The 72089-nt window shown below is 36.0% G+C and overlaps 5 protein-coding genes and 3 pseudogenes across 5 annotated transcripts; 2 read left to right on the plus strand and 6 right to left on the minus strand.

Moving 5' to 3' along the window:
* Positions 1-12029: 12029 nt before the first annotated feature.
* LOC130732166 (alkane hydroxylase MAH1-like) lies at positions 12030-13923 on the plus strand. Its single transcript, XM_057584271.1, has one exon. The coding sequence runs from the start codon at positions 12183-12185 to the stop codon at positions 13689-13691; it is 1509 nt and encodes a 502-aa protein (XP_057440254.1). The 5' UTR covers positions 12030-12182; the 3' UTR covers positions 13692-13923.
* A 1679-nt stretch (positions 13924-15602) lies between these two features.
* On the minus strand, positions 15603-17135 carry LOC130727338 (uncharacterized; annotated as a pseudogene).
* Positions 17136-17374: 239 nt separating this feature from the next.
* Positions 17375-20721, minus strand: LOC130709936 (glutathione S-transferase T3-like). The gene is made up of 3 exons (XM_057559069.1): positions 20606-20721; positions 19900-20034; positions 17375-19267 (listed from the first exon to the last, which is right to left on the minus strand). Exons 1-3 carry the CDS (start codon positions 20719-20721, stop codon positions 18196-18198), a joined length of 1323 nt encoding a protein of 440 aa, XP_057415052.1. The 3' UTR covers positions 17375-18195.
* Positions 20722-24569: 3848 nt separating this feature from the next.
* LOC130732167 (alkane hydroxylase MAH1-like) lies at positions 24570-26323 on the minus strand. Its single transcript, XM_057584272.1, has one exon. It carries the CDS (start codon positions 26298-26300, stop codon positions 24801-24803), a length of 1500 nt encoding a protein of 499 aa, XP_057440255.1. The 5' UTR covers positions 26301-26323; the 3' UTR covers positions 24570-24800.
* Positions 26324-28784: 2461 nt separating this feature from the next.
* Positions 28785-41435, minus strand: LOC130709946 (flotillin-like protein 1; annotated as a pseudogene).
* A 1134-nt stretch (positions 41436-42569) lies between these two features.
* Positions 42570-46690, minus strand: LOC130709954 (alkane hydroxylase MAH1-like). Its single transcript, XM_057559093.1, has 2 exons — positions 46623-46690; positions 42570-44059 (listed from the first exon to the last, which is right to left on the minus strand). Exons 1-2 carry the CDS (start codon positions 46688-46690, stop codon positions 42628-42630), a joined length of 1500 nt encoding a protein of 499 aa, XP_057415076.1. The 3' UTR covers positions 42570-42627.
* On the plus strand, positions 46689-47627 carry LOC130709960 (uncharacterized). The gene has a single exon (XM_057559103.1). It carries the CDS (start codon positions 46689-46691, stop codon positions 47625-47627), a length of 939 nt encoding a protein of 312 aa, XP_057415086.1.
* Positions 47628-68133: 20506 nt separating this feature from the next.
* LOC130727340 (flotillin-like protein 4) lies at positions 68134-70783 on the minus strand (annotated as a pseudogene).
* Positions 70784-72089: the final 1306 nt, after the last annotated feature.

Consider the following 72089-nt stretch of genomic DNA (forward strand, 5'->3'; position numbering starts at 1 on the left):
CATGTCGACGACCTGAGGACAACCACATTGGGGAACCATCGCGGCCAGCATTACGTGACCATCGCCACTCAACCTTCCAATTGGATAAAGCCATCATCACAACAACCCCAGCCGATCGTGGCCCCTATTTGTGGTCGCACCAAAACCTTCAGCAAGCAGCGAACTAGGGAAAGATAGTGAGTAAGGTAGAGATAACGAGCAACGAGATGTGCTTGACTACGACCAAATAAATGACCACAACAACCAACTTGGGAGTGAGGTAGAGACGTGACCAACTGGTGAACAACGACAACGAGATGTGATTGGAGCTTGGGAAGAGTTGCGGGGGGAACAACTCGAAGAGAAAGGATTTGAATCTAAGTGAGTTGGGGTTCGTGTTTGTTTAGAATTTTTTCTAGGCTAGCTTTCCAGACTCGAATCTAAGTGAATTGGGTTTTTTGCAAGATTTTTTTTTCTGGCCAGCTTATGTACGTGCATCTTTTTTTTAGTATAAAATGGATCTCTTTGAAATAATAGAAATTAGAATATCCTAGAACCAATTTTGTATTATCTGAAATATTGTTTGGAGTCATAATACTACAATTTAGAGTAAATATGGGTCAATAGTGTGGAGAGATAAATGGGATGGGAACCTATGATACCACATTAATGGGGATGGTGCAAACTTACACAAAGATAATTTGTGTGTATATATTTGGTCGACCTCAAAGTTCTATCACATCATTTTACACTTCAAGTGCCGAAGCATAGCCATTCAAGTTCACCACTATTCTTCTTGACTTTTTTTTTTAATTTAACCTCACTTGGATAGCGAACCCAAGGCAAACCGCACTAACACTTTGTTTGGAAGGACCGAAAATACGTGGGCACAAATGTGCAATCAACCATGACACACTTCCAAGTGGACACCATGTTAGTCCAAATACAAAGATATTGTACATCTTGTATTCAATGGGAAGGATGAAACAAATATATATGGGGAGATGACTACTTGGAATTTAAGCCTGAGAGATGGATATCAGAGAGAGGACGCATTATACACATGCCATCTTACAAGTTCATACCTTTCAATGCAGGGCCTAGAAGTTGTTTGGGTAAAGGCACCACTTTCATTATGTTAAAGATGGCTGCAGCTGCTATACTACCCAAATTTCGCATACAAGTTATGGAAGGTCATCTTGTAACCCCGAGGCTTTCTGTAGTTATGGGTATGAGATATGGCTTGAAGGTCCATGTTACTAAAAGATGCACTTGATTGAGGCATTAATCCTTGTGATTTTCTAATTGATTTGTGATGTATGTTGTATGATCTTTCTTAAAAGTGTGTGCCTTTGGATGCTTTCAAGTTTTTTTTTTGAATTGAAATAAGTTACAATTTAATTCGTAAGAAGATGAGATATTTTCTGTTTCTTTTGATTAGGTGTGACCGTGTGAGCCAATTTTTAAAATCATGGAGGTTTATCTTTTATTTTGTTATTTTCAAGCGTATTTAAATTTAAGCACCATAATTAAAAAAATTATCATTTACAGGAATTATTTTTATTTTCTCTCTTTTTTTTCCTCCTGCTATCTTCTTCATGTACAACAAAAAACCAACAATAGGTATTTGGGACTGGACCTCTCTTCTTTGTGAAAATGAATTTTATAACAAATTTCTCACAAATTGCACTTTCAATCTTTGATGGAGAAAACTACGATCTATGGGCTGTCAAAATGCAGGCTTATCTGGAGGCTTAAGATATTTTGGAAGCTATAGATTATGATTTCCTTCCACTGCTGGTCAATCCCACATGGCCCATATCAAGAATCGTATGGAAAAAAAATATTATACCTGGAAAACAAAGGTTAAATATGGGTGAGTATGTTAACCACGCAAAATCATTTGTTGCTTAAAGCTTAGCAACATTGCTTATACAAACACCTACACTGCACTCAAAGTGACGTGGTTAACATACCCACTCACACATTTAATTTCTACTAACACCTACAAAGCATCTACCCCCATACTAAAGTTGAATTCATCTAAATGCTCAGCCAAAACTCTCAATCACACATTTATACAAACATCTTCAATGCATTCTCAAACAACCTTTCTAAAGCAGGTAATAAGCACCATATCAGTAAAGCTCTGACAACAAATATGGCAGAGATGAAGACAACAGCATATTAGCAATTAACAAAATTTCGTAACTAACTTTTGAGACAGGCCAACCAGGTAATCGGTCGTTACTCTTGAATGTTGATTAAAAAAATACTATATCCAATTAAGTATCCAACAGCTGGGAAGGGGTCCTACACCGTGCAGGCGTGCATGGATGCATCTGCACCATAGTCCGAGCCTTGTAAACTGTACTTGAAATAAATAATATAAAATTATATTTAAAAAAATTTCCTGGCACGAACTAAAATAAAAGTTAGTACATGAGGAATTTGTATTTTTAAAATTATTTTTCTCATTTATGTTTATTTTGGCGTTAGAGCAAAATGAAAGCAAAAAACTATTATCGGATAAGTTAGAATTTGTCATGTTTAGTTTAAGGGGTTGTTTAAATGACTGATGTGAGTTACTAACTCACAACCCAATGAACCAATTAGATTTTTTATAAATAAATATGATACAAAAATTTCAACTCACTTATCTTTAATGTGATTGGACGATGAGTTATTTAACTCAAATCTTATCATGGGTCATTTAGACAACCCCTTAATTTAATGTGAATCAGAGAAGAAAGATGGTAACATGTTGAGGCAAGCAAGCCACACAAAGACGACAAACTGGGCCAATAGGAATATGACGAGCGACCAAGACACCTGCAACAGGAAGAGCATTGAGGCAAGCAAGGCACACAAAGAACTTGACATTCTCTAATATTGCCAGACTCCAAAGCCAAGCCCACGACATCGATGCTACCAAAGAATGTGACAAAATCCAAGTGTAAGTCGATTTGACGGTGTAAACACCCTTCAGACTCGCCGTCCAAATACAACGATCACGCATAGCCAGATCACGACGCGCGACTTGCGAATCACCTCCTGGATGTCATTAGACAACATCGTATAAAGCCTCATCAGATGACAGTTCAATTCCCATCAGCATCAGAAACATCCCTCACTCGCAACTCAGAGTCATGAATATCCACGAACGAAACAACATCACATAAAGACCCTGCACTAGTCCAATCATCATACCCAAAAAAGAGCTCCCCTGGCCAACCCTCCAAAAGAACCCTTCTCGGGTATGCTCCAACACCTTACAAACTGAACGCCGAAATCCCATAAGACCCCCCTTAAAATAAAGATCCATAACATCCACATTACCCACATACTTCGCCAGGAAAATGCAAACCCAAATTATTAAATAGTATATAATTAATAGTATGATAAATTCGTAAATGTAACATTGATAGTCAAAACGGTATGATTTCATCTTGAGAGTTTGACATGATGTAGGAAGATGTTCCCCGTTGTTTACTTGTTAAAAGTTGTGCTCATAAGTTGTTTGTGAAAATGCCTCAAAGAGGTGAGTTTCTAGAAGTTTCTTGTTGAATTTAACAGGGTTGTTAAAGAGCGGTGAATAATGGAGTAGCGGTGAACCTTAAGAGCGCTACGTTATAGTGCTATTGCGCCGTTATGACGCGCTATTAACAAGCGTGAAATTTACCCTCTTTAACTAAAATTGTAATGTACCCACTTTGTTTGTTAGAATTACAGAACTTTTGTTGAGGAGCTATTTGATAGAGATAGAAGAGGCTTAGGGTGGGTCATGATTTGCATAGATGGAGTACTGGAGTAGGCATAACTCCAACTATATATTTGGACTTCGCTATGCTGCTTTAATATCCTTTCGATGATTGAATCCCGAAGATATATTAGTTAGTTTCTTTAAGTCCTTAATCCATGTTATACCTGAGCAATGGGCTTTATCATGTGCACTTTTGATTTAGTTTCATGCTTTGTGATAAATGAAAAAGATCCAAATTTATAATTAATTTTTGTTATTTTTGCTTTGTTATGTAGAATCTTGTCTGACACTGATTGGACTAGATTTTAAATTGCTTAAAGTTTGGCATCCAGTTTGCAATAGTTAACATGGGTTTTCTAAACTATTTAATTAACATCCTCCTTCTATTGGGGCCATGGCTGTCCGCTGTTGTGCTTAATAAATGAACTAGAAGAATCCGTTATTCCGGCTCCTAACAGCATCTCCAGCTGGTTTCTGGTTCCTAACAGCATCTCCAGCAAGGGTCATTCCTTATTTTGTGGCAGCGTTGGAGTATGTCTACTTGACAGTTTTGGGTCTTTAGCAACAGTGTATAGTGCAACTCTGCTTTTTGGTTCTTATATTAAAAAATGATATTTTCTTTCACATGCTTTAACGGATTTTAGAGGGAAGCTTAACCGAATGAAAGAAAATGGAAGATAACAACAAAACAACATGAACATAACACTAAAATAGCAATTTTATTAGAATAAATTTCAAACTTTACACTAAAAATTCAAACTTTACACTCTGCATACTGATATTTACATAAAAAAAATTCCATCTTCAGCATGCTGTCCGATCCGGTTGAAAGGGAGAAGATCTGGAAGGTAGAGGAGAGGGATTCAGTGAGGTGCAAAAACTAAACGAAGATCCAGGTGCTGGTTCACTCCAATTTGCTGAAAAATTATGTGCTTCCATACCTCAGAGCCTTGCATGTATCAAATATCTCTGATCCATGTGCTTGTTCATCCGGTCATCCACCCGTTGGGACCCGGTTCCAGATCGGTTTTGACCGGCCCTCTAGCCGGTTTTCAGAGGGTTTTGGGGTAAAAGTGACTTGTTTGACCGGTTTTTAATATTAAAATTGAATTATTGATTTAGTATTTTAATTTTAATTTAAAATAGGTGAAAATTAAATTAATTCACCAAAAAATTATTGTTATGAATATTATTTTAATTGATTTAATATTAAAATATAAATGTATTTTCCTATGTACCAAAAACATATTAAAATATAAATGTAAATTGGATGAAAATAAATATTATAAATTAATGAGATATGGTGGGACACGTGTGGGACCCTTATAATAGTAAAATAAAGAACCATGTGTTGGGGTAAAATCTGCTTCGGTTCCTTAAGTCTGATGTGACAGTATGATCCCATAAGAATAGTGTCGAATAGTGTTTAAGGAACCAAATAAGAAACCGTTGCACTGGAGTTGCTCTAACAAGCCAACCTATTTAAGTAAATAAAAAATTATTTTATTATTTTTGCATTGAATTTCTATTATAATATCTAAAAATTATATGGGAGAAACATAGATCAAGTTCCTTAAATTCATTTCATCAAGTTTACTAATCATGTGATGACACATGTGCAACTATTTCTAAAAATAAATGTCATTTGCTAAGAATTTATTGTCAAAATTTGAAAAATTACATATAAAATTAATGAAGTGGAGGTAAGGAACTTGATCTAAGTTTTACCCAAATTATATACTTATTGACTTATTTACTATATGTTTAATCATGTTAGATTATATTATTATTTAACCATATAAACATCTAATATATAGACATTGTTGACCTATTTACTTTGACTTAGACGATATAATGATATTATTATATTTTTTTCTCGTTGTTATAAGTTTGTTGACATGTTTACAAATAAATTTGTTGGTATACTTGAATGTTTTATCGATAAAACATGTCATTAAATAGGTAACCAAGACATGCCATACTTTCTACCTATGACAGATAACAAGTCAATCAACCTTGATTTTTTTTTAAATAAATCAGATCTATTTAAGTAAAACTTAACTTAACCTAGGCTATTTCCACCCTAGTGATGTTACCAATTTAATTGTCAATGAGGACACTTTTTAAATTGAATCTTGGGCCTAAGCTATAACTGATCTCCTTCCAAGAACACTTCCCAATGCAGTAACAATTTATTTTATTCCATTGAAAGTGCATTCATATTAACATTTTTTAAAAGGGCATTCATATTAACTTACTGATGGACAATTTTATGGTTATGTTTTTACCAATCATAATAGGTAGGGTGTTTTTTCAAGTTATAGAATTACATTACATTTTCAGGAATATCATTCCCGAGTAAAAGAAAATTAACTATTTAATTTGTGTTTATTATTTATAGGAATATTTTCAAAAAATTAAAATAAAAAATGTGTTGAAAATTATGTGTTAGTGAAAAATAATTTTCATTTCCATGGGAATATAAAATTCTATATTTTGAATGAATATGAAAATACATTTTTTTAAATCTATACTAAATCTAAGACTATGTTTGGCATGTCATTTCAGCTAGCTTATAGCTTATTTGACTAGCTTAAAGCTTATTTGACTAACTTAAAAGCTCTTCAAAAATGTTTGGTGAAGGAGCTTATTTTAGTAGCTTAAAGCTTTAAGCTATAAGCTATCTCAGGTAGCTTATAGCTTATTAAATTTATTCTCATTTTTATCCTTATTATTTTATTAAAATTCTACCCTTGCCCTTATATATTTATAAAAACACTAAACTTATTTTCCCCTCACACTTACGTATGCAGTTTCCGCCACCATTCCCGCCACACCGTTGCGCACCACAAGTATTATAATAAATATTATATTAATAAAAATAAATAAAAATAAATATTATATTTTTAAGATGATATATAACTGTAGCTAATAAAAATATTTAAAGTGATAATAATTTTAATATTAATATCATATTGATATTAATGTGAAAATAAAGTAATGTAATATAAAAATAATTATACAAGTATGTCCTTTTATGTCATTTTACAATTTCAGCTTGTTTAACAGCTAGTTCTACCAAACACTTTTGTTTCAATCACGTAGCTTTTCAGCTTTCAGCTATCAGCTTTCAGCTAGCTTATCAACTTTCAGCTATCAGCTAGCTTATAAGCTTTCAGCTAGCTTTTCAGCTTTCAGCTATCTTATCAGCTAATCATGCCAAACATAGCCTAAGAATATAACATTTCCAACCGCACTTTCACGAAAATCTTTTAAATCCCATCAAAGAAACGCGTGCATGTCATTTAAAACCTTGTGATCACGTGTTAAAAATCAATTTGCTAGGAAATTTTTTTTAAATTTTAACGGGTTAAATATTTTTTTAGTCCCTATAAAATATGGACATTGTTTTTTCCTCAAAACCAGTTGCTTATTATCTTGCTAAAAAATGGATGAATTGAATTTGATCCCTCCAAAACGTTTTCATAGCTTTTAGTCCTCAAATAAAAATGGTGAAATTAATTAGTCTCTCAATTCCTTTTGTGGTTATTTTCCGATGTAACAAAAAAATTCATTTTATAGTAGTTTAAACTATCATTAAACAAACGGTAAATAACTTGTGACAAATAAAAATCGTCGGTAATACACAAAGACTATCACAAAAAGTACGATAAAGGCTAATTTCACCTATTTAATAAAGTGAGAATTAAAAATTATAATTTTTTTGTGGAGATCATATCCAATTTACCCATTTTCACATTAACAAAGAAATTTAACCCGTTTTTAATTTAATTTTTTTTATGAATAATTATATGTACACACCTAAAAATGAGGTGTGGTGAGGTGGAGAAAGAGAGAAATAGGAAGAAACGAGAGAGAAAGTAAAGATTCGATAGATGATTTGATAGATAGAGAAAAGAGAAATATATAGAAATGAAAGTGAAAAAAAAGTCGAGATGTGTATATATATCATAACTCATTTTTTATACATCGTGGACGTTTTTGATTTAGATTAAACCTTGCCACCTCACCGAAATCAGACTTTATAGTTTATATATAATCTGTATTGACCTCCTTTGGGGTCCCTCTAATATGCACAAGTATTTTTCTTGTGTAACCTTACACAACCCGGTTTAACCCATTTTGGTGGGTGGGCCGGGTTTTTTATGTATTATTTTAATGAAAAATATAATTTATGATTTTGACCACCCCAAATGATCATAATATAGGTTAGATGACCCATTATCTTTCTCAATATTCACCTAGGACCCTTAATTTTTGAAAATTACATATAATTAGCCCATCAGCTTCTTCATCTTCATTCTTCATCTCCTTCATCTTTATTCTTCAGCCGCCGTCCCACGCCGTCCCGCCGCCGTCTTCATTTCGATTGAGAAGGGAGATAGCGATCTTGAAGAGATTGAACCAGATCTGAGGAGAGTGAACAAGATCGTGACACTTCAACGTTTTTATGCCCAGATGAAGAAAGCTTCGATGCCAACCCCCATTGCGGTTCCGTCTCGTCACTCCGCATCTCGCCGCGCGCAGCACCTTCCTGTCGAGGAGCAAGTCGCGGTCGTGACTTCCGAGAGCCACCGTTCGAGCCGCCATCGTCTCTTTCTCATCCTCTTAGAACTCACACCCTCTAAGTCACCAGTCACACAGAGCTCATGAGGGTTAACAAGACAGGTTTCAGATCTGGAGGTGGTGGTGAACGATTTGGTGATGGAGGCCATGTTTACCCGGATTTATTCCTCAACCGCTGAGGCAAGTCTTGGGTTCCCCTTTTTGAATCTGGTTTGTTCAATTCTTCATCCACTCAACAAACAATTTCTCGATTTGATGGAGGTCATATTTACCCAGATCTATTCTGCTGGTGGTGGTGACTGATTTGGCGATTCAAATTTTCAACAATTTTGCACGTTGGTGATTTGATTAGAATGGGATTTAATTGGGTCTTTTTTTGAAACAATTTAATTGGGTCTGAACATGATTATAATTTGAATAAATGTTGTATATCTGATATTCTGCTCTACGTTGGGATGAGTATTGCGGCAGTAACATCTATGTATTTTTGCTGTCAAAGATGAAAGGATCGACTTGGGGCGAGGATGCTTTCTTTTCCTGTTGTTGTATCTGTTATCTGTTCTCTACTTTCAATTCTTTGATTATCTTTCTAAGCTTTTATAAGCCTTTGTTTAAGCAATTGATAATCTGAGGATAATGGGTCATCTAACCTATATTTGATAATTTGGGGGCAAAATAATAAATTGCATTTTTCAATTAAATTATAATAAAGAAAAACCGGTTCACCCACCACAATTGGTTAAACCGGCTTGTGTAAAGATGCACAACGGAAAAAACTTATGCTCTAATATCAGGGGATCCCCTCCTTTGTCTCTTACTTTTTATTATTGTTGTTCTCTCTCTTAATAAAATAAAATATATGTGTCAGAACATTATTATAATGATATCACCAAAATGACTGTCAGCTTTTGATTGTTTCTCTATCGTGCAAAGGACAAGACTATATTGTTCAAAAGAAATTATGATTCTTGTTCTTTCTTAATAAAATAAAATATGTGTGTAAGAAGATAATGATATCACCAAAATGACTGACAGTTTTTTATTGTTTCTCTATCGGGCAAATGACAGGCCTATACAGGCTATACTGTTAAAAAAAGGACAGCCTATAAAAGTAATTATTTTACCTTTCCTAATACCATAAACAAAAACAAATTGTTACATGAAAGGGTGGTCAGCAATAAGAGTTGTCAATACATGTCACCCCAACTCATTTGGGTCAGCTCGTACCAATTGGGTTGAAAACAGGTTGAGTAAGGTCAATATGAGATCTTGACGACTCAAGAAAATATGAATTCAATCCGGCTCCTACGAGCTTGTGGGTTGGCAGACTAGCTTGCAGGTTGAGTGGAATAAATATAAAAAATTTAGAAAATGGAGATATTGGATTAGAAAATGTTTAAAATGTTATAAAAAAATAATTTCAAAAATACTTACGGAAATTGGTATCAACTTAATTATAAGCAAAATGTTTATCAACGCAATTATTTTTTTGTCACATTTTTTATAAGCTTGTCACATTTGAAACATAGTAAAAAAATTTAATTTACATGATTTATTAACATAATTATATTACTGTCACATTTGAAATGAGATAAATAATATTTTAACAATAAATAAAACACAAAATTACATATCAAATTAAAGAAATGAGAATTTCCATATTTTTCTATCTAAAAATAATCCATAAAATTAACCTTGAATTAAGACAAAATAATATTTTTTTAGTGAAAAACAACTCTAACATGCGGGTTGATGCTTCCAACCTGCGGGTTAAACGAGTCAGTTGCACTAACTCATGTTCTTTTTGAGCTGAAATTTTACCACCTCAATCCGGCTCATTTAGCCAACCCGTCAAGCTGCCCCATGGATTATAATCCATATTGACAGCTTTATCGGCAATGGAGGATAAACGAGTATTTTAGCAGTATCTTATACTCTCTCCGTTCTTATACAACTGACACTTTAAGATTGTTGTGCAATTATTAAGAAATAACAATTAATGTTCTTATTTTATTAAAATTATTATCTAACTTCGTATTATACCCTTTATCTCTCTTATTAATTCTCGCTTTTCAATTTTTCTACCACTAATAATTGAAGGGTACAATTTGTAAAGTATGCCTTCTTGAAATTGTAACTATGACAAATAAACACGAACAAAATAAAGCTCAAAATAGTGGCAATTATATCGGAATAGAGGGAGTATATTTTACTCATTCATCCTTTATTATAAGATCTTGTTCAAAATATTACGCTTATGAATAAAATATGTAATAAAACTATTTAATGTTTTAATTTAAAAAAATACGAAGCAATCTTCTATATTTACCTTTATTAAAATTATTTATTTAAAGTTTATCTTTTAAAAGTTTCTCTCTAAAATTAACAAACTTTTAAAGGAGTTGTTTAAATAACTCATGATAAATTTTTGGTTAAATAACTCATCGTTCAATGACATTGAAGATAAGTGAGTTAGACTTTCTATATGTTATTTATTAAGAATCATATTGATCCATTGGGTTGTGAGTTAATAACCCACACATGTCATTTAGACAACCTCACTTTTAAATTATAACCTTAAAAAACAATTAAGCATGAATAGTGGCTGGTAGATGAGTTTTTGAAATTAAAAAATTAATAATACAAGGGTAAATATGGAACATTATAATGTTATGTTTTGAAATTTAACAAAAAGGTCTTATATTAAGGGATGTAGAGTATCTCACTAAAGGGTCTTATAATAGGGGATAAATGGTGTAGTTTTTTGACTATTGAAGTAAGTTTAGATGTCACTACAGAAAACTTAAGAATAAGGTTTGATGTTTTTTTAAGCAATCATATCTTATGATTAAAATAAATATTAATTTTTCTCTTGGATTAACTATTCATTGACTCTAGGGATCAGTGACTTCGCATGGGTTTGAAAGTTGTGAGTTCCAAAAAGGCTACGGGTTTTCCTTTGGTTGGCCCTTTATAATGCTCTTTCGGTTAATGCAAACCGGTTCCGTTGTCACCTTGCAACTTCAGTGTCTTGTGGGTTGTGCTCCCATGATATGGAGGACGAGCTTTACATGTTGAGGGACTGCCCCCATTCGAGTGCGGTGTGGGACTGTCTGAGTGCTCAGAGCTGGGTGAATTTCAGAAATAAAGGGTGTGGATTGGATTGTGCGGCAAGTATTTGGTTAGCATGACTTCCAATTTATTGTCGGCTTGTAGGGTGTGTGGTGGTTGAGGGGCAATATGGTCTTGGATGAGCAGGCATGGATGCCCAAGATGACAGTATATAGGTTTGGGCATGACCACGATGAGTTTTTGCGGTATCTGCAGGGCCAATCAGATTACAATAGTGTTGTGCTTCTTGGGGGGTCCGTGGAGGCCTCCGCGAGTGAACTTCATTATGGTGAGCGTTGATGACAATTTTAGGAGGAATGCGAGTTATATAGGGGGTGAACTTCAGTTGTAGGTTCATGTACAAATTAAAACTCTTTAGCTCATATGAATTAAATTTATTAATTTTTTAATAAAGATTGTCAACACTTATTGGGCGTAGGCATACATCCAATAAAAAGAGAAAAAAAAAAGTGAGACATGATATGATTGGAAAAGAAATATAGAGAATAATAATATGTCTATAAAATGTACTGTCATTACTGTAAAACTCTCCATTGAAGTGATGAAAAGCTAGTCTTCAACCACTTTCAATATCGCATTTATATACCTTTCAACCACTAAAACCATGCATGCATCTAAAACTTCGTGGGTCTTGGCTAAGAGTGTGATGCATATACATATTATGTAAGAAAATCATCTACTTTCAGCATAGAGAGCCACACTAAATATCTTGAGTCGACATATGATGGCCATGATCGAATGCATTGCTGCATTTGCAGTCCTTCTCTTCTTCATTTTCATCCACATTTGGAGACGCAATCGAGGTGTTCTACTTCCAAATTGGCCAATACTTGGTATGCTACCAGCAATATGGCGTAATATGTCAGATTTCAATAATTTTGCAACTCTGATCTTGAAAGATAATGGAGGCACTGCAAGGTTTCAAGGACCATGGCTCACAGACACAAACTTTATCTTCACCAGCGATCCCATGAATGTCAACCACATCACAAGCAAGAATTTTGGCAACTACGGGAAAGGACCCAATTTCCATGACATCTTTGAAATTCTTGGAATTGGTATTGTTAATTCAGATTCTCATGATTGGAAACAGCAGAGGGCAATGCTTCACTCAATGTTCCAAAAGAAAAGCTTTGAGATCTTGCTTCAACAAACCATTGAGAAGAAGGTGCAGAATTGCTTACTACCAATTCTAACTCAAATATCCAAAGTAGGAGCCACTGTAGACTTGCAAGATATCTTTGAGAGGTTCACCTTTGACACCACCAGCACCACTCTATTTGGATTTGATCCTCATTGCCTCCCTAGCAGGTTCGATGAGCTCTCAGAGATTGCTTGTGAAAAATCTTTGCCTATTCTGGAAGATGCAATATTCTTCAGGCACCTCACTCCAACATTTATATGGAAGCTGCAAAAATGGCTACAAATTGGTGTAGAGAGAAATTTCAATGTAGCTCAAAAAAAATTTGACCAATTCTTGCATCAATGTGTAGCGTATTCCAAACGTGAAGATCAGCAGAGTGAAGGAGTAGTGGAGGAATCAAACTTTCACTTGCTAAAATCTCTAATGAAGGAAGGAAGTGGAAATGGGAAAGTGATGAGTGACAAGTTTCTTAAAGACACTGCTTTCAACCTCTTGGCTGCAGGAAATGGCACAATCGCTGCAGGTCTCAGTTGGCTATTCTGGCTTGTCTCAACTCATCCAATTGTGGAAGGTAAAATTATTCAAGAGATCAAAGATAATTGTCTAATCCAAGAAGGTAATTTTCTCGATCTTGATAAGCTAGTTTACCTCCATGGAGCTGTATGTGAAGCCTTGAGGCTTTTTCCTCCTATACCTTTTGAGCACAAGTGTGCCGTCAATCATGACACGCTCCCAAGTGGACACCAAGTTAGTGCAAATATGAAGATATTGTACTTGTTGTATCCAATGGCAAGGATGGAACATATATGGGGAGATGACTGCTTGGAATTTAAGCCTGAGAGATGGATATCTGATAATGGTCGCAATATACACATGCCATCTTACAAGTTCATAACTTTCAATGGAGGACCTAGAAGTTGTTTGGGAAAGGGCTTTAGTTTCATTATGTTGAAGATGGTTGCAGCTGCTATAATACCCAAATTTCACATACAAGTCATTGAAGGTCATCCTATAACCCCGAGGCTTTCTGTAGTTATGGGCATGAAATATGGATTGAAGGTCCAACTTACTAAAAGATGCATTTGATTGAAGCTTCAAGCTTTGTGATTTTCCAAAAGATTTGTGTTGTATGTTGTGATCTCTCTTGAAGTGTACCTTTGAAATTCCAAGTTAATTACTTGAATATGTCTTTTGAAGTGTGTTCTGTTGTATGTCTTTTGATTAGGTGTGTGTCTGCAGTTTCTAAATTATGGAGCTTTGTTTTTTATTTTCAAGCGTATTTAAATTCAAGTAACATCAATAAAAGATTTACTCTTTTTGGCAATTATTTTTTATTTTCTCTCATCTTCATTTCTTATGCTATCTTTCTACTTCACCTACAACCAAAACTATCAGTTGGTATCCAGAGCCCCTCTTCTCACAAAACTGTGAAAATGGATGTTGAATCAACTTTTCTTAGAGCATCTCCAATAGTGAGATCTTATTATGGGACTTAACTCATTTTTTGTGGGCTCAGACTGCCACATAAGATTTAAGACACTCATAAGATTCCAATGCACATTTCACTCTAGTGGTTGAGATCTTATTTTATTTTTGACCGGATCCACGATACCCAATATATTTATATTATTTATTTCTCTTACTATTTTTAACTTTGGTTCTGGTATTGAAAGGAGAGAAAAAAATATTATTTTATTTAAGATCCCGGATTTGAGAGTACTGAGCTAAGGCACGGATCTTAGCTTTTGTTAAGATTTTATATCATGTAGGATAGCTCCAATGGTGGGATCTAATAAAATCCGGATCTTATTTTAAGACCCCAAATTAAGGACTCCGTTATAAGTTGCACCTCAGTTTGACAAAAAAAAACTACTGTTTGGCAAAATAGAGATTTTGAATCTTAAAAAACTACAGATTTTGAATCTTTGGGAAGCTGTAGACTGAAATCACCATGACTCTGATCAAGATACATAGGAGAAAAAACCCAGAAAACAAAAGCAAAATCATGCATTTTTAGTAGTGTATGGCTTCACCAGAACAGAACAGGTGAATGGTGAATTCTTTTTCATTAATATTGCTGGTAGAATAAAATTGGTCAAAGTTGTGCTATGTTGAGAATTGAAACTTTCCCGCCTTCACGTTATTTTTGGCACTATTAATTTTCTTCTGCTCTGTACTTCGTTGTACAGCCCCAAGAGAGAGAGATCTTATAATTTATTAATGGCGGTAGGAGGTGAAGACTGGCGAAAAAGGAAACAGAGCTATCATGAGGTTGACGTTGCATGAAAAAAGTGGAGAATCAGGACAAGGGACCAAGGGAAATTGGAATGCTTAAAGGGTAGAGAGAGTGTAAGGACATTTACACAAATGATGCATTTTCAAAAGATATTTTACCAAGCAACACAAAGAAGGACTAGAGCATACACAACAGCATCTTGGGGGAGATATGGGGATGAGACCGGGAGTAAGATATAAGAAATATCAACGCCCCATCTTAGGTAATAGATTTATGATTATATTTCTTATAAAATCATTTTCTCACCCATATTTAACTATCGTGAGACTTTAACTCACATTTGAACTCTCAACACATTTGTCCCCAATTAATTCCCACCGGCCCCTATTAGACCATCCATAATGGTTAAATAAAAAATGTTTTGTTTAACCTTTTTCTACTCCACTTTTTCTCTTCTCAACACTCCACATCATCTTCTCTCTCCAATTCAACAAACTTTCAACAATTACCCACTCCAATGGTTTTGTTTAACTCTCAACACCCTACCCCACCACTCACCACTCACCCTACCCCACCACTTTTTTATTTCACATTTTTATTTAATTTTATATTTTTGTTTTTATAATTACATAAAATTACAATTATCGATTTAAATTAAATTAAAACAATAAACACTTAACGATTTTATTTTTTTTAAATATAGACTTTTTTTAAAAAAAAATATAGACTATAATTTTTTTTTTCTTAACTTAAAACGCAAGACAACAAACTAAGCATACAAGAATTTATTTTATTTTCTTAAAATAAAATGCAAGACAACAAACTAAGCACACAATATCTTAAAATGCAAGACAAGGAAAAACTAAGCACACAACACACAAATAACGTAAATAGTACGATACAAATCATCTTCAATCCTGAGACATTCCAAACTTTGCCCAGATGTGCTTCACTAGATCTGCTTGCAGTTCATGATGAACATTTGAATCACGCAACTCGGATCTAGCACGCACATGATTTGCAAAAGCGGGTAAAACCTCGGTCGAGTATGGTTGCTGTGTACTAGATCCACCTTCCCCAGATTGCTCAAAATCGGTCCAACGTTGAGCATATGTATCTCGTTCATCCTCGACAATCATATTATGTAATATGATGCATGACCTCATAATGATACTCAAGTCATCTATGTCCCACAAGCGAGCTGGTTCACGGATGATTTTAAAACGAGCTTGAAGAACTCCAAATGCACGTTCGATGTCCTTCCGACATCCCTCCTGTACTTTTGCAAATAACTTATCGGGTTCACTTTGAGGAAGTCTAATCGTTTTGACGAAAGTTGGATAAGAAGGATAGATACCATCGGCTAGATAGTATGCCATATTATAGGGACGTTGATTCACAACGAAATTCACAGCTGGAGTCTTTCCCTGTTCCACGTCTTCAAACACTGGTGACCGATCTAGAACGTTTATGTCGTTCAACGTTCCAGGACATCCAAAAAAGGCATGCCAGATCCATAGGTCATAAGTTGCAACTGCTTCAAGAATAACTGTTGTGGTTCCCTTATCCCCTCTAGTAAATTGACCTTCCCATGCTTTAGGACAATTTTTCCACTCCCAGTGCATGCAGTCAATACTCCCGATCATGCCTGGGAACCCCCGCATGTCATTAGCATGTAATATCCTTTGCAGGTCTTCTTGGGTTGGTGCTCTCAGGTACTGTTGCTCATACAATCGTATGATTCCTTTACAGAATCTACGTAAACACTCCAATGTTGTAGTACCTCCAATTTTGATGTACTCATCGACCGCATCTGCTGCCACACCATATGCTAACATTCGCATTGCTGTGGTACATTTTGCTAAGGGTGATATACCTTGTTTATTGGCTGCATCAACGTGTTGGGTGAAGTAGTTATCACTACTTGAAAGGTCATCAACGATTCGAAGGAAAAGATGCTTTTGCATCCGGTACCGACGACGAAACATTGCATCGTCATATGTAGGCTCATTGGCAAAGTAGTCGCCAATTAGCATCTGGTTTGCCGCTGTATGATCTCTACCGAGATATTTTCTACTACGAGGTGCAGCATCTTCTCGAATTTTTCTTCGACGCTCTCTAAATCGGTTGAGTACATAAGCTTCTTCAATTTGACTATTTTGAATGTATGCTGCAAGATCAAAAGGACACTCAGATGGATCCATTTTTTGTGAAATTTGAAGTAGATTGGAAGAGATTTGGGATATTGGTACATCAATGGAGCTATGAGTCCATATAAGTAGGTACATTGAATGGTGGTTGAGTGCCGGATTTGAAATAAGTTATCAACTAGAGTTAATTATCGGAAAAGGACAAGATTCGAATTGAGTGGTACATATTCAAACACAGTTACCCGAGAATCATAAAAGCCAAACACTACTGACCTAACACCACGGACAAATTATTAAAGCAAACACTACAGACTTGACACCACTGGTGGATTTGAAATAAGTTATCAACCAGAGTTAATTATCGGAAAAAGACAAGATTCGAATTGAGTGGCACATATTCAAACACAGTTACCCGAGAATCATAAAAGCCAAACACTACTGACCTAACACCACGGGCAAATTATTAAAGCAAACACTACAGACTTGACACCACTGGTGGATTTGAAATAAGTTATCAACCAGAGTTAATTATCGGAAAAGGACAAGATTCGAATTGAGTGGCACATATTCAAACACAGTTACCCGAGAATCATAAAAGCCAAACACTACTGACCTAACACCACGGGCAAATTATTAAAGCAAACACTACAGACTTGACACCACTGGTGGATTTGAAATAAGTTATCAACCAGAGTTAATTATCGGAAAAGGACAAGATTCGAATTGAGTGGCACATATTCAAACACAGTTACCCGAGAATCATAAAAGCCAAACACTACTGACCTAACACCACGGGCAAATTATTAAAGCAAACACTACAGACTTGACACCACTGGTGGATTTGAAATAAGTTATCAACCAGAGTTAATTATCGGAAAAGGACAAGATTCGAATTGAGTGGCACATATTCAAACACAGTTACCCGAGAATCATAAAAGCCAAACACTACTGACCTAACACCACGGGCAAATTATTAAAGCAGACACTACAGACTTGACACCACTGGTGGATTTGAAATAAGTTATCGGAAAAGGACAAGATTCGAATTGAATGGTACATATTCAAACACAGTTACCCATACATTAAAGCAAACATTACATAGCTGTCACCACTTGAAAATTATTAAAGCAAACATTAAAGCAAACACTACAGACTTCACACCACTGACAAGTTTGACCGATTACAGACAAAGACTCGCTTGAAATTAATTTCCAAATAGCTCTTTGGACAACTGCTCTAACAACTCTTTCTTACGGTCACTGAGATGCTCTTCCGAAGTTAGCTTTAGATACATACTAACTTTCTTAGCATTAGTCTTCTCTTTCATCGCATTAGTCTTCTCTTTCATCAATTCGTTAGTCTCTGCTTGCGCCGATGCTATCTTTTCCAATTTTTCAAGCTCTTTCTCCTTGAAATGGATATAAGAATCCCACTCTTTGTCCACCACCTCGTCGGCATCTTCTCTAATTTTCTTTTTACTCTTTTTTTTTGCTGCCTCCCTACCCATTGGACGAGGAATTGATCCTATAGAGTTTGAGCCACTTGCATCACTGTCGTGTGATCTCTTAGATCCACTACTTCTCGAGCCACTATTTCCTCCTACCTGACTACAAAAACGTGGTTGATCACGGAGAACGCGCCATTCTTCCATCAAAGTAAATTGACCAATCTTTTCACTTGCGTATAATTCCTGCGCTCTTGCGATAACATCATCCTCCGACCAACCGCTTCGATGCTCACGCTTAGCGCTATCATAAGCGCCAATCCATTTACCCAGTCTTGTGTTCATATAATTCCAACGGTTTCGGCAGGCAACCCAATCGCGCGGAGGATCGAATGAGCAATGCTCATTACAATACTCAGCAATATCTCTCCAAAATGTTTCTCCTTTCTGGTTTCTTCCGACAACACTGTTTGTTCCGCAATTAATCCACCCACTAATTAGCACTAGATTTTGTGCAGTGTTCCATGCGGGTAAATGGGCTTTTTTGCTCTTAGGAGTGATTTCATTGACTTCATTATCAGCTGACCCGCCACCAAGATTGACTTGTGTTGAAAATTCCGGAAATTCCGCTACATCAACACTCGGAAAATTTTCAGGAACCACTAGCATATAACCACTAGACTGAGGTGTTTGAGATGAATATCTCACAGATCCATAAGATGGATGAGAGTTTGGAACAATTGATGACTGGTTAAAATTTTGTATGTTTTGAGGAGGTTGGTACGAATATTGATTCGGATCTGGATAATAGTTTGGATTTCGAGGAGGTTGGTTGGAGATTTGATGTGGGACTTGATAATAGTTTGGATTTTGAGGACGTTGGTTGAACAATTGATGTGGGACTTGATAATTGGTGGGATTTTGAGGATGTTGGTAAGAAATTTGATTTGGATCTTCATAGTTGTTGTGGTTTTGGTTGTAAAATGGGTTGTTTGAAGAATTCTGGGTGTTGAAATGGGGATTGTTGGGATCCATTTCAATACAAATGCTAATAGATAGATAAATAAGATGGTGAGAGAGATAATAAGAGAGTGAAAAAACTTGGTTTTTTTTTTCTGTGTCCAAATCAAACGAACCAAGTCTCTATTTATAGAGAAAAAAAAATCATGAATTATGGTATAATTTTTTTTTTCAGAAATTTTTTTTTTTATGAAATAATTGAGTTCAAAAGATAAGGAAAAACGAAATCCGGACGGACCAACCAGAAGCAGCCACGTGGCAGGGGCTGAAAATTTTTCTCTCTCTCCCCTGCACGCGCCTTGTCTGGGCGTGCAGGCCACGCGCCTGCGGTGGCCACTGACCTCGCGCCACGTGGCACACCGCAGGCTCTTTCAACATGTTTAATTTTTTCAACAAAACCACCCTCTCTCTCCTCTTTCAACCAATTTCAACAAACCACTATACCTATTAAACACAATTAAACATGTTTCAACAAAGGATTCAACCATCCAATGGATGGTCTTAGATTCAAATACATTCACTTCTTCATCTCTGGTTGGCACAAAGTTGCAGAATGAACCAGAATGCAACAAAACAAGCCTGCAGATGCATTCATGATGGCCAACAACACAACACAGCACAAATACGGCAACACAGATGAGCAGTGTCTTTATCACGCCCCAATAAAGCTTGCCGTGAATTATTCACCTACAGAGTTAGGGTGAGATTCGCATTCTTTGAGAGCAAGATTTTTTTTTATGAAATTGTACGTACACCTTGAATACTTTACATTGAAGTGGCGAACGGTTGGTCTTCAACCACTTTTAATATCACACTTATGTACTGTTCATAAAAAAAAAATCCTGTGAACATGATTTTAGTAAGCATAAAAGAGCTCTTATATAACCGAGGTCCCATTCGGCTGGTTTCATAGTCTAAAGCATACGTCGAAAAAATTGAATAAATTGCCATACTCTAAAACAACCTCCACCTTATGAGGTTTCCTCTAACTGACCCAACCCAACCCACGGTGCTTCAGTTTAAATGACACCCTTGATTTAATAGTTTTTAAATTTTAATGGTTGAGATTAATTTAAATTAAGAGAAATCATTTATTTAATATATATTAATTTACTAAAAGACCCATACCACTTATCCTCTACCAACTTACCCCTTGACACCATTATTTCCGGTGACTTTCATTGTCCAACCCACCATTATTTCCGATGGCACCTTCACTGCTTCCCTTCTTCCCCCACCTCCAGACCAAAACAAGCCATTATTCATTTCAATCAAATAAACTAAATGAGGAAGCAAATCACTATCTATTTTCGATCAGCCAAAGAAACTCATTGTACAGGGGACCAAAACGCAGGTTCAGATGCAAAGTCATTTATGAGGTGGACAACAAAGAGACAAAAAATCAAGCAATTTTATCAGGCAAAAAAAATAATACTCAATCACCAAACCCACACACACATCAGAGAGCAATCTGACTAGGAAAGGAAGAGAAATCTCCAACATACATAACCATGAATTAGAAGCTTAGAATAAGGAGAAAAAAGGAAAAATGCACCAACCAAACAACAATTGCCCGCCCTAACACACTCAGAAATTCTCTCCTCACCTCCTCCAACAAAAACCAAACCAACAACTGTGATTCAATAATACCCATATCAGACCTGCGAGCTCCTTGTTCAGATCCGCCACCATCTCCGACCAGACACCACCAAAACTTCTAGATCCGCCACCAGCGAAACACGGGCGTGAGAGAGAGAGCCAGTGGAGGTGACATGAACAAAGGGCCAGATCGGTGGAGGAGAAAGACATGCAAAGGTCACCTGTGGTGGCCAGAGGAGGTGACTCTAAGACTAAGATTGGAAAAGCGACAACCATGGTGGATTGCTCTCTGATTTGTGAAAAGTGATGGCTTTTGATGTTTGGAAACTGGAAGTAAAAGATCTGGAAAGCTCAATTCCAACGGTGAAGAAAAGCTTGAACTCGTTGAAGGAGAAGATCTGGAAAGCTCAAATCTACAAGTTCTAGTGGTTAAGGATGAGATCCAGGTCATTGTGCGGCGGCAGTGGTGGCCGGTCAGACTTGGTGGTGGTTGTGTGGCAAGGCTTAGTGAGAGAAAAGGAGAAGGATGGAATGTGAAAAGAAAAAATGAACAATTTTGTAATTATGCTGTGAAACAGTAATTGGTCCACCGTGGGTCAGTTTGAAACTGACACACGGTAGATGCAGCCACCTTATGAAGACATAAAGAGAAAAATAATTTTTTATTTATGATGAGTGATGTAATAGAAAACAGAATAGAGAAATAAAAAGAGAATATGAGTGAAAATAAGATAGAAAAAAAAGTGAGATGGGAGTGAATCATAATTCAGAAAAATTAGATGCATATTCTTGCTTATCGCATTAATTAATGGGGGAGATGGAATTGAGGGATCCTCCTAAAATAAATGCTACCAACACTCATTTTGAGTTTATTGATAAAAATCATGTAGATTCTACGAAATTGAAGGTGAGACCATATGATTTAAGGTACTTGCTTGTGTGCCTTAAGCCAGGTCAGCGTATGATATATACCTGAGATAGCGTGTATCAACTAATTAAATCAATCTAGAGTGACATTAACTAAGCATTTCCCTCTCTTATTTTTTCAGTCAGATAAAAATTATTATTAATTTCAATTGATGTATTATTTGAGAATAACTTTCCTTCTCCCTTAGTTCTAAAAAAAACTTTCTTTTTTCGTTGAGTGAATTTCAAAATCTTTCGCATGAGTTCTTCTTCTTCCATCCTCTTCTCCTTAATGTTGATTCCAGGGAAAGACCCATTGAGAAGTTCGCAAATGGCGGTCATTGCTCCACTGAGAATAATACTGTTGTCGTTCGTTGCATCATGAACCATGAGGTCCTTTATTTTCCAACCACAGGGTCTTCTTATCTAACTTTCCGTGTCGTCGTTAAGCTGCTGCCAGATTACGGTGTCGATAGAGTTGCAGCCTTTGAGAAGACTGATGAAGAACCCGATAACTGTTGTGGGATCTTTTGTGGCTAGTGGAGTTCGCGAATTAGAGCTCCTCAACAAGAACGTAGGATTGAGACTAGTAACACTTCTCAAATGTTGAAGGAAAAGAATCTGACGACGAAGTCGTTGAGTTAGTGGTTTGGGCGGTGGTGACGAGATTGAGGTCATGGAGGTGAGAAAACAATTATCTTTGATCTATTGAATAATTTTACCTTCCACAATTGGATGAGTTGGGACAAGCCAAATGAGCCAACAACAACGAGTGTGTAGAGTGATCACATTTTGCTTTCATAATGTAACTCGAGGTCAAAGAGCACTTACATAATGTTTGTTTTAAATATTAGAACTAAAATTAAACAATAATGTAAGATTAAAAGCAAAAGTGCAATTAAGCTATATTTTATATTATATACGACTCGGACTATTGCGCATTTGCAACTGGATTCACGGTGCATGATCCCTTTGCAGCCGTTGGATATAGTATTTTTTAAATCAACATTGAAGATTAATGACCGACTACCTGGTTGGCTTGTCTCAAAGGTGACCCACGAATTTTTGTTAATTGCTCGTCACTTTGGTAATATGGTGATGCTGCCTTCATCTCGCCATATTCCTCTGATCGAGAGTAGTTTTGATAGCTTTGTCGATCTTCTTTTCCATGGCTTTGCCGAGATTCTGGTAGTCATGCATTTCGTTTTCCGCTAGGAAGAATGGCGCTATGCTTGAAAGGTTGTTTGAGAATGCATTGAAGATGTTTGTATAAATGTGTGACTGAGAATTTTTGCTAAGCATTTAGATGAATTCAACTTTAGTGAAGGATACATCCTGCATTAGTTTGTCACTAAGCCTTTTAGTATGGGGCTAACTGCTTTGTAGGTGTTTGTAGAAATGTGTGAGTGGGTATGTTAACCACGTGACTAAAAATGCAGTGTAAGTGTTTGTATAAGCAATGTTGCTAAGGTTTAAGCAATAAATGATTATGCTTGGTTAACATTCCCACTCACATTTTGCCTTTGTTTTATGGATTTTTTTTCGACGATGTCTTCGGTGGTACACTATGTTTAGTGACACACCGTGTACCTGTGGAAAAAAATATGAAAGTCCAAAAATACCCTGTACTAATATTGATATTCCATATCTATCATTTTGATTCCCTAACCTCTTCACCTTTCTCCTGGACGTTCTTGTTGAAGTTTTTTCAGATTTTTTTTCTTCAGTTCCTCTTCTTCTACTTCATCTGGGTTCCTCGGTAACAATTGGGTTCCATTGAAGGTTTTTCTTCTAATTTTTGTTTAAAAATTTGAGTTTATGGAAAGTTGCTACTTCCTATCTGTCCTCAGACACAAAGTAAAGAATAACATAACAGAAATCATCAGTCCCATTTTGCTCCAAAAAACTAACAACACAAAAGTTAAAGTTCCAGTTCTTGTATTGGAGAACGGAAACATGTCCTCTTAGATCTCTCTATCTATGGTGTTTCTTGGTTCTTTTTTCGGAGCTATGAGGATCAGGACAGAGGGCTAGGGAGAGAAGAAGGAGGGGTCGGTCATGGTGGATAGAGAAGGCTGACGCGGTGGAGTGTGGTAATAGTAACACAGGGGAGAGCTGTTGAAGATAATGATGGATTGAAATTGGACAGAAGGATATTTTAGTATATTCAAATTTTAATCACAAATAATCTCAGCCATATAATTTTTAATTATTATATCTAACTGTTATGGTTAAACTGAACCACCGTGATACACTTTTCAAGTGTACCACGGAAGACAACACCTTTTTTTTCCTTATAATTCTTGATTTGGGTCATGTGGAATTGACCGGCAGTTGATAGACTTCATAATCTACAGCTTACAAAATATCTTAAACCTCCAAGTGGGCCTGCATTTTGACAGTTCATAAATCGTAGTTTTCTCCGTAAAAAACGGAAGGTACAAATTGTGAGAAATTTGTTACAACATCCATTTTCACTAAAAAGAGAGGACCAGTCCCAAATACCAATGGCTGGTTTTTGTTGTACATGGAAAATAAAGATAGCAGGAGAAAAAATATGAGAGAAAATAAAAATAATTTTTGCAATAGATGATTTTTATTGATGTAACTGCTTAAATTTAAATACACTTGAAAAAAAAAAAAAAAAAGATAAAGCTCCATGATTTTGAAAACTGAGTCGCACATAATCAAAAGAAACATAAAAATTTCATCTTCTTACAAATTATATTGTAACTTATTTAAATTCAAATAAATTTGAAATCATCCAAAGACACATATTTAAGAAAGATTACACAACACATTAGAGATTATTTTGAAAATCACAAATATTGATGCCTCAATCATGTGCATCTTTTAGTAACTTGAACCTTCAAGCCATATCTCATACCCATAACTACAGAAAGCCTTGGGGTTATAGGATGATCTTCCATAACTTGTATGCGAAATTTGGGTATTATAGCAGCTGCAACCATCTTTAACATAATGAAGGTAATGCCTTTACCCAAACAACTTCTAGGCCCTGCATTGAAAGTTATGAACTTACTAGATGGCATGTGTATACTGTGCCCTTTCTCTGATATCCATCTCTCAGGCTTAAATTCCAAGTAGTCATCTCCCCATATTTGTTCCATCCTTCCCATTGAATACAAGATGTACAATATCTTCGTATTTGGACCAACATGGTGCCCACTTGGGAGCGTATCATGGTTGATTACATACTTGTGCTCAAAAGGTACAGGAGTAAAAAGCCTCAAGGCTTCACAGACAGCTCCATGGAGGTAAACTAGCTTATCAAGGTCGAGACAATTATCTTCTTGGATTAGACAATTATCTTTAATCTCTTGAATAATTTTACCTTCCACAATTGGATGAGTTGAGACAAGCCAAAAAAGCCAACTTAGACCTGCAGCGAGTGTGCCATTTCCTGCTGCCAAGAGGTTAATAGCAGTGTCTCTTAGAAACTTGTCACTCACTTTCCCATTTCCACTTCCTTCCTTGATTAGAGATTTTAACAAGTGAAAATCTGTTTCCTCCACTACTCCTTCACTCTGCTGATCTTCACGTTTGGAATACGCTATACATTGATGCAAGAATTGGTCAAGATTTTTTTGGGCTACATTGAAATTTCTCTCTAGACCAATTTGCAGCCATTTTTGCAGCTTCCATATAAATGTTGGAGTGATGTGCCTGTAGAATATTGCATCTTCCAGAATAGGCAAAGATTTTTCACAAGCAATCTCTGAGAGCTCTTGGAACCTGCTAGGGAGGCAATGAGGATCAAATCCAAATAGAGTGGTGCTGGTGGTGTCAAAGGTGAACCTCTCAAAGATATCTTGTAAGTCCACAGTGGCTCCTACTTTGGATATTTGAGTTAAAATTGGTAGTAGGCAATTCTCCACCTTCTTCTCAATGGTTTGTTGAAGGAAGATCTCAAAGCTTTTCTTTTGGAACATTGAGTGAAGCATTGCCCTCTGCTGTTTCCAATCATGAGAATCTGAATTAATAATACCATTTCCAAGAACTTCAAAGATGTCATGGAAATTGGGGCCTTTCCCGTAGTTTCCAAAATTCTTGCTTGTGATGTGGTTGACATTCGCGGGATCGCTGGTGAAGATAAAGTTGGTGTCTGTGAACCATGGTCCTTGAAACCTTAGAGTGCCTCCATGATGTTTCAAGACCAAAGTTATAAAATCATGGATATCTGACACATTACGCCAAACTGCTGGTAGCATACCAATGATTGGCCAATTTGGGAGAAGTACATCTCTATTGCGTCTATTGTGGATGGAAATGAAGAAGAAAATGGTTACAAATACTGTAAAACATTCTATCATGGCCATTATATGTTTTTATGTCGAGTCAATTAAGTATGTTTCAGATTGTGTATATGATGCAAGTAGATGATTGCTTATATAATATGTAGAATTGAAAATGGATCAACTTTCAACCATAACCCAACAAGTTTTTGGTGCATGGCTTTTATATAAGTGGTTCAGGAGTAGTAGATATATAAGTGTGATATAGAAAGTGGTTGAAAGGACTAGATTTTCATCACTTCAATGCATAGATTTTGTGGTCTACAATTGCACTACAATTTTTTTTACAGAGAGATAACTTGCTAGAAGAATGTATCTCACCCTAACTTTGTTAAAACACATGTGAATTGAATTTGAGCTTATACCACATTCCCTTAAAAAAAGAGTTATACCACATTAAAAAAGAACAGTGCTACTCTGCTCCAACAATTGTTAAACAAATTTTTTTGGAATGCCTTTGATAAAATATTTACGGAACTCACGAACGCCTGTTCGCGCCATGCTTTAGGAGAGTGAAGGAAAAATTATTGTTTAGCATTTCAAGTTGAATCAGTGGCAGAGTCAGGATTTTTGTGGAGTCGGAGCAACATTAGGCAGCGACTCTACTTTGGGTTCCGGTTGCACAACATTCACATTCTCAATACTTGCTCTATCAACCAAAAACTCGTACGTCATCTCTAAAATTTTAGATCTAAAGTTAATATTCTAGCAACAGTACAAGTTTTAGAAATGATGCACAAAACCCATAAATTCCCAATCATCTTCTTCTTCCTTCTCTTCCTCCTCCTCCTCCTCCCGCTCCATCCAATACCATCACCACCGAAAACCCTACCCAGCACCACCAGATCGCGAATCAGGAAGTAGATCGAGAAGCAAACCACGAATCAGCAAGCAAATCGAGATGAAAATCGCGAATCAGGAAGCACAAAGCCCATAATCGTTATTAGAAAACTAGATGCAGATCGAGAATCGGAAAACAAATCGCAGAATCTGAAATAGAAGACCTTGAACGAGAGAGAGAATGAGACAATATTTTTTGCCCAAGCTCCCCATTTTTTTTCACCCAAAAAGGGCCCAGCGACCCAAATAAATTTTTGTTTTTTTCACCATGGAGCCCGGGCAAGTGCCCAGAGAAGCCGGTCCTCGGTTCCTCCCTTGAGTTGAATAAAAACACATTCATTCTAATGACCCAAAAGGCATCAAGCATTTTCCATGAGGTAAATTGTGTGGTTTTTGAGTTCAAAAAAATAATTGTGTGGATTTTATAAACTAAAAAAACAAGTAACAAGTTACACTAAATCAAAAAGTAATACTCCCTCTGTTCCTTATTATAAAAATCAAGTGGAAGGTGCACCTTGGTCCTTTTTATAAGAACCAACTTGAAATTTGTGGTGTATTAATTATTTTTGTACAAGAATGCCTTTATTTTATTGAATTTTCTCTCTATTTCCACTTCTCATAGCATTAATGATGCATAAAAATTAAGAATAGTGGGTGGAGGGTAACTTTGGAAAATTAACATAAATTGAGAACTTATTTAATGGAATTACCTAAACTAACTAAATTTTTTAAAGAGTGTAAAGTGATTGCTTAGTTTTTATGTTAAGTAACTGAGAGAGTATAAGGTTAGGTTTTGAACCAGAAACTAGAAACACAGTGAATCAAAACTTAACTGTTCATCATATAAGGTACTTATACTAGTGTATTTTCCTGAACAAATCCAACCAGTCAAATAAAAAGAATAAGAGTACTTGAGCGCATATATATTACTCCCTCAGTTCCCTATTATAAGTCACATTTTTTGAGTTTTTCTTGTCTCGTAATATAAGTCACTTTAAATTATCTATGAAGCATTAATTATATTTTACATGTTTACCCTCATATTTAATACTCCATATTCAAAGAATTTTCATGTTTCCTAAAATTATGCTTGATTTTCTAGACCCCGTATAGTTTAAAAGCATTTGAATGTTAATATGAAGAGAGAATTTCATATGAGGATGATTTTGGAAAGTTTTTTTAAAAAAACTACAAATTTAATGTTCTTAACTAATTTTTGTACATTTTGTTTGTTTGGAAAGAGTTAAAAGAGAGAGATGCAAGAGAGAGAGATAAAAGAAATGGAGGAAGTTACCTTGTTTCGTGGGAGAGAAGAGAGGGAGGAGGGGCTGCAGAGGTGGGACCCACCACTTTTTTGGGTCTCTCCAATTTGGAGAGAAAAGAAGCAGCAAAGGAGGGGCTGCGTTTTTTTCTTTCTACATGTGGCCTACTTAGTGGAGGTTTTAAACTGCCACTTTCTTACTTTTTTTTAAAATATTATTTTAATTAAAAGTTAATTTTTTTCTCTCTCTTCCACCTCATTATTTTTTATTTCTCTTTTATTTATCTCTATCATACCAAACAACCTCTTAAATCGACTATATTTCTCACATATTTCTCTACTCAACCTCTCTCTTCTCTACTCTCTCTTATCTATCTCTCTCTATCCTACCAAACATAGTGTTAATCCTAGAGAATTGTGTAAAAGCCAGATACAATAGGGAACAAATGGAGTATGTGATTTGACAATATAGAAGCTACGAAGTGCTGAACAGAGATAGCACGAGTTTTGTCAGGGAAGGATCCCATCCAAGCTGGTGGAAGCATGCCAGTTTGCTCATGAGCTGTATTGAACAGAGGTGGCAACATCTTGTAGACACTAGCAACCTCTTTCATTCCAATGACACCACTTCCATCAGTTCCTTCAGCATCACCATTACCATTATTCCAAATACTAATCTTCGGCTGAAGCCCACCAATTCCCACAGCATTGATCTTTGCAAGCTCTTGATACATGCCAATATTTATCATCAAGTAGTCCCTTTGATGTTCATAGTTGTTGCCAAGTGCATCGTTAAGTGACTTCAAATATGCTCCTTGTGCTTGACCTAGTGCTATAAGACCCTCTGCCTCTTTTTTCTTTGAGACTAGATCCAGGGCCGTGGAAGCCATAAGGAAAATTAGGCAAATGCCTAAGGCCCCAATTTTTTCATACTATCCATAGGCCCCAATTTTTTTAACAATAACCAAAGAAAAAATTGGAAAATTACTCTATATAGTTTACATGATCAACTACTTATTAGGAAGAAAATATTGAAACAAATGAAACAACAAAGGTAAAGAGAAAATAGTTCTTATCACTTATTTAAAAAATTATAAAAATGAATTTGCATTGACTTATAATCCACACAAAAAAAAAATAGCCATCAAAATTGACATAGAACCAAAATTTCGCGAAAAATGTAAACTTCATAAAAAGCCTCATTTTGATAAAAATATTAGTAGTGAGACACATTCATCTAAAGAATTTTTTCGGATTGAGTATTTTTTATACATACTAGATCAATCAATTAATTCTCTTGAAACACGATGAGTCAATATTAGATTATTTTCCAAATGTAAATATTGCCTATAGAATTTTATTAACAATTTCTGTAATGGTTGCTACTGCTGAAAGAAATTTTTCAAAATTTAAATTTCTTAAATCATATCTAAATCATATCGACAGTGTTAGCTATTTAATTTATCTATTGAAAACGAAATGTTAAAATTGTTGATTATAAAACTATTATAAATGATTTTACAGCTCAAAAAACTAGAAGGTTAATATAAAGTAATTGAAAATTTATATGATATATTAAGTATCTTTGAGCCCCTAAATTATTTTCGCCTTAGACCCCGAAATGTCTATACACGGTCCTGCTAGATCTGCTTCTGCTGCTTGCTTGCGAGTGTAAAATGCTGCTTTGGCTAATGCTTTCTGTGCTTCAGCTTCTTTTTTTCTTTCTCAAACAGAATTGCCTCAGCTACTTTCAGTTTCTTGTCCAGATCCTAGTTCGCCTCTTGTACCTATGCATGAATTTCCATGGGATTTCAGCAGAGGAATTGAAAAATGATCACATACACTTTCTAAGAAATGGTTCACAGCTCTTCCATCAATAGAGGAACAAATACGTGTATCATCATATGTACAATAACAGTAATGCATGTGCATCCATTATTAATTCCAACATCATATTCTTAAATACATACTCTTAATTAACTAAATTGTACGGAGAGAAAAGAAAAATACAAATTAAATAAGGAGCGCAAGTAATTCTATTAATTTTCAGCAAAGTATTATTTATTTTCTTATTTTACCTCATAAAATATATTTAATCTTTCTTCATTTATTATTCTCAAAATGAATTATTTAGAAAAATATTATTTAATACTCTTTTAAAATATAGTAAGTAGACGGAACGATTTTTCTTCAGTACAAATTAGTTTTTTTTTTTGAAATGACAGTACAAAATTAGCTACATGCTTAATAGTTTCATACTTATTCTTAGGTAGTATTATCTTTTGGATTTCAGGCACTATCAATTGACAATAGGCATCAAGCGACTTAAAGAATCTCCAATGCTAGTTCTTAATCCTTAGTTCTTAGCACTATTTATGTGGGCGCGTATTGCCACATGTGCTTAAGCAACTGTTAAGTAATTTTGCTCCAACCATGAGTTCTTAGTTTTTAGTTCTTTGTTTTTACTACTATTCATTTGGTCTCACCAACCATATTATTTATACTTTTTATTTTTATAAAGTAATAAAACAAAACTCATAAAGTAATAAAGTAATTTGGATGAGAGAGAAAAAACAATTTTTTATACTAAGAACTCAAAAAGTAAAATTCCTTATATAAGAGCATCTCCGATGCTAGTTCTTATTTTTTAGTTCTTAGCACTATTCATGTGGGCCCGTATTGCCATATGTGTTTAAGCAACTCTCAAGCAATTTTGTTCCAATCATGAGTTATTAGTTCTTAGTTCTTACCACTATTTATTTGGTCTCACAACCCACATTATTTATACTTTTTATTTTCATAAAGTAAAAAAGAAAACTCATAAAGTAATAAAGTAATTTGGATGAGAGAGAAATAATTAACATTTTAAGCTAATAACTCAAAAAGTAAAACTCCTTATATAAGAACTGAGTTCTTATTTTTAAGAAGTAAGAGCTCCATGTCAACACCTCCAATGGTAAAGTTCTTAGTTCTTAGTTCTTAACTCAAAAATAAGAACTAAGAACCTTGCATTGGAGATGCTCTGAGTTCTTATTTTTAAGAACTAAGAACTCAATGTCAGCACCTCCAATGGTTAAGAACTCAGTTCCTAGTTCTTAACTCAAAAATAAGAACTAAGAACCTTGCATTGGAGATGCTCTTAGGACGATTTGTATCATATTGTAATCTAATTTATAGCAAGTAGAGACATTGAAAATGACCATATCCTACTTTTCTAATTTGTCTTAATGTGGACGATTTGTATAGGGAAACTAATTGGGTAAATGGTCACATTGGTCCCTAAATGTGTCCACCGACTTCAAAGTCGTCTCTGGAAGAATTTTATTGTGCTCGCGGTCCCCAGATGTGGCAAACGTCCGTCATATTAGTCTCTGACGTTAAAAACCTCTAACGGACGTTAACCCAATTAATAAAAGTCAACATTATCTTTCTAATTTTCTTTCACTTTGGTCTCTTTCTTCTTTCTTTCATCATCTTCATCCCCCTTCTTCCATCATCTTCACCAAAAACTCCTCCCCTTTTTCATCAACCCATTCTTCAACTAGATGTGATAATGGAGCATGACATAGAAATCCTACTATGTGCGTGATAATTACAGATCTGATAATGGAGCATCCCAAACAACTCAAAAATCCTACTTTTACATGCTTCTGCTTGTGCGTGATCTTCACTTTTGCTTCTGAAATTGAATCGTCCCAACCCAGTTGCAAAACCCAAAACCACAAATCCAAACAATCCCAAACCAGATCGGTGCGAACATGAAGAGGAAGAGATCAAGAAAGTGGAAAATATGCACCTTGGTCCTGTTCTCTGTAAAAAATTGAAAATATCTACCCGTTGATGAATTGGGGACAGTGGAAAGCGATTTCAAGTTCAAACTTCAATCTTTTTGCGGATCTCAACCCCTCTTCCCGTTTTCTTCCTCCATCATAAACTTTGAACCCAGATGAATGGGTTGATGAAGAAGGGGAAGAGTTTTTGGTCAAAATGATGGAAGGAGGGGGTGAAGATGGTAGAAGAAAGAAGAAAGGGACCAAAGTGAAAGAAAATTAGAAAGATAATGTTGACTTTTATTAATTGGGTTAACGTTCGTTAGAGGTTTTTAACGTCAGGGATTAATATGACTGATTTTTGCCACAACTGGGGACCGCGAGCCTAATAAAATTCTTCCAGGGACGACTTTGAAGTCGGTGGGAACATTTAGGGACCAATGTGACCATTTACCCGAAACTAATTATTCCATGACCTTTGTGGCGGGTATATCAAGACTCATATAATCAATTTGTATAATAAATGAAAAAGAATAATGTGTGAGGAAGGGATCATATATCATACCTTAGTGCCTATCAAAATAAAATAAAATCATACCTTAGTGCTTACAAAAAAATATATATATATATATACTATATCATATCTTAGTAAGGTTTTATTTCCTTTCAAAAAAAAGGTTTTATTCAATGAGCCTTTTCTCTATAGTATTTCTTACAAGTAGGTAGTGGGTTGTTGTTAATAGTAGAGGGTTCTTGTGGTACTGTAAATTATGATCCATATAACTTTTCTTCTATCACTACTTGTATTGGGTTGAAATACCCCTTTATACTTCATTTTAATATATACTAGTGATTATACCCGTGCGATGCACGGGTTCTAAATCATTGATTTCGTTAAAAAAATTACGATTAATTTAATCCAGCCATGATTCCTTATTTTATTATTACTCGGATCCCACCATACCACATATATTTATATTATTAATTTTAAAATTTAAAATTTAAAATTAAATCAATGCTCCAACTAAAAATTATTTAATTAATATTTATAACAAAATAATTTAAAATTAGATTTAATTAATATTTAAATATGGGCAAAGAGGTCCGAAGGAGACGCAAAACCAGATCTAGCTGGTCGAAACTGAGTACACAAACTGGAAATAAATTGCACGACTTCAGCATGAAACACTTGAGCACACCACGATTTAGGTTCAATGGAATTCAACTTTAAAGATAGTGTTATCTGGCATTATAAAAAAGAGCAATTCATCCCTAGCGAGAAATCTCTACGCCCTGTAGAATTGATACCATCCTTCACCAAAAACACCCTGTCGAGGCATGTCATTGGCTCATTTGATTGTCCATTCCTCTATAGCCCCATCAGGCAATATCACATTTACTGATTCAAGACGGTACTGGAGATGCTGAGTAACAACACCAGAAGGAATATGCTACAAAAAATATATAAAAAATACTCGCAAAGGGCATAATTAGATCTATTATAAACATAGAAAATGATGCGAACAAACTAATACCAATGTTTGGTCTCCAGTACTGAGTGCAGAAGTAAGAACAGTAAACCATATGAGCTCTCCTTCCGGCTCAACCTGGCCTTCATAGTCCATGATGCAAATGAAACACATGTTGCTGCTACAACTTGATTGAAACATATAATATTAAACGGTCAAAAACATGAACATAACAACTTCAGGGCACCATATATAGAGGTGAGAAGATGTGCCAATTGGATGGTAATTTGGAAGGAATAACACACTCCCTCCTTGGATGGAAATTTGGGAAGTCTCCACGATGGTATCCGCCTAAGGTTCTACACACCCTTGGATGGCATCCGCCTAAGGTTCTACACACGCCCTTGGATGGCATCCGCTTAGGACCATTGTACAACTTCACTTACAATTATATAGCTTCACAAAATTTGTTTGGTACTTCACTTAAGTTGTGGAAACCATCACTTAATTCTAACAACAGAGGACCGTGCAGAGAATTATAACTGATTAATCACATCAAACCAACACCATCATAGACGATCAATCTTAGGAAAAACTTCAACAAAATAGAAAAGAGGAAGAACAATAAAGAAATATGAAATTAGTGAAAGGAGAACAGAAAAAATATAGTATTAAAATAGTTATGTAGTATTCATGTGAGTTTCTTCAAAACTTCATAAATTAACATGGGCAATCATAAAATAGTTCTCATAATATTAAAATAGAAAACTTCAGAAATTAAACTCGATTTAATAATTCTCAATCTTGCTATGCTCCCCATACCTGCTCACATTCCAAACTGTTTGATACATACATAGTATAAAGTGCAATTGATTCTCAAATCTCGACCAAAAACTCAAAAATACAAAGTATCATATCATCAATGTAATTTGAAAAATTAATAATAAAACCTAAACTATGCAAATTAGCATTGTATCCTCACAAACACCATAGCTCTTTCACCTTTTTCAGTTCTCTGCTATCTAGACATGCAAGTCTCACGTTCCAGGAAGATTTACAGATCCAAACTAAACAGAAGCAAATTGCCACACACTTTTAACTCAATACTAATATCAAGTCAATGAGCATTACAACAAAAGGCGTATTAAATCTTTCTGTAAACTGATAAAATCATTCACTTGGTGTCAGATAATTTTCAGCAGATAGAACTCCAAGGCTGCCCAAAAAACAATGAGCTGCAGCAAGAGTGAAATATCACCATTGTTGGTTATAGAAGTTACATAAGGAAGAAAATGTGCTGATCATAAAAGTATGTTGCATAGATGAAAATAAAACTCATAACAACACTCTTCCATTGCCACTAAATGAATAATATAGCATCAAAATATCACCTTCAATCATCACAAAAACAATATATTCAAAACTAATAACTAACTGAACTCATTTGATTAATATGCTCAGCATAAATCTTGTTCAATAAAGTCACTGTTCTCATAACATTATTGCCATGATATCAAACAGTTTTAAAATAAAAAGATTATGTGCATCTTAAATTTTATTAAAAAGTAACACACAGAAGACAACCAATAACTATACTTTTATTCTTTCCATAATGCACAACTTCACATTGAAAACAAACGGTGTTTTTACATCACAATTTTAAACTATAGTTTTCAAGTTTAGTGAACTTTAACATGTACAAAATCAAGGACTGAATATCTAAGACTTTCTTAAAAAAATTCCCAGTACCCTCATCCACTGCATTGCTTACATTCCCACCTATTCCAATCAGAATCTTAGGCAAATATAACCAAGCAACATGTCCAGCATCGCCACCTTACTAATTTCCTTCTATGCAACCATCTTCCCTTGAAAAGTCTGTAGTTTCTCCAATCATCCTCATATTAAAGAGAAAGAAACTTACACTCAAGACTCAATTGGGCCACTTTTAGTTTCTCCAAAGGTAGATTCAACAACATTTGCTTTTTTTGACTAATGGGGTAGCTTGAGTGGTAACATTTAACTAATTAAAAACACTATCCTAGATTCAAGGGCTGCAAACCTGAGGGGCTTTATATAAAAGGACCAAGAAAGGAAAACTCAGTAATTATGCTAGGTTCTAGTCCTAAATGGAATTAATGAAAAGAAAAGCACAGCATATTAAAGGACGCAAAACACAGCACATAAGCCATATGTGTACCATATATTTTCTTCTCCTTTTTCTTAATTTCAGCTTCTGTGATGTTTCTTAGGTTACTTTAAATCAGAGAAAACTCATGGCTATGATAGGCATAGTGCCAAAATACATTCGCTCAAATGGAGTATATATTTAAGGATTATGTCTCTTTTATCACTAAAAATGAAATATATCAAGGATAGACATGTATCTGAATCAGCCTTGGAAAGATCAAGTATATCATTTATAAGTTGAAGAACCAAATATCCTAAAGATAGCATGAGATCTAAGGCATGTCTTCATTCTAGATCAAGTTATGCGGTAGAAAGAATTACAACAATGCTAACAACCCCAGATAGTGGAATTCTTATCTCATGAGACATGTTTGCCAACATTTGTTTGTTTCCTCTATTAAAAGATTTCTTGCTGCAAACCACAGATTTAAAAAATTTGCAAGAAAACATAGGTACTATATCAACTCTGAAATGTATAAAACTCAGTTTGCTACACAAAGCAAATCACCAACAAAAGCTTACTTATTTTATCAACTGCATCTGCTAACTTATGTAGTTCATCAGGGCAGATACTTGGGCAGTGACTAAATCCAAAATACATCACTGTCCACTTTCCCAAGAAGTCCTTTACAGTAACGTGCTTCCCATGATGGTTGGTAAGGTGAAATGGACCCCCAATTGCAGCTTTTCCCGCATAAGGTCCAGGCTTCACTGCCTTCTAAGCATTATGTATGTCTACAGCAATAAAACTCTAATCAGTAAATGAAGAAAATATCCATGATACTTCAGAATCAGAATCAAATGCAACAGGAAAGGGAGCTATTTGATGATTGATCTGATTTGTTTTCATACTACTCCTAAGAAACAAAGATGTGGCATGATATATCTTGCATCCTAACTTCATCCTGCTAAGGTTTTATAAAATCAAATTTGTTAGAATCCCTTCAAAATAAACATATCATAATATAAGCAAACCATGCCTGACCCAAAATCCAAAAAAAACAACCATGACATGACTCCAGGTAACCTCCACATACCACATGTATAATCACAAAATGCTCAAGTCACCATAGTAATCTACCTTCAATATGTCGTTTCTTTTCTCTGTCATAGTAAAATACCAATCCTGCTCCAGTTAAAACCAGCAAAACAAAGCTCAACCACGAAACAGGCTGCAGGAGACAAAGCAAAATCAGCTCATGAGTCTATTCTAAAAGAAATAGAACCCCATTGCTATAATAACAACTTCAGATTCACACCGATCCGTGAATCGGTTTCCCAGCATCACTTTTATGATTTCCGAACATCATGTCTGCTATAAAAACCCAAACTTTTTCTATTCAACTACTCTTCCTGAACATAAGCTCTTAATAGAATTCACAGGTCCAGACACGTAAACCATTGCTTCAACTAAAATAAGTCAATGTAGTTAAATAGCACATTCCAGACACAAAAAAATAGCACATTCCACTTCCACTCATATAGGATGTAATTAGAAAATGAACAAATTTATAATTTAGTTATTGAAGCTTAGCATCATTTGGTCATTACAATTTAAAAAGTTTCCATATCCAAAGTACATTAAGATAGAATATTAAGAGACAACTTATGTTCATCAGATCACTTGACATATATAGCTTCTGAAGACAAAAAAACAGAGCCTCATTTCGGATCAACAAAACTCTAATAGTCCTAAACCACAAAAACAAAAGAAGCACCACACTTGTATCTCACTCCAACTTAAAAGAAAAATAATAAAGAAAAGGTGCACCCTAAAAAAACAATAGAATGATAGAGAGAAAATACCAGCATTGCAGTGGCAGCCCCCTGGAATTGCCATCGATAGAACTTGTGCATTAACTCTGCTAGTCTGCTTGATTCTGAAGGCCGTGATAGTATTGCCCCATGAAGTAATTCCCAGCCTGAACCAACCCATGAAACACATATTATAGATATAGACGATTTCACAAAAGCAATAGAGAGAATGAAGAACCTGAGCTACAATGAAGGGAATGGGAACAGTGTGGCCATTGAAGAAAAAACAGGACACATATCTCACACGCGAAAGCAAACAGAGAAGGCATTGAGTTGCCAGTTGAACCTTTTGGTGCTTAAAGACCGGTAAATACAGATATTGAGCCATGTCCATTGCTAGTTTAGGCTTTCCAAGGGAAGAATAGTTTCACAAAATTTGCTGCAACATGCAACATCAAATATTTCATGAACATAGTAAAATCAATAAAAGAACAACATTAAAAAAAAGAAGTAGCACATCAGAAGAGATTATCAAACTTACCTCTCATTCAAGCATCAAGACCTTCTTCAAGTGTGCGCAGTACGGCCTCATCCACCTGAAGCATCACACGCGACGCGAGCCTCCGCAACTCCCTGCAACCATCTATTAGATGAGACAAATATTAAAAAGAAATAGTATATAATCTTAAAGGTGAAGCAAGTCGGCAAAATCTGCCTTTGAATTCAAATCTATCAAAAAATCAAAGAAAAATTTTTAGATGAAAAGAGGGGTTATCCTTTTCTCAAATTCGCAGTAAATTGACAGTGTATGGCTTCAGTTTGACGAATTCAATCCATGGGTTGGGCACAAGCTAAAGCAAAGAAATTTTAGCTCAAATTATAGGTTGAGACTTGAAAACCTAAACCCGAACAGCAGTCAGTGCCTTTGCTTTAACTAAAGCATAAGGGCTTTTCATTGCTTCCATGCACAGATTAAGAACACAGTAACCAACAAAAATTACCTTCCTCGACAGCTGAACAAAACCATTACAAAAATGAGTAGTTCCAAACCCTGTAACCAACAAAAATTCATCACCGTTATGAAAGGGGCTAAAAAATAGAGAAAAGCAAAGGCTAAAACTGCAACGGTTTATATTCAACAATGCACTTCACATAGACCCAAGCTGTCTGCAAATAGATGATAAACAATTCTGATTAAAACACATCATAAGACATTAGACCGAAGAACAATATGGTTTCTGAGCATTGTATTTCCAATAAAATAATATAAACCCGTCATTTATAACTCACAAAAACCGCAGCTATTGCCAAGTTAATCCGTATATAATTTTACTTGTTTTAGCAAACCTGAAATTGCATTGAAAACAAAGAATCATTCAAACAAATCATTGCAATTAATTTTACAATCACCAAATGACTCAAGTGTATGAGTAAAAATTATCTCAGCAAAACTTTTCAACTCACATTTGAGTTAGTGTCCACTTTGGCATCTGTAGTGATGTTCTTGTTCTTAAGCTTAGTGCTAACATCGGCCAGATATATCTCGCCCTTCTTGTCACCGGTTGAAGTGATTTCCTGAATATAGAAACTAATCCAAACTATGAGAACACATATATCCTAAAGACTAAAAAATAGAGAGATCAAGCTACGGCAAGGGAATGGTAAAATCAGAGAGAAGTAGATGAGGCGAAGAAAGAGAGAGATAACAACAAATTTCTGAACCACAAATGAATAGTAGAATGAAAATTACAGAGAGAACGGAATCAAATCAGGAAAATGAGCATGGGCAAAAGTATGGAACAAAATCTAGTAGAATTATACAGAGAAATGAGAATCAAGCACGGCGGCGCAGCGGAACGTTCGCCATTGATGAACTTGAGCGGAACGTTCGCGTACGACGCCCAGTCCCTGCTCTCCGGCCACCGCGGCGGAACCCGATAACCGAACGACGCCGGAATCCGACACCGGAGCGCCTCCTCCGGCGCCGGACAATGTCGCTCCCTGTAAATCAGCCTGTCTCGCCAGAACCTCATCGACCTCTGCACATCCTCGCATGGCGTGTGCTCTGATAGTGAGAAATCGAGAATGGCGGAGGAAGGGGTAGTGGTGGTGGTGGAATTGAGATGGGGGCATTTAACGGCGGAGTAGTGGCTGCCATCGGCTGCGGTAGCGGTTGTTATAGGGTGTTGCCAGAGGCCGATGAGGTAGAAGAGGGTGCAGAGGATGCTGTTGAAGGTGATGTAGTCGATCTATTATGATTGGAGAAGATTGTCTGCAAAATCTACCAGAGAAGATTGCCCCTACTTCTCTCTACTTTACAGCTGTATTGGATCCTCTGAATAGGTCTCGGAAAAACCGCACCAGAACCGACCCATGACCCGGATTTGTGGGTATTCTCTTATGAACAGTACTCCAAACCCTCTAGCTTTAGTAAGTAGTAGATTTTTACTTATCAAAAAAAATATCATACCTTAGTTTCACAGTTTCATATTCAACGCTTGCCTTGGTGAGGAAGTCAGCCTTAAGTTTCTCAGTCCTAGTGAGAGCATTCATCCTCTAAACCTCCCCTTGCAACTCTGCCTCCATTAGCGCCACCGTCTTGGCCGCTTGGGCCCATGCAGCCTTCTTCTTAGCAAGCTCAGAGTTAGCCTCCGCCACATCAACCTCCTTCTGATTCTCAAACAATTTCACCTCCGTCCTCAACCTTATCTCCTCCTTCTCCTCCTCACCCTTGCGTGGCTATGATCATAGTAGTTGCAACCATCTTTATTATAATGACACTCATGTCTTTACCTAAACAACTTCTAGGCCCTGCATTGAAAGCTATGAATTTATGAAATTGTATGTGTATACTGCGCTCTCTCTCCGATATCCACCTCTTGTGCTTAAATTCCAAGTAATATTTTCCCCATTTTTTTGTTCCATCCTTCTAATTGAATACAAAAAGTACAATATCTTCGTATTTGGACCAATACGGTGTTCACTTGAGAACATGTCAGGTTATCAAGTTCTTCTACACCTAAATTAATCTGATTGTTTTTCTTGGATTATACAATTATCTTTGATCTCTTGAATAATTTCACCTTCCACAATTGCATGAGTTGGGACGAGCCAAATGAGCCAACAACAACGAGTGTGTAGAGGGATCACATTTTGGTTTCATAATGTAACCTGAACTCAAAAAGCACTTACGGAAAACTTGTGACATTTTTTTGTTTTTTTATTTGTAAAAAAACAATAATTTTTCTTAATTATATTTAACCTATTTAATTTATTTGCTTTTTATTTATTTAATGAAGCGACATTCTAGTGACACGTCGTGTTAGATCCACATTATTAATGAGCGCCACATAGGACAATTATGTCTAATTTTAGATGACAAATTGACGGTTGGACTAAAAATGAACATTTGTAATAGATGGAGACCAAAATCATTCGCTTTAAATATTAGGGTCTAAAATTAGACTGTTAGATCTAGATCAAAAGTGCAATTAAGCCTATAATTTATAGTATTATATACAACGCGGACTATGGCGCATTAGCAACTGGATGCACAGGTGCATGACCCCTTTGCAGCCGTTGGATATTATATTTTTTTAATTAACATTCAAGATTAATGACCGACTACCTGGTTGGCCTGTCTCAAATGTGACCCACAAATTTTTGTTAATTGCTCGTATGGTGTTGTCTTCACATCTCCGCCATCTTTGTTGTCGCTTTGGTGATATGGTGTTGCCTTCATCACGGCCACATTTCGCTGGTGCTTTGCTAATATGGTGCTGCTGCCAATCTTCTTTTCCATGGCTTTGCTGATATTATGGTAGTCATGCATTTCGTTTTCCGCTGGGAAGAATGGCGCTATGCTTGATTCCATTTATTCGTTCAGGTTTGTCCATATTCTTTACAAGCGTAACTATGTAAGTATGTTAATGTTTGATTTCATTATTTAGTGTTTACAACATGACTAAGGCAAAGGGGTATTGTGTGTTTATTACCTGCTTTAGAAAGGTTGTTCGAGAATGCATTGAAGATGTTTGTATAAATGTGACTGAGAATTCTTGCTGAGCATTTAGATCATGAATTCAACTTTAGTGAAGGATACATCCTGCATTAGTTTGTCACTAAGCCTTTTAGTATGGGGCTAACTGCTTTGTAGGTGTTTGTAGAAATGTGTGAGTGGGTATGTTAATCACGTGACTTAGAATGCAGTTAAGGTCTTTGTATAAGCAATGTTGCTAAGGTTCAAGCAATAAATGATTTTGCTTGGTTAGCATACCCACTCACATTTTGCATTTGTTTTATGGATTTTTTTTCCTTATGATTCTTGATCTGGGTTATGTGGAATTGACCGACAGTAGATAGACTTCATAATCTACAGCTTATAATATATCTTAAACCTCCAAGTAGGCCTGCATTTTGACGGAAGGTGCAACTTGTGAGAAATTTGTTACAACATCAATTTTCACTAAAAAGAGAGGACCAGTCCCAAATACCAATTGCTGGTTTTTGTTGTACATGGAAAATAAAGATAGCAGGAGAAAAAATATGAGAGAAAATAAAAATAATTTTTGCAATGGATAATTTTTATTGATTTTTTTTTTATACAAGAGACAAATGCAAACCAAAACAAAAGCAAGAAAAAAGCCGCTAAGGCCTCACAAACGAAGTCCCAAGCGCATCTCCCAACAGCAAGAGTTGAAGCTCCATAGGGGATCAAACACAAGTTGAAACTCCATAGACTGCCTCGCACCAGCCTTTGCCAAGAAGTCTGCACAAGCGTTCCCCTCTTGCAGTGTATGCAAGACACGGACTTCCCACTCGCGCCGGAGAAGGCTTCGAAAAAATTTAAATACGCTTGAAAATAAAAAAATAAAAGATGAAGCTCTGATTTTAAAAACTGAGTCACACTTAGTCAAAAGAAACATAAAATATCTCCTCTTCTTACAAATTATATTGTAACTTATTTAAAATTAAATAAATTTGAAAGCATCCAAAGGCACATTTTTAAGAAAGATCACACAACACATCACAAATTATTTAGAATGTCACAAATATTGATGCTTGAATCAAGTGCATCTTTTAGTAACTTGGACCTTCAAGCCATATCTCATGCCCATAACTATAGAAAGCCTCGGGGTTACAGGATGATCTTCCATAACTTGTATGCGAAATTTGGGTATTATAGCAGCTGCAACCATCTTTAACATAATGAAAGTCATGCCTTTACCCAAACAATTTCTAGACCCTGCATTGAAAGTTATGAACTTATTAGATGGCATGTGTATACTGCGCCCTTTCTCTGATATCCATCTCTCAGGCTTAAATTCCAAGTAGTCATCTCCCCATATTTGTTTCATCCTTCCCATTGAATACAAGAAGTACAATATCTTCGTATTTGGACCAACATGGTGCCCACTTGGGAGCGTATCATGGTTGGTTACATACTTGTGCTCAAAAGGTACAGGAGTAAAAAGCCTCAAGGGTTCACATACAGCTCCATGGAGGTAAACTAGCTTATCAAGGTCGAGACAATTATCTTCTTGGATTAGACAATTATCTTTAATTTCTTGAATAATTTTACCTTCCACAATTGGATGAGTTGAGACAAGCCAGAAGAGCCAACTGAGACCTGCAGCGAGTGTGCCATTTCCTGCTGCCAAGAGGTTCATAGCAGTGTCTTTTAGAAACTTGTCACTCACTTTCCCATTACCACTTCCTTCCTTGATTAGAGATTTTAGCAAGTGACAATCTGATTCCTCCACTCCTTCACTTTGCTGACCTTCACGTTTGGAATACGCTACACATTGATGCAAGAATTGGTCAAGATTTTCTTGGGCTACATTGAAATTTCTCTCTAGACGAATTTGCAGCCATTTTTGCAGCTTCCATATAAATGTTGGAGTGATGTGCCTGTAGAATATTGCATCTTCGATAATAGGCAAAGATTTTTCACAAGCAATCTCTGAGAGCTCATGGAGCCTGCTAGGGAGGCAATGAGGATCAAATCCAAATAGAGTGGTGCTGGTGGTGTCAAAGGTGAACCTCTCAAAGATATCTTGTAAGTCCACATTGGCTCCTACTTTGGATACTTGATTTAGAATTGGCAGTAAGCAATTCTCCACCTTCTTCTCAATGGTTTGTTGAAGCAAGATCTCAAAGTTTTTCTTTTGGAACATTGAGTGAAGCATTGCCCTCTGCTGTTTCCAATCATGAGAATCTGAATTAATAATACCATTTCCAAGAAATTCAAAGATGTCATGGAAATTGGGGCCTTTCCCATAGTTGCCAAAATTCTTGCTTGTGATGTGGGTGACATTCATGGGATCGCAGGTCAAGATAAAGTTGGTGTCTGTGAGCCATGGTCCTTGAAACTTTAGAGTGCCTCCATGATGTTTCAAGACCAAAGTTATAAAATCATGGATATCTGACACATTACGCCAAACTGCTGGTAGCATACCAATGATTGGCCAATTTGGGAGAAGTACATTTCTATTGCATCTCCGAACATGGATGAATCATGAATATGAGGAAGAAAATGGTTACAAATACTGCAAAATATTCTATCATGGCCATTATATGTTTGTATGTCGACTCAAATATTAAGTATGTTTCTGATTGTGTATATGATGCCAGTAGATGATTTCTTATAATATGTAAAACTAGTGCGATAACCCGTGCATTGTACGAAATTTTATGTTGAAATTTTTTAATAAATAAATTAGTTTTTTATATATGTAATTTTTAAATTATAAATAAGTCAATCGTGTATAAGTCAACCGTTTAATAATATATGAAGAAAAAGTAGAATAAATAAATGAAATTGTGTTGTATACGTCAAACATTTCCAAAAACTCCCTTAAACACTATATTTAAAGTGGTGGTCTGTTGTTTGCTCGACTCATCGAGTATACAAAGTTTAAGACCATTTCTTGAGCGTACTCTTGAGAGAGCTACATATAACTGACCATGAGTGAAGACAGAACTCGAAAGGAAGAGCCTAACCTGAGATAATGTTTGTCCTTGACCTTTGTTTATGGTCATTGCAAAGCTTACTGCAATTTGAAACTGTCTTCTTCTGAATTTAATTGCAAATTTGGAATCATAAGGAACCAAGTCCATTATTAAAATGTGCATTTTTTCATTAGCATTTGTTCCTGTGATAACAGTTGCACCAATAACACGTTCACCAAGTTCATCCACAATTAACCTGGTTTCATTGCATAAACCTACTGCTTGGTCTATATTTCTCAAAAGCATGATTTAAGTACCAACTTTCAATAATAATTTGTGGTTTGAAATTCCTGAACTTTTAGCGTCGTTCAAAAATTATGTGTTAACCCATCATCTCGGATTTCAATATTCTCATCAGATCGCAAGGTAGAGTCGAAGCTCAGATATTCATGTTCTGGTGCAGCTATCATGTCAAGCATGTAAGTGTTTATCATTTCAACAGCCTCTAGTGTAGGGGTCAATTTTGCTCTATCTTGAAAGAATTGCGGGTTTTTCATTTTGTTCGTAAGGTCAGGAACTCGTGCAATGCACGAAGTATAGTTCTGAATATATTAAAATTTATTTTTAATATATGGATTATTTTTTTATATAGATGATAAATAAACACAAATATAATTATATGTTTAATTAATATGATTATGATATAAAAATTGAATATATAATTAATTGCATGATTTTTTTTATTTCGTTTTTCCCATATCTAAATAATTCTACACAATTTATAACATATAAAAGATGTGATATTTTTTGGTACATCAGACTGATAAATTGCACCATCCAGTAATTGATCTTTCGACCTCTCCCACTCAACCCATAAAATTATAATAAAATTTGCTCATTTCTTATTTTTAATTGAAAATATTTTAATGTAAACGTTCCATCGGATTCTATATTCACAATCAAATTGCAATGTTTTTGTATCTCTACTCCTAAAAATATTTAAAAAGTATAGAAAAAGTTTAAAAATTATATTAAAACATTTTCTATTAGTTTCATCTTGAAGGTATTTTTATGCTAAATATTTCTCATTGTATGAGCTTTTTGATATATAACCTAAATATCAACAAATATAGACTATATATTTTACATCCCCGTGTGACAAATTGTTCTCTCTCTCTCTCTCTCTGAAAATATTTTAATGTAAACGTTCTTTCCCGTGGAATCCCTATTTTCAATGCATTAATAAATCTACTCTTAAGATTATTTCAAAAGTATGGAAAAGGTAGTTGTTATTATTTTCCATAGTTGCTGCAATTGAGATTTCAGAGCATTTGCAAACTCTGACTTTGGATATGTATGGGGAGATACCGACCCAATCGACCATTTACAGTATTTTAATACTAAGATGGTCATTGGAGGGGCGACCGACGCTGTGAAGTGCAGATTGTTACCTTCAACGTTTAAGGGCGTGGCCATGACTTGGTTTATTAAACAACCCCCATATTCCATTTCCAACTTCACTGATTTGTCAACTAAGTTTCTAACACAATTTTCGGCCAATCAAGCACAAAAGGCGACCCCAGCTGATTTATTCAATATTCGCCAACATGCGGGCGAGCGTATCAAAACATACATGTCTCGATTTAGCAGAGTTTCGGTGCAGTTAGAGGACGCCAGTCCGGACGTATGTGTGGCGGCCTTCAAAAATGGGCTCAGATGCGGCTCGTTGAACAAAGATTTAACTAGAAGGCATGCCAAAGATATGATGGATTTGCGCGCACGGGTACAATAATTTATCTTGGTTGAACAAGATGAGCAAACTAAAAAAGATAGGGACAATTGGCGGGCTCAATCGGATGTTTCATCAGAAAAAGGCCGTGCTTCTAAAGAACAACGACCCGCTCAAACACCGCGCCAGCCAAGGCCGGCGCCCTATTCTTCAGGAAGACAGGGGCCACAAAGTAACAGTTGGCATCAGAACAATCAACCTGTTTCGGTGAATCCGGCGGTCCAAGGAGGAAATGCTCCCGCCCAGGGTCATCAAACCAAATTGAACGCCCCTCTCAGCACAATCCTGCGAGCAGTAGGGCAAACCAATGTAGTCCAATACCCAAGGCCACCTAGGCGGCCTCCTGCGAACGTAGACACAACGAAGTGGTGTGAATTCCATAAAGCCATGGGACACAATACTGATAATTGCTGGACCTTGCGCAAGGAGATTGAACGACTGATCAAAGCGGGGCATTTGTCCAACTTTGTCTCAGGAGAAAATACACAGCCAGAAGCAGTCAAAAACACGGGCGGTGATTTGTCAAAGGGCAAAGAGCTAGTTGAGGAGTTGGGAGTGCCCGCCGGGTCCTGCTCATCAATCGCAGGGAGATTTGGCGGCGGGCGTGTATCTAGCAAAGGAAGGAAAAGATATGTTGAGGCAGTAAACTCGGTGCACCACGCTTACGAGGGGGAATGTTGGCTGAATCATACTCCTATTACTTTCTCGCCAAAAGATTTTGATCATGTGATTCCGCATGATAATGATCCAATAGTGGTGACTCTGCGCGTAAATAACTATGTTACTAAGAAAGTTTTTCTAGACCAAGGCAGTTCTAGATACATCATATATGGCGATGCATTTGAGAGATTGGGCTTAAAGGAGTCAGACTTAAAGCCATATACGGGGTGTTTAGTTGGATTCACAGGCGATCGGGCCAAGGTCCGAGGCTATGTGGAATTGGACACTGCTTTTGGTGAGGGCGAATATGTGAAGAAATTTCAAGTAAAGTATTTGATTCTTCCATGTAAGGCGACGTATAATGTGCTTCTTGGACGCGATACTTTGAACAAAATATGTGCAATAATTTCAACCGCCCATTTAACAGTAAAATACCCAGCTTGCAATGGAAAGGTGGGGATCTTGAGGGTGGATCAAGAGGCCGCCCGAGCATGCTATGCACAAAGTTTGGAACTTTATGGTAAGAAGGCAGCTAAGGAAGCACATCGCGTCACAGAAATTTTTCCACATGAAGATTTTAATTTGGATCTTCGTGATGATTCGGAGGAGTTAAGACCTCAGCCGGCGAAGAAACCAAATCTGTTCACTTATCTGGGCGTGCTTTGAAAATTGGGAGCACCTTGTCAAAGGAACAAGAGGACCGATTGTTCCAACTACTCAAAAACAATTTGGACTTATTCGCATGGACAATTAAGGATGTTCCAGGCATTGATCCCAACATTATATCCCATCACTTGTCAATCCAGCAAGGGGCCAAGCCTTTTGTACAAGCTCGTAGGCAGATGGGCGAGGAAAAGGACAAGGCAGTACAAATAGAGACTCAAAAGTTACTTGAAGGAAAGTTCATTAGAGAAGTTCAATACCCAACATGGTTTGCAAACGTTGTTATGGTGCGAAAGGCTAATGAGAAATGGAGAATGTGTACAGATTACACAAGTCTAAACAAAGTTTGTCCAAAGGATTCTTATTCGCTCCCAAACGTGGACAAGTTAGTAGATGGGGCTTCTGGGAATGAAATGCTCAGTTTGATGGATGCATATTCAGGGTACAACCAAATTATGATGTATCGCCCTGATGAGGAGAAAACGACGTTCATGACAAGTCAGGCGAACTATTGTTACAAGACGATGCCTTTTGGTTTGAAGAATGCAGGAGCGACCTACCAGCGATTGATGGATAAGGTTTTTGAAAGTCAAGTGGGAAGAAACATGGAAGTGTATGTGGATGACATGATTGTTAAAACTGTCAAAGGGGGCGAGCATCACGAAGACTTGGCCGAGGCATTTGCACAGATCCGGAAATACAACATGAGACTGAATCCAGAGAAATGTTCCTTTGGAATTTTAGGTGGCAAGTTTTTAGGATTCATGATCACTTCAAGGGGGATCGAGGTTAATCTTGACAAATGCAAAACTATGGTAGACATGAAAAGCCCGTCCAATATTCGTGAGGTCCAAAGGTTAACAGGACCGTAGGGCGGCACCATTTTTTGCATGCCTAAAAAAGAATACAACTTTCCAATGGACGGGGGCGTGCGAAGAGGTCTTCCAGCAGCTTAAGAAGTTGTTGGCCTCACCGCCTATGCTAGCTAAGCCAACGCCAAGGATTCCTTTAATTCTTTACTTGGCGGTCACTGACGCGGCGGTTAGCACAGTCTTGCTCCAAGAAGAAAACAAGCAATATAAAATCATATACTTTGTAAGTCACACACTACAAGGGGCAGAAGTGAGTTACCAAAAAATAGAAAAGGCAGCGCTGGCAATCCTAAAGACGGCCAGGCGACTTCGACCGTACTTTCAGAGTTTTCAAATAAAGGTCAGGAATGACATTCCTTTGAGACAAGTTTTGCAGAAGCCTGATTTATCAGGGCGACTGGTTAGTTGGTCGGTTGAGCTATCGGAATATGACATCTGCTATGAACCAAGAGGACAAGTCACAATTCAGAGTCTGGTTGACTTTGTAGCAGAGTTAACACCCACAGAGGGTGACAAAGAGAATGCAGAATGGGTACTTTCAGTTGATGGTTTGTCCAATGAATCAGGGAGTGGGGCTGGCGTGTCAATCGAAAGCCCGGATAAAATGCTGATTGAGCAATCATTAAAGTTTGGATTCAGGGCGAGCAACAACCAATCCGAATATGAAGCACTAATAGCGGGTTTGAGACTCGCCATTGAATTGGGAGTTCAAAAATTATATATAAAGGGCGACTCCCAGTTGGTGGTAAAGCAAGTCCTCAAGTGAAGGACCCACAACTGTCCAGGTACCTAGAAATTGTTCAAAGGCTTATGCAGGCGATCGGACATGTCAGGATCGAGCACATTCCAAGAAGTCAAAACGAGCGTGCGGATGCATTGGCTAAACTGGCTAGCACTAGGCGACTCGGAAACTACCAAACTGTAATACAAGAAATCTTGCCCCATCCAAGTACAGACATGGTAGAATTCAAAGTGACAAAGGCTATAAGACATGGGGGACCATCTTGGATGGACCCAATCATCGAATTCTTAAGTCAGCAACCTCAAGATGAAAGCAAAAACACTAATGAAAAAAGAAGAGAGGCTAGTTTTTACACCCTAGTGGGTGGACAGCTGTATAGGCGGAAAATTATGTCTCCAATGCTTAAATTTGTGGATAAAGCCAAATCTCAAGAAATAATGGTTGAGGTTCATGAAGGAGTCTGCTCAAGCCACATTGGGGGGCGGTCTTTGGCCGTGAAAGTCCTTAGGGCGGGATTCTATTGGCCAACCATCAAGAAAGATTGCCTTGAGTATGTGAAGAAGTGTTCAAAGTGTCAAGTTTTTGCCGATATACACAGGGCACCACCAGAGCAACTCACGACGATGACCGCCCCGTGGCCCTTCGCCATGTGGGGAACAGACATTTTGGGACCCTTTCCAAAGGCGAAGGCTCAAATGAAGTTCATCGTGGTGGCAGTAGATTATTTCACCAAGTGGATAGAGGCCGAGGCACTCGCCACAATCACTGCTGCTAAGGTGCGAAACTTTTTGTGGAGGCGTGTTGTGTGTCGTTTTAGAGTCCCAATGGCATTGGTTATGGATAATGGCACTCAATTTACCAGCGCATTGACAAGGGACTTCTGCGCTGACCTTGGGATTGACATGCGATTCACTTCAGTTGAACATCCTCAGACAAACGACCAGGCTGAGGCGGCTAACAAGGTCATATTAAATGGATTGAAGAAAAAGCTTGATGAGGCGAAAGGATGGTGCGCAGAGGAATTGCCCGGTGTTTTGTGGGCGTACAATACCACGGTCCAAACCAGCACTGGAGAAACGCCGTACAGGCTAACCTATGGTTCAGACGCCATGTTACCCGTGGAGGTAGAAAATCAAAGCTGGAGGGTTGCAAACAGGAATGAAGAAGAAATAATGATAACTTAATCGCAAACTTAATCATGCTCCCAGAATTGCAAAGAGAGGCACCCTTGCGTAATGAAGCTGGAAAGCTAAGGGTCGCCCGAAAATACGCAACTAAGGTTGTCCCTAGAAAGATGAAGGCGGGAGACTTAGTGTTGCGTGAAAGGACGCTGACTTCAGGAAAGAACAAATTGACACCTAATTGGGAAGGCCCGTTTAGGGTTAAAGCTGAAGTGGGCGCGGGGGCGTACAAGTTGGAACAGTTGGATGGCAGGGCAGTGCGCCGCACGTGGAATGCCTCCAGTTTGAGGCAATACTATAGTTAAGAAGAAGAAAGTCTCACTCTTTTTTCCTTGAAAAAGATTTTTAATGAGGCGACCAATGAAAAGAATGGGGGAAACTCTCATGTACGGGTCTATAGACCCCAATTTTTATTAGAAGAAATGAAAAATGTTTTACAGTTTGATATTCGTCACAACTGACAAGATCTAACTCATAAACTTTCTCAAACAAACTTCCTATGGCGATGATCTAATATGACAAAAAACTTTCACAATTAGAAAGTGCCATCATTGAGCAAACATAGCCTTGGCAATTCTAGTGGCCACTAGAAACCAAGCCCCATCCGTAAAACGACTAAGGCCAGTAAAATGTGCCTAAGCCTTGGTTATCATACTAAGCACAAAAAAGCCTCGCCAAATGATGAGCAAAGTCTCAGTAAACACGCCATAACGAAATCAAAATAACAACGAGCAAGATATGCTTAAAAATGAAAAGGGGACAAGCGCCCAAAGTCATACGTCATTACAAAACAAAGGGCGGAGCCCAGAATCCAAATGAAAGGTACAAACATAGAAAATATTAAAAAAAAAATCCTATGATTGATTATCCGCGTTGGCTTGGGGGACAGTCTTCTCCACGCCCTCGCCGTTAATTGTTTCGCTTGCAGCAGTTTTCTCCACACCCTCTTCTTCTTCATCGTCAGACTCTTGCATGAAAGGAAGGCTACTCACTTCAGGATCCGGATCGCCTATAACCTTCCCATCCATGATCTTCTTCATGAAACCAAACATGGAAAAATCAAGCTTTGGATAAAGAATCCGAAGTTGCTCTTTGGCGCTGAGATGACCCAAAACATATTGACGAGAACTCTTCTCTAAAAGTGTCTCGTTAGATTTTTGCAGCTCGGCCTTCAGCTTCTTAATTTTTTCTTCAGCAGCGTTAAGTTTGGTTTCAAGAGTCCCCTTTACAGCCCTCTCTTTAGCAAGATCTTCCGTCGCCCCCTGAAGCTGACGGCGGACGCCGGCCAAAGCATCTTCAGTTTGCTTCTTGGCAGTATCAGCGCGCTTGGCGGTAGTGTCTGACTCAGTTTTCAACTGCGGATAGGCTGCCTTAGCATCCTCAAGTTTTTGTTGGACGCGGACCTTATCTGATTCAATATTCTTCAAATGAGGAAGAAGACCGGCGGCACAGCTGGCAGCGGCGAGCGCTTGGTTTACCGCGAGAGTCACAGCGGCTCGAACGCCCTTAGAGGCCACGTCATGCGAAATTTGAGTGTTGAAATTCCTCTCTATAAAGTTAAGGCCATTGAATTTAGGATCAAAGACGCTGTGAAGAGCGCCAGTATCGCTACCAGGTACCGCGTCCCGAGACGATTGAGGAGCAGGGCTGGCGGCGGCTATCAAGTTGGCAAAAGTGCCAGGAGTGTGAGTTGGGGGCGGGGGAATGTTGCTCGAGGTCCTATTGTCTTTTGAAGCCCTGGATAAAGCATCATTCAGAGTTGTTTACTTGGGGTCAGTCTTGGAGGAACTGCCGGGTTTTTGACGTTTGGGGTCACGCTCATCAACCAAGGGCGACTTATTCTTCCTGTCACCCTTTACATCTTTCTTCTCGTTCTCTTCATGTGTCCCTTAGCAGCATCGACCTGGCTGTCGATTAAGGCTTGCATGCTGTCAGCATTGACGCCGCCTTTGGACTTGCCCATTTCAGCTGCGAACAGTAAAGAAGGCACAAGTTAATAACAGGCGATCAAAGAAGGCTCATGACAAGGCATACATAATAAATCCAGACTTACAAAAAAAGTTTTGAAGTTTCTCATCTTTGGCAGCCTGAAGAAGGTCGGAACAGGAAATTTGAGGAAGGGTAAGGATGTATAAGGCGACCTGTTTCTCCTCCTCGGTCAACGCCTCAAGCACGACAGTAATATCCCGCCGAGGGTTCACGGTCCAGTGTAGAGGAAACAAGGGGCGGTCCTTTTGGTCAAGTATGAGGTTTGGAATTTCGGGCGAGTGAACGATCTTAAAAAACTTTTTTTGCCAGTGTTTAAAGTTGCTCTTTAAGGGTTTGAAAATGGCCATATTGGGGCGGGCCGACAAAGGAACAAAAGACACGCACGAAGGTTTGGCGATGCTAGTCTTATAGAAAAAGAAAAATAAAGGGTAAGTGGGGGCAAAGTTTAGCTGCTCACACAATAACTCAAAGCAACGAATGAAGCCCCAGGCGTTCGGTAGAAGCTGGCATGGGGCGACATTTAGGAAAGTAAGTACGTCGCAGACAAAGTTGGAAAATGGAAGCTTCATAAAAAGCTCGGTAAAAATATATCCATGAAGATAGAACCAGGCGGGCTCTCCGTCGGCTCCAGAAGGTTTAAGGGTTACGACTTCTTTGTCATCGCAAGGGGAGACGTTCAAGGATAAGTTGTCGTTATGGCCGGTTTCGGGGTTCACCCTGGTGAAACCCCAGGCGGTAAGGCGGTTATTGTTCAGTGATTGAACACTGTTCCAAATGGAACGATAGAGGCACTTGTCATCAATGCACTTGTCACTAGTGCGCCAATCTTCTGAAGTCGAGGGGTTATCGGTGGAAAGGTGAGAGGTTATAGAAGCTGTTCTTTCTTGGGCGGGATCTGAGGAAGAGGGCGAGTTGTGGGACTCAGAGTCAGAATCAACTTTAATAACCTTTTGGCTAACAGTGGTTTTGTCATCATCATCAGAAACAGAATCAAGGGAAAGAGAAGAGCAAGATTGGCCTTTTGCAGACATTTTGGGAAGCTTCATGAAAAGGAGATGAACGGAAAAACAAGAAAAGTAAAGAGGAAAGAGAGGAACTGACCGAAGATAGGTGAAGTAATAGGAATGCAGCGAGCAATGGTGGTCGGAGCACTGGAAAGTCATCGGAATAGCAAGCTGCCGCTGAGAACAGAGAACTTCAACAGAAAGATAAGGGTTGAAAGTAAGGAGCAGTAAAAGAGAATGAAAAGTGAGGATTTGGGGTTTTATAGGAAAGTCAAGTGAGGAGAGAGAAGGAAAGTGGAAAAGACGTGACCATTTTCAAACGTTTTTGAAAATCGAGGCAATCCCTCGAATCCCGCGTGAAAAGACTGCGGCAGTTGAATGCTAATGATGGCAACTTTTCGGTAACGGTGCAACGTCAGATGAAACGACACCAGTCGAACAGTTTGGGCGACCTGGCGGGAATTCTACAAAACAAGCAGTCTCCAAAAGAAGTGAAGTCTCTCCTCTCATGGGCTTGTGGGCTAGGTCAGATAAGGCGGACCGATCGCGTAAAAGGCGGTAAGAATATTTTTGCTCTGACTAAGACATTTCAGTTCCAGAAAAGATGGAGCTTCATGTCTTGTGGGCTTGTGGACCGGGCGAGTCATTACAAGCCCGTTGACCCACCCATTAAGGCCAACATTAAGTTGATTAGGACGTAGACCCCAGCTTGAAGATGTGGGCCCGAGTTGTTTTGTCCTATTATATTGTACACATATGCATTTGTCTTATTCAAACATGGGGATTTGGGCCCTGCATGTAAGGCCCAAATCCATGAACATTCTAGATAATGATCACTCCTACTATAAAAAGGGTGTCCTCACCTTGTACTGGGGATCTTTTTTACCATTTATGAGATAATTTCCTTATATACATATTGCTTACTTTATTTTAGCCCTGCTAGGGTTTATCAAGGGTACTTTATTCCTATTGTTATACCTTAGACCAGAACATCTTGTATTATTAGCTGGCACAATTTAATTCCCGTGAGAGCTCTATATTCACAATCAAATTAAAATGCTTATGTATATTTACTCTTAAATCATTTAAAAAGTATGAGAGAAGTACTAAAATTTTTATAAAACATTTTCTATTAGTTTCAACTTGAAATCATTTTCATGTAAAATGTTTTTCATGTAGGAGCTTTTTACTATATAATTAATAAATATAGACTAAATATGTTTATTTTTCTGTAATTCCCCGTGACAGCCTTATATTCACAATCAAATTATAATGCTTATGTATATCTACTCTTAAATAATTTAAAAACTATGGGAAAAGTACTAAAATTAAAACAAAACATTTTCTATTAGTTTCAACTTAAAATAACTGTAATGCAAAATGTTCCTCCCCGTATGAGTTTTTTAATATGCAACTTAAAAAAAATATATAAGCTATATATGTTCATTTATTCCAATTCTTGACAAAATTTCATATTTTTATATATATTTACCTTTAAACTTATGAAAAAAATTCTAAAATTCTAACAAAGTTTATTGTTTGTTATTTTCAACTTGGAAATATTTTGATATAAATGTTCTTCCCTGTTAAGTCTCTATTTTGACAATTAAATTAAAGTAGTTCTATAAAAGTAATAAAATTATACTAAAACATTTTCTATTAGTTTCAACTTGAAATTATTTTCATGCAAAATGTTCCTCCCCATAAGAATTTTTTACAATGTAACTTAAACATAAAAAATATTGACGATATATGTTAATTTATTTTAATCCGCATATCATAAATTCTTAGTATCAAAATTTTGTATTTTTATATACATATTTACTTTTAAACTTATGAAAAAAAAATATAAATCTATATTAAAATGCTCTCAAAATTGATCATATGTTATATTAGGTAGTAGTTAATAAATTCCCTGAGATAAGTGAGAGTAGTTGAATATATTCAATGAGTTGACATTTTTTTTTGTTTATTCCAAAGTTTAAAATGATGATATAAGTCTCAATTCTACGTTTAAAAAATTTGCAATTCCAAAGGGTCTTGCCCACATTTTTTTTGTATAAACATCCGGTACCCGCTCACCCTTTGGATCTTGCCCTTAAATTTACAAAAAAAAAATTTCAAACAAATTTTTTTAAAACAAATCAAAATAATCGTTAATGATAAAAACCTTTACCATTAACATAGCACCGAGTTTTGTACAACTTTTAATCTCATTTTGTTTTCAAAAGATTGACTTGCTAAAAAATTAGTTATACTAAATAATTAAGTGTGTTCAACTTCATTCCCCGTAAAGAATAATGAAAGAACAATAATATATATTCAGTAAAAAAACCAACACTTATTATATTTCTACCGTTTAGATGTCCATTGGTTTCATTACATGATTTAGAAGAGTTACAAATAATGAAAAGAACAATAATATGTTTCAATAAAAAATCCAACACTTATTATATTTCCACTGTCTAGGTGTCCATTTGTCTCAACCAAGGCATAATGGTGTGATTCTTCGAGAGAAATTTCTAAACATAAGGGCAGAAGCATGTAGTAGTGGCATAAGAGCCTTATTTTCACTTATTAGAATACACTGTAAATTTTGTATGTTGTTTCTAATTTTGGTAATTCTAGAAAATTTGAGTTCCTCCTTTCTATTCCATCATGAACAATAGTCACAATATTTTCCGCCAGTGCACTATCTTTGTCCCTGGAGCTTTTCTTGCAAAGAGGAAACTGAAGCACATGCAGAACATGTGTGAATAACCTAGAACTCAAAGGATAATTTAGTCTACCATCAAGATTCAGAAATATAAAAAAAAACTTAAATGAAACCATAAAAGTGTAACAATGAATCATGTAATGTAAGAATGAGCAAGTAACGTTCAAAAAAAAAAGACATTTGGAAAATCATTGTAACAACCAATAAAAAAAACATGTGGCATTAATGTTGCTATATGACCCACTTTGGTGGATGGGCTTTATATATTATTAAGATTAAGATTTCAAAAACAAAACACTGAATTTGTAACAATTATTCCTAATTTAACAATGTTTTATATTCTTGTTTTTGACTTTTAGTCATATATCACCGGTTATGTTCATATAATTAGAAATGATTCATAATATTAAATATTTCTACATATATCATGGGCGAAGATTTGTAGGTATTGAAAATAAATTCAAAACGTAAGTAAGAAAGGCTGGCCATGAAAGAAATTGGTCAAAATTTGAATGTAATAATAAAGGTAATTATTCAAGGTGGTGCAATTATTCAAAACGTAAGTAATGATAAAGGCTGACCGTGTAAGGAAATTATTCAAAATTTGAATGTAAACAAATTTATTGAATGTAATAATTGCACGGTGAATTTATTTGAAGGTCAATTGCAATTGCATGATTTATTAACATTTATATGTATTGATTAATTTATTTATTGAAGTGAACCAATCAAAAGTAGCCATGTGGAAATTAATTTCAACCAATGTGAACCAATCAAAAGTAGCCATGTGGAAATTCAATGAAACCAACCAATAGAATGCTAACATTTTGAAATTATAAAGCAATATGACCCACTTTGGTGGATGAGCTTTATATATTACTAGTATGATGACCCGTGCGTTGCACGAAAATTTTAGGTTGTTCATTTTTTTATATATAAATAAATTAACTTAACTTTCCAAAAATAAATAAATTAACTTGAATTCATTTAAATTGTGATAGTATGTATCTTTTTTAATTGTTGAAAAAAAACGTGATAGTATGTATCTTACATGTTAGTTATGTTGTTTAATAGTAAAAAATTTCAATACGTAAACTGGATAATTTACTTAGTAAAAAAGAATAAATAAATACATGTCCGTTCAATATAACAAACATTAATTTTCATATGCACCCAAAAAATACAACAAACATTACCAAAAACTTCATTATACACTACATTCTGTATGTTTCTTGCATGATACTGTATACAAATTTTAAGATTCCTCTTTGATCGTACTCTAGAGAGTGCTACATCACTAACCGTGAAGAAGAGAAAGAGGAGAGTGATACATACAACTTTTAAATTACTTTACTAATGAATTTAATAACTGACTATAAATTTGTTTAACTACTTACACCAACAGTGAACAAAGGTCATCCATGTGATCCAACTATAATTCATCAATTTGGCATGACATACTTAAATTAGAACTTAAAAATACTTCAATAATGTGCTCATCATATTCATTATCAATGATGTTTCTTACATCAGATTCATAGGTGTAATTTTTTTGCTTTGGCAAGATAATCACTCTCTCAACTTGTATAAGGTTCATAGACTCAAAAGACTCATAGATTATGTCCAAGCCTTTGCCTCGTCTCATTTCTCCCTTTGAAATCCTATGCATAAAGTTAAAAGAAAAAACATGATGGGATGCAAGAATTTTGGAGTCAAGCTAAGCTCATTGATCTACGTCCAAAAATCTAAAGAATCCAGCCTCATGCTGCCATCAACAACATCAGTGATGTCTAACACAACAACGACAATACATGAGTTGAGAAGAAAAACACAAGAAAAGGGAAGCAATCTCAAGAAAGGGTAGGATTCAGATCTGATGAGCTGCAGACTCAGAAATTTCTGACCCCTCAGGTTCATGTTCATTCAATCCCTGCACAAAAGGTTGGCTCAGTTCCAACCACTTTTATACCATAATCAATAATTAAGCTCTCGCCTATTAACATGAACAAACATATACAAATGTAATTATTACTATATATTCAAAATTCAGCCCCCACCTTTTTACATCAGCACTCACCATATTTTTGCTTCTTGTGATGATGATACATGCAACGATAGTGCTATAGATTGTCACAAAAAAATTAAGGAAGCAATATGTACTAAATTTTCAACAGTAGAAGCCAAGAATCCAATCAGCACACACATTAAAGAAAAATTAAGAAGTCATGACACAAAATCTACTTCTAAAAAATACCAATAAATAAGGGAACCTAACTGAGTTGTAAGTCAACCTCTGTACATCCTTTTAGTGCCCAACAACTTAAGAACAAATAACCTACCATCCAAGGAAGCAAAAAGTACATATAAATCTCCGGCATACATCTTATATACTTTAAAAAGTCTATCTATGCAAACAAATCTTATAATATAACTTGTCAGCTACTACATGTAAGTATCACGCACCATTATACAGGCAAGCCAAAATAATTTATCAGCTTTGCCCCTGCTTCATCCTCTCTATCTTTCTTATTTGTGAATCTGAGTGAATCTTGTGGGTCAAAGAAGAGTCTTCAATCCTAGACAAAAAGAAGATAAAAAAATATGAGTGAGCTAGATAAAAAGGTCATACTAATATCTAGCTTTAGATACCGATAATCAAAACAGTTTGGAGGACAAATATACCCCTTATTGTTCCACTTATACGTATATTTAGAAAGTCTGTTCATTCCTGAAAATTTGAAAATTTGAAAGCAAGGAAACTTACTTTGAAATTTGCAAGGAAAAAGAAAGTTTATATCATGGAAGATTCATTATATTTTTCGAAAGCAACATCTGAACGATACTCGGGCCAAACAGAACATCCGCTGAAAACCAAATAAAAAGAAATAATAAGGTATATTGAGAATTACCAAAAAATGTACTCAATCTTCAATGGTCCATTCAGGCTATCTCAACTCCATGCTTCAAACCTTAAAAAACCTCAAGCTCAAATCAGTAGATGACAAAATCAGGAGAAAAGATATTGTGACTGCGTGGCAACTCATCAAACCCTAAGCATCATGAAATGGAAGAGTATGAAACACAATAAATTATCAAACAACAGAATAATTTTTTTTCCTCTTGGTGAAATACAAAAAATTGAAATAAATCATGTAAAAAGGGGCAATACAGTAGGTGAAGCGAATAGAGAAGAGAGAAGAGGCTTACTTGGGATAGCCATGAACCAAATGTTGATGTTAGCAGCTAACTCAAATTTAGGTGGCCTCAATGAAAATCCACCCCGAATTAACAGCAAGCAACACAGAAAGAAATATCAGCTAAAGCAAACCAATTTAATAAAGTGAAATCATGATTCTTATAAATGAAAACATGATCCTCTGTTATTCTATCAAAAGGAAATACAGTTTCATTTTACTTTATCACAATGAAATAAATAAGTAAAATCTAGTAGAAGCACCATCCACATCATCCTTTGTTCTTTTATCACAATGAAAAAAATTTCCTCTCATTCTTCCTTCTACACTTCGTTACTAAGGAAAACATCAACTTAAATAGCACACAATGCTCAAGAAGCATATCATCTATATTTATGTTAGTTACTCTGATGTTGCTTTGAACTACACATGTGACTGGTGCTTTAGCTCTCACCTCACTTTTCTTCAGTGCCTAATACCAGCTCCAACTCCAAATGCACATGCAGTAGAAACAGGCGTAATTGTCCCTAAGCCACAATCCCAACACAGATAACCATAAAAATGAGCTTAAATTTTCAGTCAAAAGTTCAAACACATATAGTAAAGAATGTTAATTCTTTTCTCTCACCCGTGATAACATGAACCCTTCTTTGGTTTTCTGCAATATCATAATATGCTAAATAAACAAATAGCCTAGACTTAGCAGGGTATTGTGAAACACCATTTGATGCATCTTGAATTTGTTTCTGACAGAACTAATGGATCTTGAATTGGTTGACTATTCAACCAATCCCATGGTGATAAATCTACCACTTCCAGTTAGAGGAAACAATTCACGACATTCTTCCTTCCATGTAGCATATTGCATCACGGGAAAAGCACAGGTGAAATTCAAGTAATGATCCTTATTAAACGGAAGTTATAAAATTAAAGAACTATTAGGTATTTTAAAGTATTATCCTAAAATAAAGGCTGTGGGAGAAATTCTTGCTTTCCTTTTTAAGGATAAGTCAAGCCTGAGGTGACATACGATGGACATTGCAGTTTTATTCAAAAAGAAGATCTAGGCAACAAAAAAAATGCAACACCATAAAATGTTCAAATGTTCTACAATGTTATCATACTTATGAGGCTAACAATGGGGTGAAAAGAGAATTCTTATCGAACAAAATACAATATTGTGAAAAGGGAAGATTGATTACCTTTGGCGTTGAGCACCCCCTCTGTTCTTGTGAAGCGTCAAATGTGCTGAAAGTTCATATTCCCACCAAATCTGGCTCCAATACTCATAGCCTAACAATTAAAAAGCACTATAAAATTCAAAATAGGGTTGTCTCTTTGTATCACAAATGAAAAACCCCACTATATTTCCAACACATTCTCCTTTTACAGTGACATTGCACTTTGCATATTATAATTTGTCATGAAAAACTAATGCTTCAGAAAAGCAAGATATGCATGGGATGATTAGCCAGAGAAGAAATACAACTATGAAAATAAAAGAAAAAACACATGAAAGAAGGGAGGGGGTAGTGCTTGATTTGAGATTATTTTGTTATAGCCATACCTTCTTTCCTAATAGCTAAACTGCCACTCTGCTATGTCAGTTCTTTTTTTTTCCTTGCCCCTTCATTGAAGCAAGCACCACCACCAGAAATCTGAAACAGTCAAATAAAGAAGATTCTTTCATGTAAATATATAGCTCATAGGCTAGCGTACCACATCTGATAATCAATTTATTGAATTCAATTCAAACTAAATCAGGCCTTGATTCCATCATGAAATTGCCTTCTAAAAAAATTGTTACAATAATAATGTTTATTGAATGTGACATTTAATAGTCATTTAAGTACATTGTGTAAGAGTATCAATGTATAAACGGTCTGATTTCCTACATTAACTATCATAAAGATAATTTGATGGAATAACATGGCAAGATTGAAATCAACTCCTATTAGATATTAAGAGACCATATTTGAAATGTGTGTATAGAATAATTAACGGGATTCCTGCGCGTTATAACAGGAATTCTTAGTAATGTTCGCATGGTACCTGTGCGTTTTAACGGAGAAACTAATGGGATTATATTTTCAGCCTCAAACAGTTCCAAAATTAGGGTTTGAAGTAGCTATGAACTCTGAAGGACATGGCGGCGGCTCGGTGTGACTGTGAGTAAGCGGCGACCGGATTGCATTTTTCAACCTCCAAGCTGTTAGAAAATTAGGGAAGAACTCAAAATAATCAAAAGCTTAAAATCTGAAAAATTATAAAGATATTAGAATTAACACTTCAAACAACAAAGAGTCATACCTTGTCATCCACAATCGAAATCAGGGATTTGAGGCATTAGAGGACGAAGCGGAACGGTGATGGTGGTGACGAAGAGGAGAGAACAATGATGGCGGTGAGGAGGGACATAGAGAGAAAACGCAGAGCAGGGAAAGGAGTTGAGAGTGAGAAAACGCATACCCAGTGAAAACGTATGAATTAAACGTGTGACATCTTTTGAAAACCGTTTTTTTTTTACAAAGGAACATTATTTTGAAAACAACTTGAACGTCAAAAAAAAAAACAACTTGGGGAAGTATATTCCTTTTTTTTAGGAATGGAGAAGTATATTCCTATTAAACATATCTTAATAAATGAATTTTATGTTGTAATTTGAATGTCAACTTTGAATTTATTAATTCATTAATTAATTTATTGATTTATTTAATTATTGATTTATTGACTCATTAATTTGACCAATGAAAATTAAACAATGTGGACCAATCAGATGATGTCATTTGGAAATTCAATGAAAACCACCAATAAAATGCAAACATGTGGAAATTATGTAGCAATGTGGCCCACTTTGGTAGATGAGTTTTATATATTATTAAGATTAAGATTGTAAATGCATCAACTTTCAACCATAACCCACCCAGTTTTAGGTGCATGGTTTTTATATAAGTGGTTCCAACAGTAGTATATTTCTTAATTGTATATAAGTGTGATATAGAAAGTGGTTGAAGGACTAGCTTTTCATCACTTCAATGCAAAGCTTTCGTGGTCTACAATTGCACTGCAAATGATTTTTATAGCAGTGCTATAACTTGCTACAAGACTGGGTCTCACACTCTCTCACCCTTACTTTGTAAAAACACGTGAGAATTGAATTTGAACTTATACCACATTAAAAAAGAGCAGTGCTATTCTGTTCCAACAATTGTTAACCAAAATTTTTAGGAATGCCTTTTTACCAAGAGCACCGATATTTGTTACCTGTAAAACATTTACGGAACTCATGAAAACATTTACGGAACTCATGAAAGCTTGTTCGTATCATGCTCTAGAAGAGAAGGAAAAATAATTGGCATATCATTTCAAGCATTTTCCATGAGATTGATAGTGTGGATTTTATAAACTAACAAAGCAAGTGATAAGGTAAACTAAATCAAAAAGTAATTTAAGGTTTTGAACCTGAAACTTGAAACGCATGTGAATCAAAAACTTAACTGACATAATATAAGGTTACTAGTGTATTTACTTGAACAAATCCAACCAGCCAAATAAAAAGAATAAGAGTACTACTTGTGCACATATATATATATATATATATATATATATATATATATATATATACTACTTCTTATTCATGAGTTTGATTTTCACTATTCCTACAAGACCTCCAATGGAGTAGTGACACATGTCCTGCTTTCCTGATGCTTTTATTTTTATTATTTTTTTCAACTCGAAAAAGGAAAGACGACGTCGTTTCCTACAACACTGTTCATCACCATCTCTCATCAACCGTAGACTGATTTTGCGTGTTCATCTCCTTCTCCACCCACCCCACCGTACCAGTCATGACGTTCTAATTTCGTGATTTCTCTTTCACATCCTTCTTTTTCTCCACATCAATCTGAAACCCTACCTGATGATTTTGTGTATCGTTCCTCTTTCCACCCACTTCTCACCAATCCATCAAGTGAGTCTTTTCGGATTGATCTGATGAGGTTTTACTTTCGGCCGCCGCTTGATGTTTGGTTGCCGCCGTGTAATGTCCAACCACTCACGTCTCTACACCTCAACCCCTCAATTGTTCATTCGTCATCCCTTCTCATCAGTTGCTCAACTTTTAGGGTTGAATGCATCAACAAAGGTCAGTATCAATCCAAATCTCCATTAATTTTCTCCATTGGGTTGAATATATTTCGTACTACTCCAATTTTTTTATCTCTGTTGTTGGTTTTTGTTATTGAAATTTCAATTTTTTTTAACATTTATATATTATGATTACCTACAGCTGCTTGATGTGTGTTTGTGTGAGCGTAGTTTCAAATTTTGGCTACAATACCCCATGTTGTGAACTCTCATTCACACCATTCCCATATCCCAATCCTTCTGCTTGAAACCCCCCACCTCTATTTCATCTGATTTCACTGTTCTGTTTGAATTCTCATATTTCATCTGATTTCACTATTTCTTGTTGTGGAATGGGAGGTCAATTTTTATGCCATTTTATTATCAGATTGCAGGTTCATCTTCGCTGCAAGCTTGCTTCCTTCCTGGGGATTTAAGCAGAGAGGGAAGAATTGAATGTATGCAAAAATAGCATGGAGAGTTGTTTTAGGTGGGGTTAGCCATTCCCAAAGATGAGATACTTCTCTCACTTAAAGTCTCTATTTGCAATGTTTCTCCTTATATTCTTTGTTTCCTTCCACCAATTACTTTAATAATTACTTTGGGATATTTGTTATTCTGATCTTTTCTGTCATTTCCAGATTCTGGAGTGTTGGGTTTGTGATGTTTTGCCTCTGGAAGAGAGCCTTGCGGGTTTGTTGATGGCTTCTAGCTATGTGTACTGTTTTCTCCTTGGTAATACCTATTGTCCTGTGGTTTTTTTGCAGGTTTTGACACTACAAACGTTCCAGAGCTATAAGGTTTGTGCCATTTTAGGTTCTGGGACTGTTCTGGCATAATGGTTAAGGTAGGGAGGTGGTTTTTCCTGTATCCCAGTCTTTCTCTCTTGCCATGGAATGTTATTTTAATTGGCTCCTGAGATACTTTATTGCTGATGCATATTTTATGCAGGTGCTGGTATGTGAGGACTTAATTGAAAGGGCAAAGTCAGATTTCTTGGATGTCTCTCCCTGCCAACATTTAAAGGTGTTTTCTTGGATTAGTCCTATATTCTTACTTGGCTTATTTGGAAGGGCTCTGTTGCTTCGTGCTTTGAAACTAGCAAATTGATACAAAGAGACCCCTCTATGTATAGTTTATGTAGTTAGCCTTTGGGCATTTGGTATTCCCTTATCTTTCTCTGTTCTGTTTTAGCTTAGTTTAATCTTTCCTTCTCTTTCTCCTCTTTTGTATTTCTCATCTATTTGGGTTGGGGCACCCCCTTTGCCCCTTTTAATACAACTCTTTGGCTTATAAAAAAAACTTTAATAATTACTTTGAAGAGCAAAAAGAGATGGAATGCAGGTTTTTCTCCTTTTATTTATACGGTCATACTACTAAAGGAAAGGGAAATATTTTTCAGCAGTTGAATTTGTATTTTTATATTTTTAAGTTATATTGTGTTTCCAACTATGTCACAAATAGAATAAGAAAGCCTTGGCAAGTAGAGAAATCTGATTTAGTACCAAAGAAGCGATATCTCATGTCATATACCATTTAGTGTCATGTCTTTATGCAGGATTGTTGATTTAGAAAACTTAAGAAGCTATAACCAGATTAAGATATGGATTTCATTTGCTAAATATTCTGTTTAGCCTTGCTCATGTGGTTACTGAGGTGGACTTTAGGGAGGTTTGAAGGTTGAATTTTTATAGTCAAAAATATTAATTACGGAGTGAGAATAATGGAATGTTTGGCAAAAATTCTGCACTTTCAGTTCCTTTCTGTTCCAAAACTGTCAAAGTATCTTTGGGGGTATGAACTAGAGCCCTTCATGTTGATTCTGCAAAATTTTGCTTTGTATCTGTTATTTCTTTCCATATTGTAGTTACTGAAATAAAAGCTTTCTATAACTTTGCTTTCCTATATCATATAAGATTGTTGTTTATGCTTTTGGATTGGTTTTAGTGGAACTCATTACTGGCTGAAAGCAAATTGAAGCGTGAAGGTCTCCAAGAAATGAGAACTTGGTCTTATGGGTGAGTTAATGCCTTAATTCTTGAGGAGTTACCTTAATTCCTGATTATGAAATGGTAAAATTCATTACTTTCGTGTACTGTGGTTGAGAATAAACAGAACATTATTAGTGTGAATCATAATCTATTCCTTTCAGATAGTGCAAAGCTTTGATGTCAATTCCTTCCTCAGCTAATTTAGTCTTTTCTGTGAGATAATGACAATGAATAATATTGAATAGTAATTAATTTCACAAATTATTATTCTGTTTCTTCTATGCGTATATATATCATTTAATTATGATTTTATTTAAATCATAAAAATGGTTCAATTGTTATAAATGTCTGATTTAATGTTGGGAGCATGAAATTAAGTATAGGTAACAATCAATCCTTCACGTTACCTTTTTCCAATCAGATTTTTGCTTGAATCTTGGCTGATTTCCTGCTATACAATGTTAAAATTCAATTTAATTAATATTGCTGGCTGCTCTTCTTCCTTCCTCTGCTTGACTGAGTTTAATTTTTCCTACCTTCATTATTTTTTCTATGTCTTGACAGTGAATGTTCTCTTTCTTTTTTTGGATTTTTATCTTTTGTGTTTTTTTCTGATACTATTGTTTCTGTGAGAAATGTGTGTTCATCTTGAATGAAAACTATTAAAGTTTTCTTAAATATTTTTAGTATTTGGGGTTTTAGTGAAGTTGATAATTATGAGAGAAGAGATTCATCTTTCTCTAGGCAAGAAGACTAAAAGGACTTAAACGTGATGGTCTTTGTTTGATTTAAAGCTGATGCTCTCAGCTCTCTATTTGAGTTATTAATAGGCTTAGTTTAATTAATGATGGGAGGAGTTTATATACAACGCAAAGAATCACATCACCAGTGGAAAAAATGACGCTTTATAGGTTGATTCTATTTCTTGATTTTTGTTAGGCATGATTTGTCTTGATAGCACAACTTGAGTTTGGAGTGTTGTCGTAATTAGCCAAAGTGTTCCCTAGATAGATATGGTAAAAAACTTATTGTATGAGTAGTTGATTTGATTTATTCTCTTCGTGGTATGTTATCATTTTACTTGCAGGAAAGCTGGCATGTTAACCAAAAGTGGTGCATAAATAGAGGAAGTTGTGCTGATGACAGAACTATTGTAGGAAATCAAGGAAGGACACTGTGTGAATTATGGAGTTTGATTGGAATAACGTGATCTACTTTTTTTAAGAAGAGACTAATGCAAGATGCAGAAAAGGCTGAAGAACATGAGAAGGTTAGGCTACTCCCCCAATGCACAAACTCTCCATTCTATGATCACTTGGTATGCTGCCATTAGAGGGAAATATCTGGAGACAAAGCTGTGGGGTGAGATGAAGCTCTTGCTTCTTCATCCTCCATCAAGTTTGATCATGAACTTCTGGATCATATACTGTTTACATTTGTGAGGGGTGGATTCTTCTTTCGAGCCAATTAAGTAAACGGCCTATAAATATAGATTAAGGTGACGATATTGCTATAATATTTTATATTTTGAAGAATTGGTTGTGTTCATCCTTCTCATACTCAACATTTGTTTCTTCTCGGTTGCGTTTGCATTTCGTGATATAGTTACATTTCATGCAGGTTGAAGAATGGAAATCCCCAAGTTCTGTGTTTCAAAAAACCGAAGAAGTAAAAGGAATCAAGCAGATATTTTTATCTACTCAAGATATTAGAAAACTCTAATTTTTTCCTAACTTTTATAACTCTATCCATTTTGAGAGCAAATATTTAGAGCATTTATTATTTTGGAAGAAGATCAAAGGACAAAGTAAGAGAAAAAGCAAAAGTGGAAACTTGCATCAATCTATGGAGAATGTAGAAGAAAGAAGAGCATCATTGACACTTAAGCATGCATATCTAAGTACTCTATTTCAAGTATTTTTACTGACCGAGTGTGAAATGGAGAATGAATTATAAATATAAATAAATACAATAATGATTTATTTGTGAAAAAATATTTAATGTGTAGAATATTTTAATATTAATCACTAAAGAAATACAAAGAGAATCTTATCATTATGCTATTGAACTCAACCAGATTCATGTGCACTCCATGTAAAGCTGATTTCATTTTTTTGTTTTTTTTTGTCAAAAAGCTGATTTAATTGTGGCAGTGAATATTTTGGGAATACAATATTGCTGGTCAATAATTCATTGTTCCCATGTTTATAAGTCTTTTCGAATATTGATATTTGTATTAACTATCCCTCAATACCCTTTCATGCAAGGAACCGTCCAAGTCTTTTTTGCTAAACACCTCCTCGAGATTCTAAATTCATTGTATCTATTTCATTACTTTAGTGGCCTTCTTTTGTTTTTTGGCCAATGTAAATTCTACAATCTCTATTCAAAAACCATCTCCTATCAGCCATCCCTAATTGGCCCAATAACCTTTATTTCATATGTTAGATTATTTTGTTACTTTGCTTGCCATTTACATCCAATATTGTGCATAATAACAATTATATAGAGTGTGTAGCACATTTCAAACCGCAAAACTACCAAATTAATCTCTACACTGAAAATGATATGTAAAAACATTAATAGAAGATAATTACAATCAGTAAATACGTCATTATAGTATTCCATATATATCAGTACTCACCTATATTCTATCATAATAATTAGTAATTTATTCGAATTAAAATCCCCCGATTATAGTATTCCATATATATCAGTACTCATCTATATTCTATCATAATAATTAGTAATTTCTTCAAATTAAAATCCCCCGATTATAGTATTCCATATATATCAGTACTCACCTATATTCTATCATAATAATTAGTAATTTATTCGAATTAAAATCCCCGTGCATAGCACGAGTAAACGGGCTAAAGACTAGTATTATGTGATTTGGCAGTGTAAGAAGCTAAGAAGTGTCTTGAACAGAAGTGTCTTGAACAGAGGTGACACGAGTTTTGTCAGGGAAGGTTCCCATCCAAGCTGGTGGAAGCATGCCAGTTTGCTCATGAACTGTATTGAACAGAGGTGGCAACATCTTGTAGACACTAGCAACCTCTTTCATGCCAATGGCACCACTTCCATCAGTTCCTTCAGCTCCACCATTACCATTATTCCAAATACTAATCTTAGGCTGAAGCCCACGAATTCCCTCAGCATTGATCTTTGCAAGCTCTTGATACATGCCACTATTTATCATCAAGTAGTCTCTTAGATATTCATAGCTGCCAAGTGCATCCTTAAGTGACTTCAAATATGCTCCTTGTGCTTGACCAAGTGCTATAAGACCCTCTGCCTCTTTTCTTTGAAACTAGATCTGCTTCTGCTGCTTGCTGGCGAGTGTAAAATGCTGCTTCTGCTAATGCTTTCTGTGCTTCAGCTTCTTTCTCCTTCTCAAACAGAATTGCCTCAGATGCTTTTTGTTTCTTGTATAGATCCCAGTTCGCCTCTTGTACCTATTCAGGAATTTCAATGGGATTTCAGCAGGGGAATTGACAAATGATCACACACGCTTTCTAAGAAATGGTTCACAGCTCTTCTATCAATAGAGGAATCAAATAAGTGTACCATCATATGTACAATAACAGTAATGTGCATCCATTAATTCCAACATCATATTCTTAAATACATACTCTCTCCATTACTAATTAACTTGTCTAGAGAGTAGAAACATACATATTAAAAAAAAGGAATCCAATTAATTTAATTTTGGTAATTTTCAAAAAAGTATTATAGTATTTGATTCTTATTTTGCCTAATTGAATCTACTTTATCTTTTTTCAGTTATTATTTCCACAAGGACATTACTTAAAAAGTATCATTTAATAATCTTTTAAAATAATAAGCGGATAAATATAGAAAAGATTTTTTCTTCTAAAATAAATATTTAATAAGAAACAGAGGTGAGGACGTGAGGAAGTACAAATTAGCTACATTGCAGTTTTATACTAATTCTTAAGTATTATCTTTTGGATTTCAAGCACTATCAATTGACAATAAGCATCAAGCGACTAAGGACGATTTGTATCATAATGTAATCTCATTTATACTAAGTAGAGACATTGAATATGACCATCCTACTTTTCTAATTTGTCTTAATATGGACGATTTGTATAGGGAAACTAATTATGTTCAAAGCTAACTTATTTGACCTTTCGCGGGTACATCAAGAATCATATAATTAATTTGTATAATAAATGAAGAAAAAAATGATTGATGAAGTGAGCATATATCATACCTTAGTTTCATATTCAACGCTTGCCTCGGTGAGGAAGTCAGCCTTAAGCTTCTCAGTCCTAGTAAGAGCATTCATCCTCTCAACCTCCCCTTGCAACTCCGCCTCCCTTAGTGCCACCGCCTTGGCCGCCTCCACCTCTGCAACCTGCGCCGCTTGGGCCCATGCAGCCTTCTTCTTAGCAAGCTCAGAGTTAGCCTCTGCCACATCAGCCTCCTTGTGATTCTCAAACACCTTCACCTCCGTCCTCACCTTTATCTCCTCCTTCTTCGCGTCCCCTTGCCTTTGTGTGGCTATGATCTTCGTCTCCGCGTCAATCATCGCCGCATTCTGAAGTGTTTTCCCATCCCTCAACTTTGCTCCAACCTCTCCTTTCATCTTGGCCTCAGCCACATCCACCTAATTTTGCCATAGACGTCACCCAAAAAAATTACAATTAAAATTAACCAGTGGATTGAAAAAAAAAATTGACAATCACATTTTAGAACTAATTGATTTGGGTTTATGATTTAGGGGTTAGGGTTTATTACCTTGGCTTGATTGGCAGCCTCCATCTGAGTCTTCTGACCCAAGTAAGAGAAGTACTCGTGGCCGGGGACATCCACGAGCTGCTTGACATTGGCATTGTAGATGAGAAGGCCAAACTGGTTAAGCTCAAGCTGCACCATTTCGAACACTTCCTGCTTGAACTCTTTTGTGCCTTTGAAAACCTCCTCCATGGTCATTGAGGCGGCGAGAACACGTGTTTCACCCTCGATGACACCCTGGACAAGCTCTTTGACGTGGTTGGAGAGCTTGTCATGTTTGGAGATAAGCTTGGCGTACTTCAAGAGGCTTTCATCATCATCAACCCTGGGGCCGATGGTGAAAACGGCCGGGAGGACAAAAGGGAGCTTCTCGGCGCTCATGGCTTGGACTTGGAAGGTGTAGTTCACCGGAGAGAGGTCCACAACGGTGTATGATTGGCCGGGGAAGATCCATGATTTCTTTGCTAACTTGATGTCGTCGATTCCAGCGCCTGTGATAACCAGGATTTCTGATGCGTCTGCTACCTTCCACAACATGATTGATTTTCTTTCTTTCTTCTACCACAGAGTGTGTGATTATATGTGAATAGGTGAATGTGATGATAAATTTAAAGCAACGATGAATATGTGTATATATACAACAGATGATGATAACATAAATCCCTTTAAAAAAAAAACATAAATCGATAAATTTCAAATGCAGATAATATTAACATAATCGATCTTTTTCTTTATTGAAATTAACATAATTTTAACGAACAGATAAAGTTAAAAAAAAAAAACGAACAGATAGAATTTCTAAATACTTGAATTTCGCTGATATTATTTTCTACTACTAGTATCTCGGATTTGAACTTCCTACGCTTATGTAGAATCTGACCCTACAAATAACTTCACCACCGAGAATTTTTTTTTTTTTACCATAACTACTCTTTTTTTAGGGTTGATTCTTTGACCTCCTATTTTCACAGGCTCTTACCACACTTACAATAAAAAAGATATAAATTATATATATATATAATTAAGAAACTATTTTACTAGGTTTATATAAAAAAGTTTTATATAATTATCAAAATAGAAATAAAGAATAAGTTAGATTAATTTTCATATAATCCTTGATAGGTGTTTTTATTTTTGAACGGAACACTCCTTGATAGGTGATCTAATAAGTATAAGTTATTTTCAAAAAATAAGTATAAGTTATTTATCGTGATTTATAATTGTAACAAACTAACTCCAAATCAATAAAATTAAGGCTTAAATATTCTGGAGGTCCCTGAAATTGTATTACGTATGAAAATAAGTTCCAAATTTTTTTTTCTGATTCGGAATCCCTGAATTTTTTTTTTAATCTAAATAAGTCTCTACCCGTGTTATGTGCATATGTGGCTCTAAATTTGCACACTCATCAATTCCACATTGATTTATTTTTCTTTAATGCTCCTTCTTAATTAATTAAAAAAAAAAACCATCTGTCTTCTTCCCATTAGCATCTTCATCTTCACCTTCTTAATCATCTCCAGACTCTTCAGAAAACCAGATGTTGTTCATCTCCAAAAGATTATATAAATAACGGCAAGGCCCAAAGTACCATTAACAAGAAGAAAAAACAGATATAATACAAAGGAAATCAACAAGATAATAAAGAAAAAACAGCCACATAAACAACATGAACAACTCTTTCTACTTCAAGGATTCAAAGCAAGACACGAGCTCCCCAAGGCGCAGAAAAAGCAAGCAAATCCAGAGCTAAACAGATGGGTAGAGAGCACTTCTTCAAAACAACACCCAAAACAGAGAAGCATGGCTAGGGGCAGAAATGCAATGACTGCAACCCGCAAAACCAAACTTGAAACCAGCAGAAACATGAGGGAAGAAGAAATTGAG

Source organism: Lotus japonicus, chromosome 1, assembly GCF_012489685.1.
Source record: "Lotus japonicus ecotype B-129 chromosome 1, LjGifu_v1.2".
NCBI classification, from domain to species: Eukaryota; Viridiplantae; Streptophyta; class Magnoliopsida; order Fabales; family Fabaceae; genus Lotus; species Lotus japonicus.

What these genes read in the sequence shown, in the direction of transcription:
- LOC130709936 (XM_057559069.1), bottom strand. Translation starts at nt 20,721, where the DNA reads ATGAATAATGGCTTGTTTTGGTCTGGAGGTGGGGGAAGAAGGGAAGCA. An exon ending in GGAAATAATGGTGTCAAGGG is followed by an intron (nt 20,035 to 20,605) that starts GTAAGTTGGTAG and finishes ATGCATCTGCAG; the next exon opens with GCTTGTTTTGTTGCATTCTG. An exon ending in TGTTTAATTGTGTTTAATAG is followed by an intron (nt 19,268 to 19,899) that starts GTATAGTGGTTT and finishes TCAAATCTCCAA; the next exon opens with CCAACCTCCTCGAAATCCAA.
- LOC130732166 (XM_057584271.1), top strand. Translation starts at nt 12,183, where the DNA reads ATGATGGCCATGATCGAATGCATTGCTGCATTTGCAGTCCTTCTCTTC.
- LOC130709954 (XM_057559093.1), bottom strand. Translation starts at nt 46,690, where the DNA reads ATGGCTTTATGGAATTCACACCACTTCGTTGTGTCTACGTTCGCAGGA. An exon ending in GGCCGCCTAGGTGGCCTTGG is followed by an intron (nt 44,060 to 46,622) that starts GTATTGGACTAC and finishes CCATGTTCGGAG; the next exon opens with ATGCAATAGAAATGTACTTC.
- LOC130709960 (XM_057559103.1), top strand. Translation starts at nt 46,689, where the DNA reads ATGGGACACAATACTGATAATTGCTGGACCTTGCGCAAGGAGATTGAA.
- LOC130732167 (XM_057584272.1), bottom strand. Translation starts at nt 26,300, where the DNA reads ATGGCCATGATAGAATGTTTTACAGTATTTGTAACCATTTTCTTCTTC.